At 34.6% G+C, this 72089-nt stretch overlaps 3 protein-coding genes and 2 long non-coding RNA genes across 24 annotated transcripts in view; 4 read left to right on the top strand and 1 right to left on the bottom strand.

The window, feature by feature from the left end:
- The first annotated feature begins 22293 nt into the window (after nucleotides 1-22293).
- On the top strand, nucleotides 22294-31036 carry LOC140004623 (uncharacterized). The gene is made up of 3 exons (XR_011812683.1): nucleotides 22294-22425; nucleotides 23032-23491; nucleotides 30567-31036. It is a non-coding gene; the product is annotated as an uncharacterized lncRNA (long non-coding RNA).
- Nucleotides 31037-35117: 4081 nt separating this feature from the next.
- Nucleotides 35118-35615, top strand: LOC140038422 (uncharacterized). The gene is made up of 2 exons (XM_072083775.1): nucleotides 35118-35209; nucleotides 35285-35615. Exons 1-2 carry the CDS (start codon nucleotides 35118-35120, stop codon nucleotides 35613-35615), a joined length of 423 nt encoding a protein of 140 aa, XP_071939876.1.
- A 2867-nt stretch (nucleotides 35616-38482) lies between these two features.
- LOC113734800 (pentatricopeptide repeat-containing protein At1g62260, mitochondrial) lies at nucleotides 38483-48543 on the top strand. 19 transcript variants are annotated; one of them, XM_072044765.1, is made up of 9 exons: nucleotides 38483-40767; nucleotides 41987-42044; nucleotides 42310-42373; nucleotides 42828-42883; nucleotides 43288-43455; nucleotides 43917-45277; nucleotides 46712-46823; nucleotides 47210-47301; nucleotides 47957-48543. In XM_072044765.1, the coding sequence occupies exon 1, from the start codon at nucleotides 38696-38698 to the stop codon at nucleotides 40703-40705; it is 2010 nt and encodes a 669-aa protein (XP_071900866.1). In that variant the 5' UTR covers nucleotides 38483-38695; the 3' UTR covers nucleotides 40706-40767; nucleotides 41987-42044; nucleotides 42310-42373; nucleotides 42828-42883; nucleotides 43288-43455; nucleotides 43917-45277; nucleotides 46712-46823; nucleotides 47210-47301; nucleotides 47957-48543. The 19 variants fall into 19 exon arrangements, 18 of the variants coding, with proteins under 18 accessions (XP_071900866.1, XP_027117303.1, XP_071900864.1 ...); XM_027261502.2 differs by lacking the exons at nucleotides 42310-42373; nucleotides 43288-43455 and having other exon boundaries at nucleotides 43917-44046; nucleotides 45056-45277; XM_072044763.1 differs by lacking the exon at nucleotides 42310-42373 and having other exon boundaries at nucleotides 43325-43455.
- Nucleotides 48544-51252: 2709 nt separating this feature from the next.
- Nucleotides 51253-53211, bottom strand: LOC113735690 (E3 ubiquitin-protein ligase MBR2-like). 2 transcript variants are annotated; one of them, XM_072044753.1, is made up of 2 exons: nucleotides 51817-53211; nucleotides 51253-51731 (listed from the first exon to the last, which is right to left on the bottom strand). In XM_072044753.1, the coding sequence occupies exon 1, from the start codon at nucleotides 52993-52995 to the stop codon at nucleotides 52498-52500; it is 498 nt and encodes a 165-aa protein (XP_071900854.1). In that variant the 5' UTR covers nucleotides 52996-53211; the 3' UTR covers nucleotides 51253-51731; nucleotides 51817-52497. The 2 variants fall into 2 exon arrangements, with proteins under 2 accessions (XP_071900854.1, XP_071900855.1); XM_072044754.1 differs by having other exon boundaries at nucleotides 51839-53211.
- A 15948-nt stretch (nucleotides 53212-69159) lies between these two features.
- The window catches only part of LOC140038682 (uncharacterized), a 3659-nt gene continuing 729 nt past the window's right edge, over nucleotides 69160-72089 (top strand). The window contains exons 1-2 of the long non-coding RNA XR_011842250.1: nucleotides 69160-69359; nucleotides 71163-71242. This is a non-coding gene — a long non-coding RNA (uncharacterized lncRNA). The remainder of the gene's footprint in view (nucleotides 69360-71162; nucleotides 71243-72089) is intronic.

Genomic DNA, 72089 nt, shown 5'->3' with positions numbered 1-72089 from the left:
AAAGTACACATTCACCTAACAAAATTCATTTTTAGAAATCATTGAAAATATTTAACATTTAATCTAACATTCACAAATAGTCACATAGTCACAACAATCCACATAGTCATTGGAAACATAAAGTACAAAGAACGCTCACCTATTTAGGCAAAATAACGTCCAAAGTTTCCTTCCGGATGATACCCTCAATTAGGGGTGGCAATTTTTGACACGACCTGAAAACACGACACGAACCTAATACGAAATTAATGGGTTTGGGTTGAGGTTTCGGGAATTTGGGTCAGAATCGGGTTGGACCCGATGAACCCGAAAAGAAAACAGGTCGATTTCGGGTTAACCCGTGGTGACCTGATATAACCCGATATGACCCGTTTACGAATTAAAAATAATTTAATAAACATAAAAATAATTCTATCTAACTAAACTAAGTTATTCTTTTTTTCAAAGGCATTAATTACTTAATCCTAAATGAATTTATTTAATTTGTGTGAAGTTGAAATTATTATATTTGGACAAATAATATATTATATTATTTTTTACTTTTATACTGTTTTAATTTATTTTATATTTTGTTTGGGATAAAACACTTTTATGGTGTTTAATTTATTTTAGATTTGGTTTGGAATTATTTATTTAAATTTTTATTACTTGATTATGTAATTAGTTTTTGTGAGAAATTGATTTTATTAGAAATTACAGTGATAAATTAATAAATTAAAATTAAGTTTCGGGTCATTTCGGGTCGACCCGCCAACCCGTCAACCTGAAATTTTCGGGTTCGGGTCAGCATACCTGACCCGTCACGGGTTTGCGGGTCGGGTTCGGGTCAACAGATTTTCTGACGGGTTGACCCGAACCCGACCCGCCAACCTGATTTGGACCCGAATTGCCACCCCTACCCTCAATCACCAAGGAACCCTAATAATAACCAAGAGAAAATATTTCAATTAAACCATCCAAAATTTAGGTGAACCAAAGAAAATCTGAATAACTACTAGTACAAAGTATAAGTATAGTTTTGGAAGTAAAAAGAGTACATTTAAACCAAAAGCCATGAGTAAAATATTTTTAAAACTTATGCTCGTTCGTAAAATTTTGAAATCTCCATTTGAGTCGAAGAAACGAAAAAAACGTATTTCTATTAGGTGTAAATTTCATTTTTCCAAAAGTACAAGTTTCGGCCAAATTCTAATTTATATACCTCTAAGAAAGAAGACTTGAATACCTTAGATGATCCAAGTTAGTTTCATCCTCAACCCTTACTCAAGTCGCGATTACATCTACCTATCTCTCAAGTGCATATTTGGGCAGCACGCCCTTTGTCTTTACTTATTTTCCTGCCATTTATGACTTCATTATTTTTCTCAATCAGCCCCCAAAATCACACATAAATAATCTCATTAAAATAGCCGTTCAATAGGTTAAAAGTTATTCCATTACAAAACCAAACCAGAAAAGTGACCGGAAATAAGATTTAAGGTAAAAAACAAAATGACAGGTTTGACGTCTCTTAGCGTATTGGTCACAACTGAAGCTACGCTTATAGGATTGGGGTACAATTTATACCGTTTCGAAGTAAGACAAAGGGCTACAACTTTCATGAAAACAATTCAACCCACTTCATAGTTTACCCAGGTCGAATTTACAGATTACATAACCAAAATTTCACTGTCAGGCTGGATAACAGCACTGGGTTCAAATGACAATAACTCAGGCTACACAAGTCCGATTAAGGCATTTTCAGATGCGTTGGAAAGCTAAATCATAAGACTACAACTTTTGTGTTTTGGGCAAATGCTGATTTAATACGGATCAAGGTGAAAAATGAAGCCAGAATGATGAAATGTCAAAACTGTTCACAAAACTCTACTTATGGTAGTTTAGGGTATTTTAGTCATTTCATGTGATACAGTGCTCGGATTGAACTGAGGTTTTACATCCAATTATAAAACATCATTTCCTACAACTTTCATGTTTTGAACTAAGTCCAATTAGGCCTCCATCATGGTCAAATGGAACTGGTCAGAACAGGACAGTGTAAGAACTCAAATCTGGAATTTAATGAATTTAAGGTGTAAACTTCACATTTCTAACTTGAACCACTACTTCAACCTCCTATACAAGATTATAGATACCATATGCCATCTAAACAACAAGATATACAATTGAGCAATTCAAAACCCTAACTCACAAATCCACTACCACAATTATCAAAACTACTAGAATAGCTATCATTAATCAAGAATCTAAGTTGCTACACAACTTAAACAAGATTAAGGGAAAGAAATAGGATGAGCAGCCATACTACCTCACCAAGATGCTTGCAAGATATATCCTTCACCTTTCCTTCCCAAACTTTAGTACCCCAAGCTTCTTAAGCTCCCAATTTAGAAGTTAATCTGTTTAGATTTCTTGATTCTTCACTCAAATGAGCTAAACTCAAGATGAAAATGAAATTTTCTTCCTCTTGTTTTCTCCCTCAATGTCACGGCTGGAATGGCAGAGATAAGGAGCAATTGAAGTAATTTTTGGTGATAAATATGACAGAAATTTGTTGGCCAACAACCTTGGGATGGCCGCCACTTGTCACCATGAGATTAACTTTCAAAATTTTATTCTTTTCCTTGATTTTTCTAATCAATATTTTCGGCCAACAAGAACTGATTAAGGGGCTGATATTTTACACTAATATCAATGATTTTTATGGTAAGAAAGTGGTGGTCAAGTGGTGTGTTCAATCGGTAGTGAACGATACCCGTCGGTCCAAGCCGATTTTCTTTAAATCGCGTATACTAGGTTTTAACTTATAATTCACTAACTTATTATTATCACTTCTAATCACACATGTAATATCATCTAAAACTCACTTTTAATCACTAAATTTAATATACACTCCATACTGATTCTCATATTACGAAAAGATGTAAAAATCCTAGTTTATTGTAACGTTGAAAGTAAAAAGGAAATTCTTATTTCTATGATTATTTGTAACTATTGGGAAAGTGAATGTGTAGTAAAGCTACTGTAAAATAATAAATTCCAAATTAAAGGAAATTTTTAAGAAAAATATAAGAAAATTTTCAAATCCTTACACTCGAGAATATCAAAATAAGCATACAACAGCCACATATCTGAGCAACAAATATCAAGATAAGATCAGGGATAATCCAAAAGTTAATTTGATGGGGTTGAAGAATGATATTAGAAGAGATTTAATAATAAATGTATCAATTGCTAAGATTGGTAAAGCTAAGCATAAGGCAAAGGATATGATGTTTGGTATAGACATGGAGCAGTATCAAAAACTCTGGAGTTTTGCAGCCACCGTCTGAGACACAAATGCTGGAAGTACTGTAAAAATTCAAATTGACAAACCAACTGATAGTTCAAGAGGGATATTTCAAAGGTTATATTATTACTTGCATGCTTGTAAGCAGGGTTTCTTTGATGGTTGTAGACCAATAATTGGTCTAGATGGCTGTTTTCTTAAGACAGCATTTGGTGGATAATTATTGTCAGCACTTGGCAGAGATGGCAACAACAACATTGTGCCAATAGCAATTGCAGTGGTAGAGGTAGAGCGGTATGACTCTTGGAAATGGTTTTTGGAGTTGCTAATGGCTGATTTAGGCATAGGAAGAGATAACATTCATTGGACCTTTATCTCAGATATATAGAAAGGGCTTGTGCATGCTGTGAATAAACTATTTCCAGATTCAAAACATAGATTTTCCTTGAGGCATATGTACCAGAATTTTAACCAAAGGTTCAAAAGAAAGGAAATGAAAGACATGTTTTGGGCTGCTGCAAGTGCTGGCAATGAAAGGGAATGGAAAGTGGCAATGATTGACCTAGAAAAGACAAACAAAGAAGCTGCTGAATGGTTGAGCAGAATTCCACCAACTCTTTAGAGTAGATCACATTTTAGAGGAAGTAGTAAACGTGACATTCTGGTAAACAACCTAAATGAGTCATTCAATAACTATATATTAGAGCAAGAGAGTTACCTATCATTGGGATGCTTGAATGGATAAGGAGGAGATTGATGCAGAGAATTCAAACAAAGAGATCTGGAATGCAAAAGTTTCAAGGAGAAATCTGTCCTAATATAGCAAAAAAGATTGACAAGAATCAGAGGTTGAGTAGGACATTTGTTGCGACCTGGGACGGTGGTCACAAGTATGAGGTTGACTGTGGTGTGAGAAAATGTGTAGTAGTAGACTTGCGTGAATGGACATGTACCTATGGGTATTTTCAATTAACAGGTTATCCTTGTACCCATGCATGTGCTGCGATAGGAGTGTGTAGATTACCTATAAAAATTATATGCATACTTGCTACACTAGAGCAGAATATCTAAAAACATATGCATATACTATCACACCTGTTCCAAGTGATATTTACTGGATAACTTGCAAAGAAGAGGCCATAAACCCCCCCTGTGGTTAGGAGAATGCTTGGTAAACCAAAGAAACTGTGCCAAAGACCACAAGATGACCCTAAGAAGGGTCAAGTATCAACTAGAAAGGGTCTTGTGGTACATTGCAAGAGATATTTTCAGCCAAATCATAACTCATGGATGTGCAAAAATCCCATTCACCCTAATTCCAAATTTTATAAAGCAATTTTCCTTGTACACTTAAATTCATTGTTATAGTATCTGTATGTATTAATAATGTTAAATGGCATTTATAGGCACTTGAAGCAAGCACAGCCGAATCCATTCAATCACAACCAATTGCTGAGTCATCCACTCAACCACAGCCAACTAGTGAAGGAGCTCCTGCTACTCGAAGTACTACAAAGACCAGCAAAAGGCTAGGAAGGTGTACACTCAACCAAGCTTTTACATTGGATTTAATGAGTTACATAAAAACATAATTGTACTAGTATACATCTAAGTTCTCTTTTTATTTTAATTGCAGCCTGTGGATGGTACAAATATGAATGGGGGTAATAGGACTGATGGCACCATTGCAACAGCAAAAAGAGCTAGAGCTCCAACTATTACTAATGTCCTGCAGAAGTTAAGGCCAAAAAGATCAAAAGCTATCCAGGATTAATTACCTGCCTAATAGTTGCCTAGCCGTAGTTAGACCTTCATTTTGGAGTATTACATGTAGTTGTAATGATGCCTGCAACTATCTTTCCTGTAGAATGATTGATTGTCCATGGAAATGTTTGCCTACTTTTTCATACACTTGGCTTATGTATTACTATTTTTGTAGTTACTGAATGAAGTTCTTGGCAACCAGATTAATGTTATGTGAAATATCAACCAGATTTTGTAGTTATTGAATAAAGTTCTTGGCAACCAAATTAATGTTTTGTGAAATGGCAACTAGATTCATTTTTGTCTTCTTTTTTTGTCTTCCATATCACTTGCTGTCCAATTTTCAACAGGTATATTTCTTAGCCGTAGTGGAAACACCGGAACAACACTGACCATTATTCGGTTGGTAGACATCAAACAAAATGCCAACTAGCTTATTTCGTTCATTTTCTGGTGTTTGCAAAATGCAGATTACCTACTGAAATGCAGATTACCAAACAAAACTCCAACTAGCTTTTTTTGTTCATTTTCTGGTGTTTTCAAAATGCAGATTACCAGAACAAAACTCCAAAATGCAGATTACCAATTTCATTCATTTTCATTACAACAAAACTCCATATATCAACAATAGCCTACCAACTAGCAATTTGGTAGATGAAGAACCACATCATCAACAACAGCCTACCATTATCTTATCTGGTAGACATCAACAACAGTAAAATAGAAAAATAGATACCATAACACAACTTCCAACTAGCAATTTCAAGTTCTTCATTTTATTGTCCAAATTTTCCAGTTTTGAGAGCACGCCACCCAAATACGAATTTTCTTGAACAGGTTGGCTCACAATATAGTTATCTCGATCTGGCTCGTCTCTGTAAATTGGATTACACCATGAAAAGAACCCACATTCATCTTTTTCATACACAAAATATAACATTCCTTTCGATGGCTTTTCCGACTCAACAATCTTTAGTTTCACCTTCCTTCGACAATTACATATCTTGTACTGTTATCGAAGACCTCTAGCTCCGTTTCCCTTGATGGTTGGTTGAGAGCTTGGGGAAGACATCGTGGACCACTTTCTGCACTTTCCCTTCAATATTTACAAACAAAATGTATACAGATAGAGTTCACATTTTTTACCTTAAGGCTTTGTTTCTTGCAATTCCTTTGTTGGCTTGCAATTCCTTTGTTGGCTTGCAATTCCTTTGTTGGCTTGCAACCTCTAGTTGATTGATTACACAGGGGCTTTTGCACAAGCTTCGAATGCTGGCTTGCAAACGCTTTGTGTCCTTCAATTTTGGCCGAAGCCGAAGACCAAAACAAGTTCTCTTTTTATTAAAGTGTGAAGGGTAAAGTAGGTATATCAGGTGAAAGTTTGTGATAGAAATCTATTTTCCGCAAGAAACATACGCCTTTCCAGTGTGTTTAAGACAAATGCCGTCTATTTGACGATTTCCATTTACTTTTCAGAATAATTCAAACCATGGGGTACCAACGCGCATGATATGAAACCACAGGGAGCTTTTCTATATGATGGCTATACTACAGAGGGCTTTTATATTTTTAACCCTTTGAATATTAAGGGACCGATATTTAATTCAATCTAATAACATAAAATCATTTAGAACAATTAAATCTGTAATTATTTAATTGCTTTAAATTAATGGTGACTTGTATGGTTAGGTTTGTATCAGAGGAACATATGGACTAATTTAAAATAACCCTCGTGATTTGGTTAGAACAGAGTTTCTCTAACTCTTATGGCAATTGAAAAATTAAACTCTAAGGTCATACCTAGGATTATTTCTTAATTAGAGAAGTGATTAATGGTCGTACCTAGATCACCGATACAGTAAGAAGAAATTGATTGTCATCGTGTGTTTGAAAGTTTTAACTTGTTTGTCAATGAGTGAATGAAATTATTATTACATCTATGATCAATTGAGTAAACCACTCCAAAGTTATTTCTTGGTTAGAGTTTATTTATTATTGTTTCGTTTTTAGTAAATTATCGGTTAGGTCTTTTTATTTGACTAGTTTAATTATTCATATTTTTATAAAACCCCTCTTAATCTAGGCTCTAGAAGAAACAAATTTTTTCTAATTCCTATGGATTCGACCCTACTCACTACTATATACAAAATTTACATTTTTCTTGAGTAGATATTTATTTTGTTCAAATTCGATACCTGTCACACGTCATTGCAAAATCATAAAAATGAAGTAATGAGAGTTTAAAATTTGAGGAATGGAAACTTAAGGCTTACCAAATGCATATAGAAAAAATATTGGAGGAAATTGAACATTAAAAAGGATAACATTGCAAAATATAAATCTAGTGAATTATACAAAAGAGTTGATACCAATCCAACATAATTTGGCTTGCCTATAGGCTATAGATACTCAGCATCTCTATAAAGATATGTATTTTGCATATTTTTTGTGTAACTATATATTTTCATTCTTTTTATTTTTTTGTGATAGATTACTAAGTATTTTGGTTGATTTTGTACTAAAGTTTTTCGATTGAGAAAATGAGGTAAAAGTATTATATTTGGTAGTAAAATGTGCATTTTTTAGATTTTAGAAATATGGCAATGCTCAAGGGATGATCAGAACCATTTAGACCGTGGGATGAAGAGAAAAGATCGATAAGGATGAATAACTGCCACCCTAGTTATAGATTCTAAAGTTTACTCAATTTTAATGATGCAAATTAATGAGGATTTGACATTGGATCCAAGAAAATTTTAATTCGTTGTAGCTATTTGCCCGACGATTGACCCCATGTCTCATGTAGATCAAATTATATTATGAGACCCATGTCCGCCCTCCTAATTATTAATCCTATCATTGGTCCCATGTCTCATATAGGTCAAGTAGTATTGTGAAACTGCAAGCAACTCTTCTAGAATATATTTGTTCTCAAAACTAAAACTCATAACTAAAATGGCAAAAGGAAAAAATCTATGTCCCATTTTATCCCATTTTCATTTTCCATTTCATCCAATTTATTTCAAATGAAAACAAAAATTGAAAACGCATAACATACATGCACTTTTAAGGAAAACAGGATCTCCTTTAGTGAAAATCATGCAACTAGTGTGACGACCCCACCTCCCCAAAAAGCATATCCCAAAGGTTAGTAGATCGTCTGCTTAACTCTCGTCAGAACTCACTATAAACCTAAATCAATAGCACTAAAATCCTTCAATATAATATTTACATGGTACAAATCATTCAAATATACAAACTAAAGTACAAGGCCTAAAGAAAAAACCTAAATGACTAGTACCATAATACAATGCCGACCAAATACAAGCTCAAGAACGCCTATTACAAACTATTATTATTCTTGTCTCTCTCATCCCCATACCCTATTAAGGATAAAAAATAATGGAATGAGCTAAAAATCCAATGAGGTTTCAAGAAAAACATGCAGTCAAAATGGCAAGGTAACAATCACATATATCAAAATCTTAAAGTGAAGAAAGTAAACAGTTACAAATGCAGTCATTAACAGTTCATATTTTCAAATAAACAATTTAACACATAACAAAAGGATATGGATACTGATATGGTGGCTCCCACCACATTCTAAACAGTGCACTCAGGATTCAAACATTAATACAACTGATACAGTGGCTTTTGCCAGATTCTAGGTAAAGCACTCATGATTCAAACATTGATACAACTGATATGATGGCTCCTATCAGATTCCAGGTGTAGCACTTAGTCCCGTTCAATATTTCACTTGCAGTTCAAAGGATACAGTTGGCTCTTAGCTTGCCAGTTTAGCGACAGCATTTTTTGAGTTCATTAACGTTTGAAATGCAGTAATAAATGATGTCCATCGATCACCACTTTACACCAATTTCCTTTCCTCCGATCAACCCCCTTTGCCAGGTCTGAACGCCAAACAAGTGGTTGGTAATATTCGAGTATACCAATTTCAGAGAATGCATCCAGTGGCTCCGATCAGATTCCAGGTGTAGCACTTAGTCCCGTTCAATATTTCACTTGCAGTTCAAAGGATACAGTTGGCTCTTAGCTTGCCAGTTTAGCGACAGCATTTTTTGAGTTCATTAACGTTTGAAATGCAGTAATAAATGATGTCCATCGATCACCACTTTACACCAATTTCCTTTCCTCCGATCAACCCCCTTTGCCAGGTCTGAACGCCAAACAAGTGGTTGGTAATATTCGGGTATACCAATTTCAGAGAATGCATCCAGTGGATTAAACAAGTAACAAGACTCATGGTTCATCAATCGTCTCGATCAAGTCCTTACTGGCTCGATTTGACTAACTAGCTGATAGGGTTTTGAAATCCCAAGAACAAGTATAGTCGATGAGTTAACATCTCCAACCGACTTTCAAGTCATGCACATGTATATCATTTCATTTGTAAATAGGATAATAAGAGCTTAGTCAAGTTAGGTCGAGTAAGGTAAAGTACACACTCGCCTTTGCAATAATAAGTCAAGATATCTGGCAATTTCAGGCAATAAGTCACATTTTGATCAACAAGTCAGATAAAACATTAATCAAGTAAATCACATGGTCCTAAAATGCAGTTGGAACACTCACCAATTGATCTCAATCTTTCAACAACTTCAAACCCCGGTTCTTTCTCTTGGTCATTCTTGAGTCCCGTAGTCATATCATACATCAAGAGTCTAGCCACCTAAAGCCAACATAAATGAGTAACCTTTACTTGGCAAACACAGTAATTTGCAGGTTTAACTCCAGTATAACTTCCAAAAGGACAAAGTTTTCTAGTTCAAATCAAAGGGTAAAACCACATGCATGCTAAAACAATGTTTCAAGGATCATATGGAGGACAAAAACATTGATTATAGTCAAGACATTTGGAGAAAATGAGACAAGACTCTTAAAGTGCAAAGCTGGAATTTTGAGCAATAAAGCATTTTGGAGAAAACTCCTTTTCCTCCTCGTGTTCCTCTTTATTTTGGTTCAAAACCAACATATATGTAAAGATCAAAGTTTTGGCAAGTATCTTGAGCAAAAAGATGTCAAAATTAACATACAAATTCCATCAATAAAACTAATATTCTCTCGCCTCTCAGCTAACCCTAGCAAGTAACATGTACTGTTAGGCAAGAATCCATATATAAGCTGTCACATATCCAAAACTCAAAAGCACAAGATTTATTTCACCAAAACTCGTTGTTAAAAAGTCAAAATCAACATACATATGAAAAACAAAGTTTTAACCAAGTCTCCTGAGCAAGAGTAAGTGCAAAAGTAAAGCAAAAGTACCCGAACATAAAAACGCAAGTCCTCCCTCGCTCAATCGACCAACCAAGCACAATTTAGCCTCACTTAACCCCAATTCCTCCATCTAAGTTAAATCATCAAAATCACACATATGTAACTTGAACTTGGGCTATGCACTTCATGTACCAAAGTTGAAAATTGACAATATAACTTGAAAACAACATGAAACCTTCATTAGAAATCCTTCTTTCACATCCTAGACCAACATACATCAAGCAAACTCAAAACCTAGTAGATCATCAAGTAAATCTAGTAGATCATCATACATCAAGAAAACCTAGTAGTTCTTCAAGTACATCTAGTAGATCATCATGTAAACATCAAGAAAGATTGGTTTCCTAGCAAAGTTTACCTCTTTACCTCCAAACCCAAGGATGGTAAGCAAATCAAGAAAGATGCTAGGCTTTCTTCCTCCAAAAACTTCACCAAAAGTTTGCCTCCAAGCTTGATTCAAAGTTCTATGGAGTAGATTAGGGTTTTTCTTTTGTTTCCTCACCAAATAAACAAGAATCAAGCTTGAAATTGAGTTGGTTTTCTCTTCCTTTTTTCTCTATAAATTTTCGTCCAAACTAAGCAAGAAAGGAGAAAAATGGTGATAAAATGAAAGATTGGTTGGATAATTATAAAGCTTGTCTTTGTCAAGATCTTGTAGTGGTTTGACAAGTGGCAAGATAAGAATTAGTCTTGGTCAAGGTTTCATGGATAAGTGACAAGTGACAAAAAATCAAGTTTATCTCTATCCAATTGTCTCTAATCACCAAAATATCTAGTGTTTCTCCAATCAACTCTTAATACCTTTTGTCTCAGAATTCCTTTTGCACAAAACTCCCTCTAATCCATCAAATTTATTACAAACACCTCACTAGCACAATGCACTATGAAACTCAACATGCATCAAATTAAATAAAGTAAATCAACCATAAATTCAATACAAGTAAGTTACATAAACAAAACACATAGGTAACGAATTTTCAGGTCCTCACAACTAGCTACAGTAATAAAAATTAAGCAATTTAGCGACAAAAACTTCATCACTTTGCACACATAAATTGCTCAAATAAGGAAGAAAAGTACTTTACCTCTAGCTCTAAATCATAAACATAAACAAAACAAATAAGGTAAAGAAAATGGTCCTTCATAGCCACAATTCATTTTTGTAAATTTCTTTGAGATACTTTATTCCCTCTTCAACATTTCTTTGCAAAAAAAAAAACTTAAACCCAAGTTTCCCTATAAGAAATAAAGAAAATAAAAACCATGCAAACATCATAAACTAAAAATATTGGTGTGTCTCCTACAAAGTTTTTTACAGTTATTAGTTTGACTATACTTTCTTATTCAATGAGACTTCTTCATAGAGTAATCCACTATTTTAGGTCATGATAGCTCATCACGAGGTAGTTCAAATTCTTGGCTCTTACCTCTTCCATCCAATATTGTCGCTATCTTACAAAGAGGAAAATCATGAAGTATCTAACAACCTCAATTGCTCAAGACTTGGTTTAGTTTCAAGGGTTGCATATTCGAAATTAGTGAGAGAATGAAGTGTTTTACATATCTCAAATTCTATATAGATATCACTTTTTTGCTTGCGGTTCATTGAAAGGACCCCACAGAAATGGCTTTATCTATGATGCTTTAGAACCTACATCCAAAATTAAAAATGAATTATTTTGGTCAACTTTAAAGTCACATTGTCTTCTAATTTATGTTACACTCATCTTCCTCTTAAAATATGATAATTTTGCAATGCTTTACAAGGCTGTTTTCAAATTCACTAGATAGATAATCTAGATTCCAAGCACTCACTGAATTGAATGATTAACCTAATTAACTTTTTGTACTCCTAGTATGATCAACCAATTTGTCAATTCTCTCAATAACTCTCACAAATCTATCATTTCATTAAAATTTTCAACGGTCACATTGGTCAACATCGCAATGATTCATAAGATGACTTTACTTCATTTTGTATAAATTTGAATTGGAAAACAAAGTAATTATTAAATTTAACCTAATACATTGATTTCCCTACTTGATGTTGAGATAATTCATCCAACTAGCATTAAACTGATCAAAATTAGAATTGTATTGTTGGAATTCATTGAAGTTATCCATATATTGTGTTTGCATACATTCAAAAGCACAAAGTATCTTCTAGACAAAGCAGAAGTCATATAATTGGAAGAAACATCATAAAAGTTTCTACTTTGTTCAATCAATATGCATTAGTTTGTTCAGTTTAACATTTAACATATCCATGCAATCCATTTTCGTTCATACCTAAGGGTTTTCTTTAGTACCTCTCTCATTGGCGCTTTGGAAGTAGTATGAATCCATTTTTGCTTCTTCACTTCCTTCTTCCATTTTTGCTTCCTTCTTCGCTTCCTTCAGTGTCCTTCTTCAAGTCCCAAAATTTCCTCTATTAGTTGCTCAAAATACAATTATTCGAGAAGAACAAAAAATGCATTGAGAAATGAAAATGAGAACAAGTGAAAACACCAAATAAAATTTACCACAAATGCACACTTTAAAAATAAGAAACAAATATAAAGTGTCTAATGTAATAAATTGTGTTATTAATGTTGGTATTAATTAGATTCTCTCCTGAAAACAACGCCAAAAACTTGATGTGAATTTTACGTAGCTCTTTTTTTCTTACTATAAGTCCACTGGTCATATATGAGTATGAGTTGACTTCAATTGTCAATGTCACAGGAAATATTAATTCACTTTTTTATTTTATTCATTTATTTATTTATTTTTATAAGTAGGAGTTTTGGCTACTTATAATCCCTCCCATCTTACCACCTAACTCAACCCTCCTCAAGAATATTAATCTAATTACTTAATTAAACTTCTTTATTATTTAGAATATTAGTCAATGCAAGTAAATAAAACTAAACAAAACAAGAGAGAATGAAAATAACAAGACTAAGCACCTCGACCTCATATTTCCAGACTACCTTTGCTAATAAATCACCCTACTAATTGAGTTTTTCTTTTTGACCTAAGTTATGTCGTTATTGGCTAATTAAAGTGATCCCACTTTTGCAAGCATGCCTACAATACTTCTAACAATAATAATATGCTTATTCTCGTAGTGTAAAACTTGATATACATTAGTTAAATTCTCTGAAATTACTTATTTTAGCCATCATATATGAGTGTCTAACTTAGGTTTCTTTTTTTTTTTAAATAGGGATCCATCCCTTAATTTATTTATATCCGAAAAGAGTACAACAAATTAGAGGGGGGCCAAACCTGACCTCTGTTAAAGTAAAAGGGACAGCTAAGGATCAACAATAATACGCACATATGGAAAAATCTACGAATCTAAACACATAACAGATGAATCGAACGAAATCATCCACATGATGGTGCCCCACATTTGTGGGATTGTGAGTAAGCATGGGAATTTGATTTAACATCTTGACATGTTTGCATTGTTTTACCTTTTTTTGAAAGCTGCTTCCTCGCTTTCTTTGAAATCACTTGGGTAAATTGCTCGTGAACTAGTTTCTGGTCTTGGTCTTTGTCTTTATCGTGTTGTGAATCTTCTTCTTCTTCTTCATATTTGTCACCATTGCATGTTGTATTTGAATGAAGAAAAGGCTTTTGATATACGAGAGGGATCCTACCATGTAATTTCTCCCATTTAAACTCTTCGAACACCTCTTTAAATTGTGGCACATTTTTAAACTTTGGATTTTGAGGCATAAAGGATTTCGTGTCTGTTCTTGTACTTGGACTTGTACCCACAAGGGCTGTGTCTCCAACTGGCACCATATCACGTGGGTCATGAACTTGGTCTACCTTCGCGAGCGCACCGTTTGCCACATCAGACGTAATTCCATTACCTTGCTGTGAGGAGTCGCCAGCCTCCATCGCCTTCTCTTCCGATGCAGCCTCTGTGAATGCGCCATTAGCTGGTTGAATGGAATGGTCATTCTCAGACTCTGGATCAGTGAATTCCCCATCCTCAAGTGGATTCGAAGTCGAAGTCTGCAGCCCAACATCTGTTCCATGCTCCTGCACCACAACCCGATCTGTGACAATAACAGACTTTGCAGCTTTTCCTATCCGAGATACAACCCCACTCAAATTTTGATCCACAGCAGACCCTTGAGGCTCCCGTTAACCAACGGCTTATTCATTTGCAGGTTTGGTAAAACCAAAGATTGAATTTCAGACATCTTTTCCTTACCCTTATGATTTTGCCCAATATTCGATTGAAAATCATCAGGATTAATACTATCCAAAACAAACTGTGAATTATTCCCTAAAGTGGCAGCCTTCGGAATTGTCTGAGCATGAGCAGCAAACATTCCTTGTTCCTTGTTGACATCTGCGGCCAGTTTGCTCTGGACAATCGTCACCTCCAACTCCTTCTCCTTCCCATTCACTACTTTTGGAACATAGATTTGGCACTGTTTCTGTGTTTCAGAAGAGACTTCGTGAATTGACGGATCAGATTGTAAGAAAGGATTTTTATGAAAGCACTGCTCCTCTGCATGGCCAAACCTACTGCAAAACCACAGTAAGATGGCCACATTTCCATCTCAACAGGCTACCAGAACCTGAAGTGCTCATCACCTATCCAAATACGCCGCACAGGATTAGACGCAACGTTAAGCTCCACCAAAACTCTGGCTATGGAAGGACGGCGCATGTCACTAGTTGATGCATCAATCTTAAGAAGCCTTCCCAAAGTAGATGCAAGCTTGAATAATTGGGTCTGCTGAAAAAATGGAATTGACAACTTTGGGAAACAAACCCAAATTGGAGCTATCGATAATTCCTGGTCTGCCTTAAACTCTAGCGACCACTTGGAAATTGACATTGGCGAGCTGCTAATATACCAGATTCTTCGTGCAAAAAGATAGGTGTAGTCTTCCTCCAACACCGGACGGATCAGAAAATGTTTCTGGTCAAGGAGCCCAACCTTACAGTCACCTCGTAAATCCAGCGAAAGAAAGAATTTCCTAATAACTTCCATGGGTGGTCTGTTGAACGAGAAGCACCCCACCAAAGAGTTCTGAAACAGAACAGAAAGCTGCTCTATTTCCCTACGAGAGATGCGCAAGGCTGGCTCTCTTCTAAAGGTTGAGCCCTCTCCCAAGGCTAAGGCATCAATTTGTTTCGTACCATCTACCAGTACTGATGCAAAGGGCCTCAAAACTGAAGTCCTACTATTTGGAAGCTTGTCAGACGGCCTACAGACCGCCATCTCCGGCAAGTAAGGACGTAGAGCTGATGTCTATTTTGGCATAAACTTCGTTGAAGCCAATTGACAAACAATTGAGGTGCAAGGCTACACTAATGAATTCAAACACCAACTACTAAAGTTTGGCGAAGCCCAATTTTCAGTAGCAACAGATGCAAAGAAAATTAAAATTCCAGCAGCAGCAAACGTGAGGAAATTGAGTTTCTAACCTTGGAAAGATTGATGTTCAATTATTTAGCAAGAATGAAAGCAGCTTTTCAAGTTTGGTGATGCACTTCCACCACCAAATTGACCATGAGCCCTACGATTTGGTTTTCTACATCCACGGTATGCTTAGCATGACATGTTGAATAGATGCAGCTCTGGAGTAGTGTTGGAAGGACTGTACGTTTTCTTCATTGGATCTGTTTCTTTTTCTTCACTTATTGATTATTGGGGTAATTTCACAAACATCTTCTGAGGTTTGCCTTAATATCATTTAATATTCTTGTCTAACTTAGGTTTAATGCTTTTATCAACTAATATTGAAGTTTTGATTAGTTATGTCATCGAATACCTTAGTCAATTTACAATTAATGGCCAGCTATTTGTACAACATGGAATACAAAAACATTAAGTAATTTGCACAAAGTGCATGTTTAATTAACCAACTTCATTTTGTTCAAAAAAGAAAGTGATTCCATCTTTAGTGAGGCAAGGAATTTTTTTTTACATGTTGGCCAAAGAGAATTGTTTAGGATTGTATATGTGATGTGATTCTACCTACTCTAAATTCATCTCTCAAAAGTAAAGTCTTGTAAATTTTGTAAGAGAGTTATTAGTCAGTTAAACTTTTTTTGCTATTAAATAAACTAAAACCTAAATGTAAGTGAACAAAATATGAAATATATTATCTCTTTTAAAATTTAAATAAAAAGTTAGACTAAGTATCAAATGCAAATTCTAAATATAGTTGGAGAGTTAAAAGTAAACAAATTAAAATTTTCTATAGTGATTTAGTTAATTTGCCCTCTTTTTTTTCTCATACTACAAGATGAATATAAACACCCTAAATGAAAGATAATTACCCTAGTATTCTAATCTTATATATATATATATATATATATATATATATAGTTGGAGAGCCAAAAGTAAACAAATTAGAAAGTTCCACAATGATTCAGTTAAATTACCATCTTTTTTTTTCTCGTACTACAAAATAAACATAAGCATCATAAATTAATGATAATTACCCTAGTGTTCTAACCTTATATATATAGTTGGAGAGCCAAAAGTAAATAAATTAGAAATTTCCACACTGATTTAATTAATTTACCCTCTTTTTTTGTCATGCTACAAAATAAACACAAATATCATAAATTATAGATAATTACCCTAGTGTTCTAATGTGTGTGTGTGGGTGTAATAAAATACTATTCAGCTCCACTTTGGTAAGTTGCTGAGTTGGTTACTCTAAACTTCTGCCAAGTTGACACTTTATTTTTTTGACACACAGGTAAATTCAATTTTTTTTATATGAGTAACTTTTAAGTATTTTATTTTTGGTACAAGTCAATTCTATCTTTATATTTCCACTTATTCACTTTTTTGTTTTTATTTTCTTATGTATTGCCACTTTTAATGCTTAAATGTTTTGTTTCTGTTAACAATCAATTATATCTTTATTTTTTCACCTACTTATTCTTTTTTTCCTTTTTCACTTATTTGACAGTATAGCAACTTTCAATCAATTTCTTATTTTATGTAAGTTTTTATTAATTATGCCCTTCTAAATCTTTTGTGTGAATCACCTCATAATTTTTTTGTCTTTATTATTTGGTTTGATTTATATTTATTATTGCTGAAATTTAAATAATTTTCATTCTATCTAAAATTCAATGCATTTTTGATAAATTTCAATTAATCTATCACATCATATCATATTTATCATTATATCATATAGTAATTCGTTGTTTAGTTTTCTATACGGTAAGTTATTTTCTTGGTTGTTCTCACATTGTGCCAAGTGGAAGCCCTATCTTTTTTGCCACCTGCATATATTTCACAATTTATTTGGTCAACTTTAAATATTTTATTTTTGTTAACAAGAATCAATCCCTTCTTTTTTTTTACCAACTTTTCCCCTTAATTTTAGTAATTGTTGTGTTTAATATTTAATGTGCACAGGCTTTAATTGATTTATTTTTGGTAATAATTTCTAATTTGAGTTCTTTTTTTAACAAGAATGAGTTTCATCTTTTTTTTGCACCAACTTCTTTTTCTTAATTTCCATACTCATTATGTCTAATATTTAACTTGGGCAAGTTAACGTTTTAAGTACTTTATTTTTAGTAATAATAAACTTTTAAGTGTTTATTTTTGTCAAAAATCATAAATACATTCTTTTTCCACTCACTTTTTTCATGTCCTTTTTTTTCACTCAATTTTTGTCAACAGAAATAGGGATGGCAATGGGCGGGGTTGGGGCGGGGGACCCCTCCCCCATCCCCCGCCCCGCTGCCTACAAACTCCCCCCGCCCCCGCCCCGTCCCCCGCCTCCCATTCCCCCCGCCCCGCCCCTGCCCCGCCCTGCTTCTCCCGCGGGGTTAATAAAATTTTCCCTGCAGGGTTAATAAAATTTTATTATAGTTAAATTTTAATAAATAATCAAGTACTAAAATATCAACACATCATCAAATTATTATTCATTTTAATTTTACAATTGAAACTCATAAAAACAATCAAACAAAAGTTATTTGAATACAATTCAACATGATGAAATAAATACAACTAAAATAGTTAAGTTTTCACTTTTGGTACAAATACAATCACTAATTCATTATTATGTTTGTGCTTTTTTTTTTGAGAAAAAAGTGTTATTCTATTAAGTGTAATTAGAAATTTAGTATAAATGTATTAGTAAATTTAGTATAACTAATTAATAAATTCTATTAGTAGACATGTCTAATTATTCGTATAATTGATAATATCAATTATATTACATACACTAATATACATTATATAATACATCTAACTAATAATATCATTATCATATGTTTATAATTAATTAAAGGGCTAATATAAGAAACCTCCCTTGAGGTTTCTTCTAATCACACCTAGAACCTCTCATGTTTTCGAAATCACACTTAGCACCCCTGGAATGACAACTTTGGTATCATTGTCAGCCCCTCATTATTTTTGTTCCACTTTTACCCTCCTTGTGAACTCTATTTATGTAACTCACATCCCTCCAACTTTTGTAACACTACAAAATCGTCCTTGAGCAGTGTAACATGTTTTGAATATTTTGTAATTTTATGTAAGCTTCTTGTACATCTTTATAATAGATTGCGTTTCTGTTATTAAGTTTTACAAATAATTCACATAAAGTTACACATTGTTTAAAAAATATTACATTGATCTGAACGGAGATAAAAAAAAATGTGACTATGGATTCTCATAATGGCAGCAATAGTTTCAATATGTGGTTGTAGTTGTAAATAAACTTGCTCTTCCATTTTTGTGAAAATGAGGTGGTATAAATAGCTTTTTGTGCATCCTAGTCGAATGGAGTTTGTAAGTTATTAATATTGCGATACCCTATTATCAAGTAAAAATGGATTGCTAATGCTATATACTCATGAATTCCCATCATCTTTAAACTACTTTTAGATTATGTTATTATTCACTTAGAAATTGCAATTTTGGCAATGGCACTATGTCCATTGCCAAAAGTCAACATCACTAGAAACTCTATAGCTATTTAATATTAGAGAGTGGGATAGGAACAATTGTTAGATCAACCATCCCTAAATCGTGTTACATTTTTTGAACATTTTGTAATTTTATGTAAATTTCTTGTACATCATTACAATAGAAGTGTGATAAGTTGTTAGTGTACATATGAGTCTAATATGTAATAATCGTATTTGTGTTGATAAGTTTTATAAATAGTTCAATTAGAATTACACTTTGTACAAAAAATATTACATAATTACATAATAGTTTTACATAATTTAGGGAAAACCTCAAGGGAGGTTTCCGAAATTAACTCTACATAAATAAAGTTCACAAGGAGGGTAAAAGTCGAACAAAAATAATGAGGGGCTGACACTGATACCAAAGTTGTCATTCCATGGGTGCTAAGTGTGATTTCGAAAACATGAGGGGTTCTAGGTGTGATTAGAAGAAACCTCAAGGGAGATTTCTGATATTAACCCTTAATTAAATTACATATTATATATAATTATATATATATATAATTTTTTTTGCGGTTTTTTTTTTCTGGTGGCGGGACGGGGGATGGGGCGGGGGTATACTCCCCCGCCCCGTTTCTAAACGGGGGGAAAAATTCCCCCCCGCCCCCGCCCCGAGAGCCCCCCGCGGGGCAGTTGCCCGCGGGCACCCGCCCCCATTGCCATCCCTAAACAGAAACCAATCGCATTTTTCAATTGATTATTTCTATATATATAGTAAGTTGCTGACGTGATTATTCTCACAATCTACCAAGTGGAAGCCCTATATTTTTGCGACATGCACATATTTCACACTTTATACTGTCAGCTTTAATTGTTTTATTTTTCTTAACAAGAATCAGTCTCGTCTTTTTTCCACCAGCATCTTTCCTTCTTTTTTGAAGTTATTGTGTTTAATATCTTATTTGAGTAGGTTTTAAGTGTCTTTTTTGTAATAGTTAAACTTTTAAGGCTATTTTATTTTTAGATAGATTATAAATCATATGCCTTATCTACAACAATTTACTATTTAGTTCCCATTTTGATAGGCTGTTGAATGGATAATTTCGTGTTATTCTAAAATTTGGATAACTTTTAATTATTTATAGTAAATTTCATTTAATACGTCAATATCATATATCATACATGTTTACACTATTTGTGCTATCTTTTATCAATTAACTCATAGTTGTCTTTTTTTTTTTATTTCTCTCTTATCATGTATTCTACTCTTATTATTTGGTTGATTATTTATAAATACTCCTAAAATTTTAACAATTTTCATTTCCAATCTTGCATATTGAAAATCTATGTTGAGGATGAATCACCATTTACAATTAGACATCGTGACATACTGATGGGTGATCTATCTAGCAAATGATTGGCCAAAAGGGAATGGTGTGATTCCATCATCATCGAATTCAATGGCACAATGAAAACCCTTTGAATCTGTAGTCTAAAGTACCTAAGGGTGCAAAACCAATTGAATATAAATGGGTATTCGCATTGTACATGTCGATGATTTCAATGTGATTGGAACTCTTAAAGAGTCCTCAAAGGTTGTTGAATATTTAAAGATTGAATTTGAGATCAAAGACATTGGAAGACTAAAATTTGCCTTGATTTACAAATTGAGCATTTGAAAAGTAAAAATTTTTGTCCGCCAAACTACTTATACCCAAAAGGTATTAAAACGGTTCTATATAGATAAAATATATCCATTAAATACTTTCATGGTCGTTCGGTCACTTGATCCTATTAAGGATTTTCTTAGACTGCGAGTGGATATTTTTTGCTATCTCCAATGAATAATTAATCTTAGTTTTTTTATTCAAATAAATCTTGACTTGAATTGTTTGGTTTGTTGTTGTTGGGTATTTATCTAATTCACATAAAGCAAGGTTTCAAATTGGCTATCTATTTACATGTGGTGGTATAGCTATTTCGTGGTCATATTCAAAGCAATCAAGTACTACTTTTTCGAATCAAGCTAAAATAATTTCAATTTGTGAGGCTACTCGAGAATATGCTATGAGACTAGTCGAGAATGTGTTTGGTTATCATTAATGACCCACTATATTCAAAAGAATTGTGGGTAATCCTCTGAGAAAGAAAATCCGTTAACTACATTATATGAAGATAATGCAACTTGTATAGTTTAATTAAAAAGAGTATGAAACATATTTTGCCAAAATTTTCTTTACTCATAATCTGCAAAAGATTGGTGAAATTAATGTGCAACAAATCCGATTAAATGATAATCTAGCAAATTTATATGTAAAGGCATTGCTGACTACAATATTTGAGAAATTAGTAAGAAAGATTAGTATGTGTCAGATTAAAAATCTCAAATGATATTTACAACAAGGGGAGTTATATGCAATATTGATACACAAAAATAGTGTACTCTTTTTTCTTCATTAGAGTTTTTTTTTCATTGACTTTTTTTTAGTAAGGTTTTAACAAAATATATTCTTTATATAATGAACATTGAAGGGGAGTATTGAGAAATTAATAAGTGATAAGTATGGATGCTTATTTATCTTCTCAAGTTATACATTGAAATATTCATTCCCTACAAGGTTTCATTGGTATATTGATGCATATTCTTTTAGTTCAATAGTTCATTATAGAACTGCTTAATTTATATAATTGAAGTACTAAATTCGTATTTTTATATTACATATGCATTTGGCCTTGTATCACCTATAAATAGGGGTATCACAACCTCATTTGCAACATTTAGGTCTATTGAATATACAAGTGAATAATAGAAATATTTTTCACTATTTGCTTGTGTCCATTCTACTCTATTCTCAGTTTATTTTTTTAGTTTCACAACAATATTTGAAATCAATATTCATTTAAGAGAAAAAACGTCATTTGAAATCAATATTCACATTTGTTTAAGAGAAAAAATGTTAGAAGATAAAAGTGCTTGTGCGAATAACTAGTTGTTACTGATAATATATTCACCATTCATAGGCCATTTTCAAAGTACATTAGAAACTCTTTCATCTATCAATTGCACTTCTCTAAGACCTTCGCTTCCTTGTTCTCACGCTGTCATCTTCTTTGGAGTTCTGCAAGAATAAATCACCATCAGTAATCGTAGCAACATTCAGGTAAATTCCTTTTGGAATTTTGGTTATATTTGCAGTTTATAATTAGGTTTGTTGGTGGGCTTGCGTCAAGAGTTAATTGATTTTAGAATAATTTGTGGGATCTGTTTAGCTTATTTGGTTTTTTTTTTTTGTTGGTTTCACTAATATGCACCCTTTAATCTTAGATTCCTTCTCATTTTGTCAAAGTGTTGAGTTTTTTTTTTTTTTTTTTTGGTTTCTGGTGTTGTGGAGTTGAGAGTTCTTGATTGGCGAATTGACATTGATTGCAAATAGAAGGCGAAATTTGGAGTAAAAAGCATGGTTTTGTTAATCAGGTTCAGAGAATTAATAATGTTCCGGCTTTAATTGGAGGAAGAGATTTGTGGTTGTTTGAAACTTATCTTGCCATCTGTATTTGAGGTTTGTCATAATTTAAAACAAAATTTTGATCCAGAAGGTGCTTTTTATTGAAAACTCCCAAGATATAGTCAATTGTGAAAATATTTTTGTAGACACCAAATTTTTGTCAATTCTTAATATTTTCCTGAAATTTTATCTATTTGATAAGTTATTATTATTATCATTTTTTTTAATATATATTAATATATGATTTTCTCATTTTTGTAGGTTTGTTTTTGGAAAAAGAAAAAAAAAACACAAAACAAAAGAGAAAAATCAAGAAATAAAAAATCACTTTCATCATTTTCCCTGCCAAAACAACTATTGACCCATTCCACACTCAATTGCCATGGACCTTTCTTTCATTAGCTAAGAAATCATCATTTTTGGAAGATTCAGCACACAAGCTCCATTTTTTGCTACAAGTCCCTCTCGGCTCTCTCTGGAAAAGAAGGAGAAAAGAAAAAAAAACACACAAAAAATAAAAGGGAGGCTCTCGGCTCTCTCTCTGGGCTGGACCAAAAAGAAGAAGAAAAAAAAAGAGAAAAACTCCTCTCTCTCTCTCTCGGCTCTCCTCTCTCCCAAATTTTTTCCAACACATTTGCACACAACAAGGCAGCAATCGGTTGGATTGGAGCTTGGCAATTTCATCAAAAATCTTGGCAAAGGGACCAAACTCTTCATTGAGGTATTTATCTCCCTTTTTCCAGCTTTTCTTTTTTAAATTAACTAGATTGAATGTATGTGTGGTTACCCTTTTTTATTGCTTATTTTTGCTGGTTTTTGTTGGTGTTGTATGGATGAAATTTTGGGATGGGTCACTGAACAAAATTAGGAAAAAAGAAACGGTGCTGTGAATGCATGCCAAATGTTTGAAAAAATGTCTAAATGAAAAAATGAATCAAAGAAGTGAATTTGGCGTGTATGTTTTGCTTAAATGGAAGACCATTAGCTAGCAAAGATCTGAAAATGCTTGGTTATCCAAAATTTTGGGGTTTTGAGCCTTCAAAGCATTAGAATAATTTTCTTCATTTTTGGGGCTGTTGTGACTTAATGCATCATTTTGTTGTTGTTTTCTTGTTAACTAAGGTTATAGTTGTAATGTAGAGGTTATAAGGAGGGTTTTGGCATAATTTTCATGTTTTTTTGGCGAAGGTTTAAGGATTATAAAAGAATAAAAACTAGACTGATTTTTGCTATTTTGACCACTTTGTTTTCCTTTTTTGTAAAAAATAACTTCGAAAATGGAACCTACGCGAAAAATGGAGTGGGAAGGTGCATTTTGAGAAATTTTAATCACCGGAAAGGTCGCCGGCGGTGGCGGTCGGTGGCGGCGGCGCCACCGGCGGCCACCATGGCTGCCAGCTGAAGCTTCTTCGGTTGGCCGAAGAAGAAGGAAAGGAAACGTATGGGGAAGAAAAGAGAAAGAAAAGGAAAGTGGGTTGGGCTAAGTTAATGTAGGTTTTTTTAGTGGGCTTGTTTCTTATTTTTTGGTTGGGTTAGAAGGTCGGAGCCCATGTTTTTTTTGGTTGGGTTTGAGGGATAAAAAGACAGGCTGGCCTGCTCGTTTCTTTTGGGTTTCGGTTGGGCTTAGGTAGTATCCGGCCCAAATAAATAAAAATGACGGCCCGATGGCCTTTCTTCTCCCAAATCAGAAACTGAATTTTGCACTTTGGCCCCTGATCTTTGGAGTAGTTTTATTGTGGCTCAGAACATTTTAATTTTGTTTCACTTAGGTCCTTAAATTAATTGCATTTTGGTCCCTGAATTTTATCTTTCATTTAATTTTGACCTCTAAACTTTGAAAAATATAATTTTTGTCCCCAAAAGTTTTTCGATTTTTGCAATTCAGTTCCTAGTGAATTTTGACTCTCTTTATTATGATTGTTTCTTTTCTTTAATAGTTAATTATGTTACTTTTGAGTATGTTCAACTTGTAATTTTTAGATATTCTTAAATTTATTTACGTTTGACATATTGAGGTGAATTTTCATTATTATTATTAGTTTTTTCAATTAAATTGGTGCCATGATTCTTTTGTTCATTTTGAGTATAAATATGGCAATTTGACTCCGTTTAGTCACCATTTCAAAAGGGAGGTACCCCATTATTATTATTTCAATGTCAATTACGTGTTCTTATGTGCTCCTACGTGTTCCTATATGTTTATATATTTTTATATGCTTTGTTTATTTGATTTGAATGTTCATTTAAATTTTCTTATGTTTGTTTAGTTAATTTTATAATTATTTGAAAGGCACTTAAATACCTCAAAAATGTAATAGATAGGATAATTAGATTTGTTTTATTTTATTTCCCCTTTTAGATTGTAGTTAGGCGCTCCCCGATGTAATAGATAGGTTGTGTGCTTATGTGGCTTATGTGTTACGTGCCTTATCCGCTTTCCCTAGGATTTTTGCATCTAGATATTATGCTTATGTGTTATGTGCTACGTGCTCTTACGTGTTTATTTGTTTTAATTTATGCTTTATTTGTTTCACTATGAATTGTTAATGCATGACGCCACCACACTAGTCCAACGCTAGTTGTGGCTTCTCCCTCCGTTTACTTGCTAGTCCAATGCTAGTAAGGATTTTTAGAGATGGGCTAGTCCAACGCTAAACCCATTAGGTCGCCTTGCGCTAGATTCATCTTTGTGTGCTATTCACTACATTTTCATGCATATTTTCATTTTTAGGATCTTTTCTCATTTGTATGATATTCCCTACTATATTATCCCCCTACCCTCTATAGGTGCTAATCATGTCATTTAGAATTGCATCTCATTTAAGCTAGTTCATTTGCTTGTTCATGTTAGGATAGTTATTTTTTTTTTAAACATGGAAAATGGGTGATTATAACTTTTTAGTTTAAATACCCTATTAATCCATGTATAAGAAAATCATGTCACGGGTTTTTATCTCCCGTACCCTTTATGTTGCATTCCCTTTTTCTTTAATCACTTATATATATGTATATAATTTAATTTCTTTTCTCTTATTTTAATTTCATCATTCGCATACTCGTGACACTTTCAAGGAATCATTTTGGCCTTCGCAATTAATGCGATTGGTTCGATCAAACCCTTGAATGAACATTTTGTCCCTTTTGATATTTTATAAATTTAGATTTGCATCCATTGAAGAAACATCCAAATGTGATAAATTTAAGGGTTAGATTAAGAAAATTTTGACTAAACCACGCAACTAGCTTAGACTAGGTTGAAAGGGTGCCTTAGATTTGAGATAATTGAACCTTTGCCTTCCCTTTTTTCAACCGTGACTCCCGAGCCCATTTTCTCTGTTTTCAAAGACCTGGAGTTGTCGAAAAGGGTTTTATTTTATTTTATTTAAAAACACTTTTTGGGTGACTTGGTACACCCAAACTTGATACCAAGTGGCGATTTCTATTTTTTTCTTAAAAAACTCTTTTTAGACTATATTTTTGGACCCAAATTGTCGCATTTTTTAAAGTCCCATTTTAGGTCTTTTTTTCATTTTTCATTTATAGAATCAAATCTTTTATAAACCCTTTTTATTTTCCATCGCGAAAAATGGGGCGCGACAATTTTTAACTGATACATTTTTTTTACCTAATTGATAACGTGATTGGTAATAATTGAAAAAATTAATTAAGGAATTCTACGGCCATTTCTTGCGATTTCTTTAACTAGTTTGCCTGATTTATTAAGCGTTTTGCTATTGTTGCACATTCAAAGAAGCTTGATTTTTGTTTTGTGGGTATTGCAAAAACTTCGATAAGATTGATGCTTTTTTTGATGGGTTTCAAGATAATATGTACGAGTTAAAAGTTAAAGTGAAGGAAGATGCATGAGCATGATTTTCCTTCTCTCTCTCCCCCCAATCGAATGCCTAATTGTATTTTGCTTGTGGTTATTACTGAACTAATAGTGATACAATACGTCTTTCATTTTCTATGCTCGGATCTGTTATTGGTAACTGGACTTTATCTTGATATGTCCTCTTTTTCCTTCATTAGTCATGCTAACATTATATTCCACTTGTCCAAAAAAAAATTATATCCCACTTTATTATGTTTACCATACAAATAATATTGAACATTGCTACATGGAGAAATCTTACTACATTTTTTCTTGCACTGGCATTGCAATTCAAGGGGAGCTTTTGATTGGTTTTTTATTTGCTAGATTTTATTTTCATATTAGTGCGTCAGAGCTTCTTTTTTTTTTTTTTAATCCTTTTACCAAGTTTTACAGTTTTTTTTTTAGTGTCCTCTTGAACGATTGTATTGTTGGTGGATTGGGTGATGCTGATGCTACATAAGAGCTGTTGATACGTTGATGAACTTGTTTGAAAATTCGTCAGGCGAGTAAGAAATAGCCAGATGTTGGGGATGCAAACGCTAGTTTAATGAAGTTAATATGCAAGTTAAAAAGATGTAGGAAGAGATAGTTAGAAGAAATAGTTTTGTCACCAAAATATTATTATCATTGTAATAATTGCCCTACAAGGTGTACATCTAATTAATATTGAAGATGAGGTATGCATCTCCTTGGAATCCAAAATTTAGCTTGCTGTTGGGAGTCAAAACTTGGCGTCTCTTGGCAGGTAGAGAACTTGTCCGTGGCTATCTTCAATGGGCACTTTAGTTGTATTTAGGTTAATGTGCTTAGACCCGATAGACGTTCTAGTGAGGCTTCAAAGAACTGCATTAGTTAGACTTTGATGCCTTTCAAAGAGATTAGATTTCTTAGTGATTGTTTTGAAAGGCAATTTCTCAAAATGCTCGCACTTTCTCTTGCTCATGTTTTTGCACTACTATAAATGGTTTCTCTACAATAATAGGGAAATTGACACCTGCATGTTGGGCTGGTCATTAAAGCTAAAACAAAATTCGACGTCCTTTGCAACTACTCATTGAAGTTAGCGATTGTTTCCACTAGGGTGTTGTTAAGGTATCAGTTGGAGATTTTAACATAGAATTGTGCAAAATAACTTTCCAAACATTCTTTGGGATTTATAGAAGGGATAATTTCAGAAATCTACCCGGAGGTTTCAAGAAATATCACCTAACTCCCTTGAAATTTTCAATATCTTGCTTAGCACTCTTGAAGTAATAGTGGGACCATATACCAACATCAAAGGTAATGAATTGTCAATAATACCCTTATATTTAAATTTCTTTAACAATTTCTATACATACATATATTCCTATGTTTTATAGAATATATATATATATATATATATATATATATATAATTGAATTGCAAATGTCAATGAAATATTCAACACATTTGGAGAAGAATAGCTACAAGTTCTTTTTTTCCTTTTTTGTGTTTCACAACTATATTTATCTATTTATTTATTTGTTTGTTCCTATTCATGTAGAGTGCGAGAGAAATGAAGTAATTGAATCTCCAGACTTTGTGGTTTTTCCAATTCTAACTTTTTCTTTTTATAAAAAAAAATTGACATCTTTCACATCCATAAAAAAGTCAGTCTATTTTACGTAAATTCTCTGTATGATATTGAAGTTAAATTTTATTTATTACTCAAATGTATGAGTTTTACATGCTAATTGCCTTCAATGCTATGAAGGGTTTTATTTGTAGAAATGGTTTAAAGAATAGTATTTGCTATTACTATCTCTCTCTGCTATAGAAGTGAATATTGGCTATAACATAAATACTTATCAACTTTCATCCCCTCACTTTTAAAATGGTACCAATTTATCTTGATTTATAAAATATTCATATTTTTAATAGCCTAAGGGTATTAAGGGCACTAAAATGGTCTTTCTCCTCAAATATGAATTTTCTAATATTACTTTTGGTTAGAAGGTCTTACAATGTTACCAAAATGTCACTTTGAGAGGTGCTAAGTGGGATTCTAAAAATCTCAAGAGAGTTAAGTGATATTTCATGAAACCTTTAGAGAGATTTTTGAAATTATCCTTTAGGGTCCGTTTGGTTCACGGACTGGATGAGATGGGATGACTCATCCTCGGATTATTAATCCTAGGTTGAGTCATCTCCGGATAAATAATCCAAATTATCTAATGTATGGTTGGTTCTCAGTTGGATAAGATATGTTAGAAAATAATCCTATCCCGTGTTTGGTTGGAGATTGGATGGGGAAGGATTACTATTTTAATGACCAAAGCATCCCTTAATTTGTAGATTCTTTTTAATAAAATAATCTAATATTTTATAAATATTAATAAAATAATTTAATATTATTTAATTAAATAATCTAATAAATAATTTAATATTTATAAATTTTATTAAAATAAAGTAGTTTAAAACTTTATAATTATAAAGTAAATCAAGGGTTTTGATAGATAAAAATTTGCATTCATTCAAACTTAGCCCATTTGGGTCCTTAAAACAGATTTTGACTAAACTTTTGAACCTAAATTTTAAATTCAATTAAATAATGGGCCAAGTTTTGGCTAAATTAAGGTTAAATCAATTAAAATCTAACTCATTTAAGAGTTTTCAATGAGCCGAACTCAGGCTAATATCGAAGATTCTTCTTTGGATCGAGTTTGAACTTATTGAAGTCCTCATTCACAAAGTCCAATTAATAAGATTATATATTTATATAAATTTCATTTAGAAAATAAGGTTAGTAAGGGTAATTTAGTCCAAGGGTAATATAGTCCTTCTATTATGATGTTAGTATGGCAAATTAGTCAAAAAATTTAAATCAATGAATAGGGGTAAGTCAAAATTTTTAAAATAATGAATAGGGGCAAATTAGTCAAAAACTTTAATAGAATTAGTAGGGGCTAATTCTCTGTTTATTATGATATTATTATGTGAGAGTATGGTTATATAATAGCTAATTTAAATTTGAATCATTCATAAGGATAAATTAGTCTAAATATTGTTATATTGGTAGTAGGGGCAAATTAGTCAAAAAATTTAAAATTAAATAGTAGGGGCAAATTATTCCATTCCTATTATATTATCATGTGAAAGTAGGATTATATAATTATAAGAGTATAAATTTGTATTTTTTGTAAGGATAAATTAGTTTAAAATTTTATCATTCTGTCTGTTAGTCATCCCGGGATGACTAATCACATCTCCTTCATGGGATTATTTTATCCCATGAATAAAGGATTAATTCGGTTAAATAGGATGTGTCATCCTATATATAAAATGCAATCGAACCTGGGATGACACAGGATGATTAACCCAATCCTGTGTCATTCCATGAACCAAACGGACCCTTATAAAAAGTGAAAGGTGATGACATACATGGCGATGTTAAAAGAGCCATTTAGCTTATGAACAGTAACCATGGACTGGTTATACTGTAATTTTACTCAACTCTGGTGGCCATTTCGTTGGTCAGCAATTTTAGTTAGCAATGTATTAGTGTCCCCAGCACGTGAGAGTCATTTGTTCACGCCTTTCTCCTCCAGGTTATTTCGGCCCCCTTCGTTTCTGTCTTCTCCTCCCCTTCTCTCTGCCTCACAAGATTTTGGTTTTGTTATTGCCGTTAGCTTGACCTTACTCCTCGATCGCTCTCCTCCAGCTTGGCTAGAGCAGGAATCATTGTTAATTATACGTGGTAATCAGTTTTTTTTTGTTCCTTCCTAATTAAGTTGGACGTGATCATCCATGACTCCTGGGAGTAATATGTGCTAAATTGGGCTCATCAGTTTGTTGAAGTATTGAAATTTGGGTCATATAATTGAATGCATTTCATTTCCTTTTCTGAAAACTTATAAATTTCAATCGCTGATGGTTTGTTTTCTTGTGATTGCTTTAGTTTAATATGTCATGAAGTGTAGAGAGATTGCAGAAAGTTTTCCCAAGTTCAGCTTAAAGGAAGAAGAAGGTGTGATCCAGAGTTCGAAGAAGGCGCGGTTGATCAGCTTGAAGAAAGATGAAGACGTGACTTCAAAAAACACGCCTTCACTAGGAATAACAGAATTATGCTTCGATTATGGACCACTGCAGCTGATGATTCTAGAATTACACGTGTCATTAGTTTATTGGACAGATTAGGAGTTAGTTAGTCCTGAAAACAATAAAAGCTCAGAGGATCTTTGTGATAGTTAAGTTTTTGTCATATTGCCAATTGGTTGTAAAGAGAGATTTGGCTCTGCCAAATTCCCTCTACTTCCCTCTCACATTTTTCCTTCATTTTTTCCTCCCCTCTCTGAATCCATTGTTTCTATTTCTGTAATTTGTTATCAAGTTATTAATGAGAAGCTGAGTTCATAATTTTCCTTTACAGTCTCCTGTTCCATTCATTTTGTTAAGATGAAGTTCATTGCTGCTGCAAAATCTATCACCATTGCTATACTCTGGTTCTGTACTATTACAGTGGTATCAGAGCTCAGCTATGACCATTGGGATGACAAAATCACAAGATGAAATGCTAAAGAAGGATCTAACTGAGCTAGGTAGTGTGGTCAAGGTTCTGGAACACAGGCAGGAAGGTACTGAGAGAACCCTTAAGAGTCTAGATCAGAAGTATGAAAGTATGACGTCTATGATGGCACAGATGATGGCAAAGTTGAATGACAAGGACAAAGATGTGGAAAGTAGCAGCTGTATAGCAAGTCCTAAGAAAGGAGGCAGGAAGGGAGAAACACAAAATGAAGGCCAGGGTAGATCAGATTGGAAGAAGAGCAGGTCCTTTGCTAGGGTACCTAAGATGGAGCTGCCTAATTTCACAGGAGATAATCCAAGGGAATGGATCAGAAAGGATAACAAGTTCTTCAAGATCAACGAAGTGGAGGAAAACATGAAGTCTGAGATTGCAGAACTGTACCTGAGAGACAGAGCCGACACCTAGTTCCATGGGGTGTTTAGTGGTAGAGAAGCCATTCCATGGACTGAACTTGCCACTGCACTGTGTGAAAGATTTGGTGAAGGCACTCCAGAGGAAGCCATTGAGGAATTCAACAAGAGAAAGATAGGTAGGCTCTGTAGCAGACTACTTGGAGAAGTTTGAGTTGCTCAAAGCACTGGTAATGCCTTCCCTTCCTCATTTGACTGATTCTTATTACAAGGCATGTTTTATAAGTGGCTTAAAGGAAGAAATAGTTAATATGGTCAAAATGGCAAAACCCCTAACCCTGGCTGATACAATAGAAGTAGCCAAGTTGCAGGAGAAAAACTTAAAAGCCATGCAAAAAATTCACGAGACCCTACCTAATACCTCCCAGCCACAAAAAGCCCCATTCCACCCTCAGGGCTATACCCAATGGAGCCCCTTCACCCCCAGAACCTCAGATAAACCTCCCACTAAAAGTTACAAAAATCCAAACAGCAACCAGAACCTGTTCAAAAGGATCACTCCTAGTGAGTTCAACATCAAAAGAGAGAAAGGACTGTGTTATAAATGTGCTGAACCCTATACTCTTGGCCATGTATGTAAGCAATCTCACATTCATCTTTTGCTGGTAAATGATGTAAATGAGGACCCTACAACTAATGAAAGTGAGAAGGAGGCTGAATCTGATATTTTCTGTGACTGTATTGAGGGCAAACTAGAGGATGAACAAATAGAAGTTTCTGTCCATGCTCTGGCAGGGGGGAGTGAGCATAAAACTATTAGATTGAAGAGGATAATAAGGGGTAGGACTGTCACTGCACTGATTGACAGTGGTAGTACTCACTGCTTTCTAGATGAGCAATTGGCTAGAAACCTAGGACTGGACATTAGGGGACCTTCCCTAGTAGTTAAGGTGGCTAATGGGTAGAGGGTACAGTCCAGAAGTCTAGCTAAGCCTGTGGTATGGAAGATGCAAGGCTATGAGTTTCAGCACCAGTTCAACACATTGAAGTTGGGGGGATATGATATGGTGTTAGAAGTAGACTGGCTTGCCAGGTTCAGCCCCATGGAGTTTGACTTTAAGGGGCTGAGTGTGAAGTTCAAGAAGGGAAAACAACAGGTGGAATTAAAGGAGAGAATAACTCAGTGCAGCTAAGGCTGATAAAGGGAAGTAGGCTGCACAAGTGGGCTAGGAAACAGGCTTATGGGATCTTAGCACAACTGAGTGCAGTGAATGAAGAAGTGCAGGATCCTGAGTCCATACCCCAGAAATTGAGGGGGTACTATAGGAGTTTAAGGATGTGTTCAGGGAACCCCGAGGGTTGCCCCCTGAAAGGAGTCATGACCATTCCATAACACTTAAAGAGGGGTCCAAGCCTTTCCAGATCAGGCCATATAGATGTCCATATGTATAGAAGACTGAAATTGAGAAACTGGTGCAGGAAATGCTAGGAAATGGTATCATTCAGCTCAGCAACAGCCCTTTTGCATCTCCTATACTGCTTGTGAAAAAAAAGAATGGCACTTGGAGATTCTGTGTGGACTATAGGCAGTTGAATGAGCTAATAGTTAAAAGCAAATAGCCAATACCCCTTATTGATAAGCTTTTGGATGAGTTGAATGGATCCAAATACTTCACCAAGATAGACTTGAGGGTAGGGTACTTCCAAATCAGGGTCAAGACTGAGGACATTCCCAAGACTGCATTCAGAACTCATCAGGGGCTCTATGAGTTCAAGCTGATGCCATTTGGGCTGACCAATGCCCCTGCTACCTTCCAGGGCTTAATGAACCATGTGTTTTAAAAACAACTGAGGAAGTTTGTACTGGTATTCTTTGATGACATGCTAGTATACAGCTCAAGTTTACAAGAGCATTTGAAGCATGTTACAGAGGTTCTGAACATCCTCAAGGAGCAACAGCTGTATGCCAAGAGGAGCAAATGTGCCTTTGCTCAGACACAGGTGGAATACCTGGGCACATCATCTCAGCTAAGGGGGTAAAAGCTGATCCTAGGAAGGTTGAAGTTATGATGAAGTGGGCTAGACCAGAGAATGTAAAACAGCTGAGGGGATTCCTAGGCTTGACTGGGTACTACAAGAGGTTTGTTAAAAGGTATGGAAGCATAGCTAGGCCATTGACTACACTGTTAAAGAAGGACAACTTCCAATGGGGGCAGAAGCTGAGGAAGCATTTCAAAAACTCAAAAGGGCCATGTGTGATACTCCTGTACTGGCCTTGCCTGATTTCAGCCAACCCTCTGTGATAGAGACTGATGCTTGCTACAAAGGGATAGGGGCAGTTCTAATGTAGAACAAGAGACCATTAGCTTACATTAGTCAGGGTTTAGGGCCAAAGGATGTAGGATTATCCGTCTATGAGAAGGAGTTGTTGGCTCTAGTGACAGCAGTCACCAAATGGAGGCACTACCTAGAGGGTTAGCACTTCATCATTAATACTGATCACCAGAGCTTGAAGTACCTACTGGAGCAAAGGATCACCACCTCCTATAGCAGAAATGGCTAACTAAACTCATTGGACTGAGTTATGAGATCCATTATAGAAAGGGAAAGGAGAATGTGGTAGCAAATGCCTTATCCAGAAGAAGTGATCAAGGCTTGGAGTGCACTGCAACAACTATCATAGTTCCAGAATGGATCAAGGAAGTAATTAGCAGCTACCAAGGGGATGATTGGGCACAGAATAGCATTAAAGAGGTATTATTGAACCATGACCAAACCCCCAACCTCAGTTACCAAAATGGTATACTGAAGTTCAAAGGAAGAATGGTTGTGGGATCTGGAGGGGACATAAGGAAAATACTGATCACCACCCTATATGACTCACAATTGGGAGGACATTCTGGCATACAAGCAAGATTCATGAGGGCCAAGCAACTATTCTACTGGCCAGGCATGTATAAAGACAATAAACCAGCAATACTGGAGTGTGATATATGTAGGAAATGCAAGGATGAGCATGTATCCTATCCAGGGTTACTGCAACCTCTTCCCAACCCGCAGTACCCTTGGAGCCATGTCACTATGGACTTCATTGAAGGATTGCCTATCTCTGAAGGAAGGGATACCATTATGGTATCGGTAGACAGGTGTACCAAGTATGCTCATTTTCTGAGCATTTCACACCCTTTTGATGCCCCTAAAATTGCCAGAATATTCATGGATGGGGTAGTCAAGCTGCATGGAGTACCCCAAAGTATGCTATCAGACAGGGATAGGATTTTCACCAGTCAATTTTGGGGTAAGATGTTTACCCTGCTGGGAGCTAAGTTGGACCTCAGCACAACTTACCACCCACAATCTGATGGCCAAACTGAGAGAGTAAATCAGGTACTAGAAATGTATCTCAGATGTTTCTCACATTTGGAACTAAAGAAGTGGAATCATTGGCTGTCTATGGTAGAATGGTTGTATAACACCAGTTACCACACAGCTATTCAGATGACTCCCTTTGAAGCATTATACGTTCAGGCACCACCACAAACTGGCACTGGGACCCTACTCCCAGACTAAGATGGCTGTAGTTGGGGACTATTTGAAGGAAAGGCATAAAATTGACATTACACTGAAGCAGAATTTGAAGCAGGCTCAAAAGAGAATGAAAAGGTATGCTGATGAAAAAAGGAGTGAATGAAAGTTTGAAGTAGGGGATTAGGTGTACTTGAGGCTACATCCTTACAGGCAACATTCAGTGGCTATAAGAGGCAACACCAAGCTGTCAGCAAGATACTATGGACCCTATGAAGTGATAGAAAAGATTGGGGAGGTGGCATACAGGTTGAAGTTGCCAACAAGTTCCAAAATACATCCTGTTTTCCATGTCTCTCTACTGAAGAAGAAGACTGGAGATCAGATCACACCTATCCTGCAACTACCAGAGGTTGATGGAAAGGGACACTTAAGGGTCGAGCCAGTTGCAGTATTAGCTAGGAGAATAGTCAAGAAAAGGAATGCTACTGCAGTGCAATGGCTGATTCATTGGTGGGGAACAGATCCAGCAGAGGCAACATAGGAGTTTGCAGAAGAAATTGAGAAGCAGTTTCCACAGTGACAATCTTGAGGGCAAGATTTCTTGAAGGGGGAGACTCTGTCATGGAGTGCAGAGAGATTGCAGAAAGTTTCCCCCAGTTCAACTTAAAGGAAGAAGAAGGCGTGATCCAGAGTTCGAAGAAGGCGCGGTTGATCAGCTTGAAGAAAGAAGAAGGCGTGACTTCAAAAGACACGCCTTCACTAGGAATAACAGAATTATGCTTCGGTTATGAACCACTGCAGCTGATGATTCTAGAATTACACGTGTCATTAGTTTATTGGACAGATTAGGAGTTAGTTCTGAAAACAATAAAAGCTCAGAGGATCTTTGTGATAGTTAAGTTTTTGTCATATTGCCAATTAGTTGTAAAGAGAGATTTGGCTCTACCAAATTCCCTCTCCTCCCCTCTCATGTTTTTCCTTCATTCTTTCCTCCCCTCTCTGAATCCATTGTTTCTGTTTCTGTAATTTGTTATCAAGTCATTAATGAGAAGCTGAGTTCATAATTTTCCTTTACAGTCTCCTGTTCCATTCATTTTGTTAAGATTAAGTTAATTGCTGCTGCAAAATCTATCACCATTGCTATACTCTGGTTCCGTACCATTACATAATAATATATTCTTACAAATTTTCCCATTTTGCCTTCCAGGTGTTTGTCTTTTTTCTCAAGCTGCTACATGTACATCACCTCGGTAATCGCATTTTCTAGTTATAATGTAATTTATGCTTAAAATCTCCTTACGGCTCCTTCATTGGTATTATAGTCTCTAAGTAGTAGTAAGTTCAGATACTAGAGTTGCCGTCCATTGGTGCTTGATACTCTGCTAATGTTGACTAAGTGGAAATATTGCGACATTGCGTTGGATGTTGAATTTTGACCCAAAAACTATGTTTAATGATGTGAATTTGAATTGTACCGTGGCCTATATTGATGTAATATGAGGTAGACAGACTAAATTAAAATAAAGTTATCAATGTGGGAGTTTCTTTTTCAGTGACCATTTTCCCCTCATACTTTGCTATATATTTGGATTTTGGATTTCTTCTCCATGATTATGAAAGAAAAGTTTGTTTATTTTTGTTGGGAATCTTCCAATACATTTCCCACTCATAATGTTAATGGCCTTAGAAAACCAAATCCTTGTGATGTTCATATGCTAGAAGAGTTCAATGGTTCGGTGGTTGAATTTCATTGGTTCAATGGTTTTTCTTGTGAAAGTAAGAAAGTTGATTTCCTTCTCTTTATTGTTACTTACATGAATTTCCCCTGCATTATTAACATTTAGTAACCCTTACAGATACATATAACTTGGAAATTGGTTATGGGCACCTTGACTAAATCTATGAGTGCCTGAGCAGATCTATTGTGGGATCAATCTGTGTGTGCCTAAGCTTAAATTTTTGTTGTTATTACCTGGTTTGTTTGATGTATAGGCTCCTTGGGAAGATTGATTATTCCAACATGTGGTAATGATATGATTCTATCTGCATATTTGTACATGGCAAGAATTAGTCTTTCTTGGTTTTGTTATTCAGAAGAAGAACAATGACATAATTGAGGTTAGAAAGGAGATGGTAAAAGCAGCCTATGACAAATAAATGTAAATGACTGATAGATAAAACCTTTAAGCTTATGCACTGATTTTGGTTGTAGAACTATTATGTATCTGGTCAAGTGGGTTGAGTTACTTATCTTCCTCTTTTTTGCGCAGCGAAAACTGAACAACTCAATTTTAAACTATACTACAAATTATTTGAACTCTATTTTTTGAAGCTTCTCAGGATAGGAAAAAATAAATTTATGCCTAGAGACTAAAATATGCTAAGCACTTTTTACTTTGGTTGATTAACAGCTTTAGTAACTTTGAAGAGCAAATGAAATGCACAAATGGAGTAAATAGCCTGACTGAAAAAAAAGTCATCTGTAGGCATGAATGAGTGAATTAGGGCTGCAGACGAGTCGAGTCGAGTCGAGTTTTGACCTAATCGAGCCGAGCCTCAACATAATTTCATTGAACTCGAACTCGAGCTCGAGCTCGAGTTCGAGCTTGACGAGCTGACAATTTCAAACTCGAGCTCAAAAAAAATAAAAAATAAATATTTTATTTTCTTAAAAATAAATAAAATAATATTTTTTTAATAAATAATAAAATATTAAGGATGTATATATAATTTTACTATTAAAATTAAAAAAATATAAAATATATATATACTTAAAATAAAAAAATAAAAAAAATATATATACTTAAAATAAAAAATATATATATATATACTCGAGTTCGCGAGCCGACTCACGAGTTAACGAGTTTAATATTTTGAACTCGATTTCGACTCGAGCCAGTTTGAACTCGACTCGAGCTCGAGTCTAGTTTGATTCGAGCCACTCGCGAGCGATTCGATTCGTTTGCAGCCCTAGAGTGAATCATTAATTCCAAATTTTGCAAATGTAATGTTCGCATGTATTCTGTCCTTGAAAATGTTTTTACTTAGAGGTGTGCTTTAGAGCCTAGAGAGTATCTTTTTCCAAGCTTTATTCATTTTTCTCTTTGCTTTCTATGGAGTAAGCTGATCAATATGAGATTAAACATAATTAAAAGAAAAGCATGTTTGTTGTCTATAGGTTGGGCTTAGGTGAAGTTAAACTCAACCTCATCTATGCTCGATCAAAATAATAATATCAGATCAAATACTTAATACTTATACATGTTGAAGATAAACAAAATCATATAAAATAATTATTTTAATAATATATTTATATTAAAGCATTATTCTTTTAATTAAATAATTTACAATTAATAAATATCTATGGTAAATGTATAAATTGAGTATTCTTATCTACATATTATATGAAACATTTTAAAAATCCGATCATATGCATAATTTTTCGACAAAATTCAAGCTAATAGCTTATACAATCTCGGTCCGAAACTTATTTTGAAAAAATGGGCCAAGATGAGGCCTTACATGTGTAAGTTTCGAATTAGTCAAGTTCAGATTAATAAGTGAAATTTTTTGCAGTTAAGTTCAGATTAGTCTCTCATTCTAAAGATCCTTAAAAACAAAATGTTCGCCCGATGGCGGAGCAATTTGATTACCTTAAACAATATTTTATTAAATTTTAGGACGACAAACTGTGAATATCAAATTGTTAATCACGACCCTGTTGTAGCTCATTGTCTTTGCAGTTTAGTCTCCAATTCTGCTTCTCAGATTCCCCGAGACCTCCAGATAATGAACAAGAATATCACACGTTTAATACGAAGTGGCCGGATTCAAGAAGCAAGAGTTTTGTTTGATGGATTAAGACTTAGAAATACAATCACATGGAATTCAATGATGAGTGGATACGTCCATAGGCGAGAAATTGCACAAGCTCGAAAACTGTTTGATGAAATGCCTGAAAGGGATGTTGTCTCGTGGAATTTGATTATTTCGGGTTATATGGGGTGTCGGGGAAGTAGATATATGCAAGAAGCAAAATACCTGTTTGATCAAATGCCGGAGAGGGATGTTGTTTCGTGGAACACGATGATTAGTGGGTACGCGAAAAATGGTAGAATAGATGAAGCAATGAGGCTTTTTATGTGTATGCCTAAGAGGAATGTTGTTTCTTGGAATGCGATCGTTTCTGGGTTGCTGCAAAATGGTGATATGAAAAGGGCGGTTGAGTTCTTTGAGAGAATGCCTGACAGGGACGCCGCTTCTTTAAGTGTTCTTGTGTCTGGTTTAATACAGAATGAAGAGTTGGATGCTGCTGCACATGTTCTGTTCAAGTATGGGACGAGGGATAGCGGGAGTGAAGATTATCTTCAAGCTTATAACGTTTTGATTGCCGGGTACGGCCAAAAGGGAAGGGTGAACGATGCCCGGAAACTTTTTGATCAAATCCCAATTTATGCTGCTGATGATAATAGGAATGGAGTTAGAAGGTTTGAGAAAAATTTGGTGTCATGGAATTCTATGATCATGTGCTATGTGAAAACTGGAGATATCATTTCTGCCAGGGAGTTATTTGATAAGATGATTGAGCGTGATTCTGTTTCGTGGAATACCATGATTAGTGGCTATGTTCAGGTACGAAATATGGAAGAAGCTTCAAGGCTTTTCTCTGAAATGCCAAGCCCAGATGCATTATCATGGAATTCAATGATCTCAGGGTTCTCCGAGTCAGGAAGCTTGGAACTTGCTCGTAATTTTTTTGAAAGGATGCCAGAGAAAAACAGGATATCTTGGAATGCAATTATTGCAGGAAGTGAGAAAAATGCAGATTATGATGGAGCCATCAAGCTTTTTATTGAGATGCAAGGAACAGAAGAAAAACCTGATCGACACACATTATCTTCACTTCTTAGCATTTGTGCCGAGTCTGTGGCAGTGGATCTGGGAATGCAAATTCATCAGTTAGTAACAAAGATTGTTGTGCCTGATATTCCGTTAAATAACTCGCTTATTACAATGTATGCTAGATGCGGGGCAATATTTGAAGCAAGAACTATTTTTGATGAGATGCAATTTGAGAAAGATGTAATCTCTTGGAATGCTATGATTGGGGGATATGCATCTCATGGTTATGCACTGGAAGCTCTTGAACTATTTGACTTGATGAAGCAACAAAGAGTGAGACCTACTTACATTACATTCATTGCAGTTCTGAATGCATGTACTCATGCTGGTCTTGTTGATCAAGGCTGGTTGCATTTTGAGGCCATGATTAATGAATTTGGTATTGAACCAAGGGTTGAACACTTTGCCTCCATTGTGGACATGATGGGTCGTTTTGGAAATGTTGAGGAAGCCTTGAACATAATTTACGCAATGTCACTTGAACCTGATAAATCTGTCTGGGGTGCATTACTAAATGCCTGTAAGGTGCACAACAATGTGGAGATAGCACAAGTAGCAGCTGAAGCTTTGTTGAGGCTAGATCCAGAGGACTCCGGCCCATATGTTTTGCTGTATAACATGTTTGTTGATGTAGAGAGATGGGATGATGCAAATAAGGTCAGGGAGTTGATGGATAAAAGTAGAATTAGAAAGGAACCAGGTTACAGTAGATTGGATTCAGGCTGCTGATAATGTCAGAAACGTCATTTCATGTACAGAGTGGTTAAAAGGCAGACAACGTTAGAACAAAGGTAATTGGGTTTATCACAAAATTAAATGTTCTCCAATTAGGCTCATTTTCTATAATTATTCACATAGCAACTTGAAAATCTGAGTGATTTTGGAACACTTTAATTATAGAAATCATATTCTGTTATATTGTATGACATTCATCTTACTCTTGTTTTTCAGTCATCCTATACTATTTCCCACATAGTTCTTGTACTGTACCTTGTTAATCTATTAAACTTACAAGTTTTGTACTTAGAATCAATTTTCTCATTTTTTTTCTTGATTATGCTTTCCCCTTGATGTTTGTATAACTTAATGAATTGACATGCACAAGTTTATTAACTTTAGAATATTTGAGAAGCATAGGCACCCTTATATTGATATGTGATACTTCATGCTTTCAAACATTCAGCAACCATATATACAGCTACTCACTTATCATGTTCCCTTTTGGAGTTTCTGTTAAAATGCTTATTCCTTATTTCATGTTCACTTGTGGGATAAATTGTAAACTTAGATACTTGTTGAACTCTAAGCTTTCCAAAAGTCAAAAAGGTCTGTTTATGCAGGATTTTTTGGTACCTTCTTTCATCATGTCACTTGTTATTTGCCTTCCACTTATCCTTCAAGAAAGTGTAAAACATATCTGTTTATTAGGGACTTTCAAAGGCTTGGCCTAATATTTAGAATATTTATGATTTTCGTCAAATACCTTGGAAAGACCAGTAAAACTTGTAATGTGTTGAACTTATATACGATGTCACGTAGTGACTCAAAAAAACTGTGAACTACTGTGGCCCCATTTTATGTTGTGATACTCATGTGAAGCTAAAGCTCCAGCAATGTTTTGATTAATAATTTACACTGCTACTTAGAAGTTTAAGTCTCAACTTAGCATGAAGGTTTTCACTCAACTTACTTTAACAGGTAAAAGAACTTGTTACATCATTAACTAAATAACAGATATAATCATCCAAGAACATAGAACATGGATTCTACTCATTCTCCATTAGAGAATAGATTTTTCTTTTTGTTTCATGAACTATTTATTAGTATCTTCTTTGATCTTTCTGTTCTACCCTTTAATGTCTGATTCTTGTTCCCTTGCTGACCATAAGCTATTTTAGGAGTCCTCTTTATGTCCCTCTTCTTGCCTCCTCTTGTTAATCTTTCTAATTGTACAAACTTGATGCCTATGATCTGATTGATGACCAATTTAGTTCATTTATTATTGAATAGGCCTGATAATAATCATGAAATATTCCATTCTCAAGCACAGAGGTAGCAATCTCACAAGGTATGCACAATATTTATTTCTAATGTTTTAGTTATAAAGTACATGTTCAAGTTCCAACACGTACATGTACACCTGCTCAATGTGTGGGCCACAATGGATCAAGTCAGTATAACAATTTAATTACAAGTTAGTCTCCCCTGCCACCTCACTGAACAACTCCCTTAGCTAATTCCACTAGGAGGTCTCTCTTTTCTCACGCTTCTGGCTGGTAATTTTCCCCTTTCTCTACAACCACTGGTCATTACTTCCTCCTTATTCTCTCCAGTCTCTGCTACCCTTGGTGTACTGTCCCCAACTCATACTCTTGCTCCCCTTTCCGAACACGTAAGGTAATTGTTGTAAGATAAGTAGTTTAGCTGTTTTATTTTTATTTTTTATTTTATCCTATACATATATATAATATATTTAGCCTATAGTATAAGCGTGAAGGACCTCTAGCCACGTCAGATTTGGTCATCCGCCCATGTGTCATAAGGGGATTGGCTTCCTGATGACGTGGCAAGAGGAGATTGGTGGCAAGTTTGACCAAGAGTTTGTCCTAGGGCTTCTTGTCTTCTTTCCCTTCATTCTTCTCCGCTGCTTCGTTCCTCTCCGAAGCTCCTCTCCCCTTCCTTTTTTCTTTTATTTTCTTTGTTCCTTTCTTCCCATTCTTGTTTTTCTTTTTTATATTTGGTACTTCCTTCTTCTCTGTCTTCCCTTCCCGTTTCCCCTCCCTTTTTCCCTTTCTTCTCTTTTCTTTTTTGAGTTATATGATTCTAATTGATTTTTTTCCCTTGTCATTAGAATTGGTCTGGATTTGAAGCTATGAAACGCATGAGACACAGAAATCATCTTGATCGGTATGCTCCAATATTTCCCTAAATTTTTACACTGTCCTTGATTCAAAAAAGAAAGCCATTTTTCCTGCTAGGATTTGTTAATCTTTTGATTAATAACCCAGAGGTTTGAAATACTATTCTTCCATCTCCTTCTTTGAGCCAAAAAAAAAAAAAAGGCTGCAGTAAAATCTCCATCTTAATCCATCCAAAAGCACCAAAAGTCGGAAGTATTTGTAAACCTAGAGATCCGGTGTTTTTTCTTTTCTTCTTGAGTATGCTTCTGAGTTTTGGTTCAACCTTCTCTTTTCCTTTTGCTGTAATGCAACGTTTCTCCATCATTTGCCATAGGAAATGACTTCAGAACCCTAACCCTAGATTTTAGTGTATACAGGTCTATTTTCTATTTCATCTATGTATATTTGTAGAGCCATGAAGTAACATATGAGTGAGCAATTGTACCAGAAAACTTGTTTATCGAAGCAGCTGATATAATGTGAAATGGGGGTTTTGTGAGGAAGAGCCTATCAAGGGAGAGAGGTTGTGAATTGGGTTAAATTTTGTTGCCTGGTCCCTTGATCACCATTTACATCAAGGTTCAGCTCTAAACACTACTCATGTTTACATTAAAGTGGAGTTAAAATTTTGTTGTGATTGCTTTAATGTACACTTTTAGAATTTACAATGTGTAGTAAGTCTTTAAGAAGAAGAGTGGTACATGTGATTTCTTGGACATATAGATTCTCATGCAGATGGTTAAGAAATTATCGAAAAGTGGACTATATTTCTTTGTTGAGTAAGCTAATTGTTAATAATCAAATCCTACTTTTTAAGATTTTTATTCTGCTAGGGGCGTATTGGCCCATCACTATTTGGTTTTCATGCAGTGATAGTTGACAGTTATTAGCATTTGTTTCCTACTGTATCTGTTAGACTAGGGGTCGGAGGAATGGATTACGTTTACCATATTCTAACTTAATTATCCCCTCTTTTAGTTAGTAACTGGCTCTCCATATGGTTAGTTTATGATTATGAACCGTTGGTTGCCAAATTTCAGGTTACATAGCAAGAAAATGCTTTCAAATGAAACCATTTTGCATGATGGACCTCTGGATTCTTGGTTGAGATGGTGGTGTCTTTTGAAGGTCCATAACCAATGCCATGAATAAGTATAATTTACAATAAAGGTCTGTGACTTTTGCTGCTTTATAAAGAGAGGCTGCTTTGTTTATTCTAAAAGTACTTGGACGGAAATTTATATGAAAAATGAAGCTACTATATACATAGACCAAACTATCAAAGTTGTCTATCAAAGTGCGTTCATCTTATTTTCTACTCTTGAAGTTGCAGACATAGAAGTTTTATGTCAAACTGGTTTGTTAATTTGCATGCTACTCGTCTTATTTAGAAGATCCTCCTTTAAAGAAATTTTGAAAGTCAGTCTCTGCCAAGCCGTCTTCATATACCTATGAACTAAATCTTGGAGTGGAGAACTATAAATCTCTCTCCAAGCATTCTGTTTTTTTATCAAGAAAAGTTTTGCTTTTGGTTGAGTTAAAATATGTACTTTATAGGAATCATAGAAGTTCAAGTTCATGTCTCAATATTCTGCAAAACTAATTTTGTCATTTCACCTATTTATTATGAATTCCTTGACTATGGTGACTTTTGATTGATTTTCTGAATTTTATTTTTTTGATTCTTGGCTGATAGCAGTCGGAATTTTGGAGTCAATTTTATCCTTGACCATGATTTTTTACTTTTCCAGGTCTGTTGTTTTGTTTCTCAGAGATCTGGTATTTATAAAGTTCATGTTATGTTCTAAAAATTTTCTCCCTTAAGCGATTTTTTTCAGTTTCCTGCAGTCAAGAAAAGAAAATATTAACTAGATTTGGCCATGTGGTATGGGTACTGTATAACTCCACTTTCTCTTTTTATCTTTCTCCTCCACTGTCTCGTGATCTCCTAGAAATTCCATATAGTACTACTATATTTTTTTCCTTCTTCGGAACCCTTTTTTGGTTTCTACAGATCCATTTTTCCTGGTTACAAGATGAGGAATTGAGATATACAACCAAGGGATGGTTTTTATCCCGCTTTTTTTTTGGGAGTGGTGCACGATTCACCTGACAAGGTCATATACATATCTATACTTATTATCCCCTTTTTCTAATGAGCTTCCTTTCGATTGATCAGCATCAAAGGGAATACCCACAACAATACATCAAGATATTACCTGAAATACACTTATATGCAAACACTATCTGGCTGGAAAATAGAAAACTCAATTCCAAGTGCAGTACATAAGTCCCGATTGGCCTTTGTGCGAGCTACTCTATTCCATTCTGTTATGACTGCTCTGATGTCTGCAAGTGCATAATGAAGCACTCCATCATCAGGATTGATGATATTGGACCGGTAAATCTGACTAAACTCAAGCTTTTCTTTTCTTTCATGGTGACTTCTCAGATTAAGAAACTCGATTGCAGATTTAGAATGCTTTAATTATGTATTGTATGTGAAATTTGGTGAATTTGCAAAACTTTTTCTTATGTAGTCTCTCATTTGGGGTTTTTATTTCTCATGGCTGTCGGCCTTATAAAATCTGACAATGGCCTGGAAAATGTTAATATAGAGGTACTAAATTTGTCTTTAAGATTTAATTGTGAGTTGCCATATCTGTCTTTGTAAAATTTTGGCTGCTATTTATGCCATTGGGTCACATTAGGTCAAATGTAAGTGGGCATTTTTGGTTGGGAACCACAGTGTACACATTTTTAGGAACTATGTTAACAAAATGGCACTTCTCACATGTGCAGAAACATCTCATCAGAGGTTGTTTTCATTAGGTGGAAATCAAAATGTTGATATTTTGGATAGTTAATTTTAGTGTAAATTTTTGTTTGTTTGAATGGTGTTATTTTCATTGACCTTGCTATATTATGCATGGAAGTGGTAATTAGGTTTATGGATCTAGCAAATTCAATGTTTAATTTGTTTTGGTCTCTAATTTGTGGGGAATTTTATTAGATTCATTTACTAATCATGAAGGAAAAAAAGCTGCCATAGTTGTTGCCATCTTTTAGCCCATAGTGGTCCTTAAGGTATTAGTTTCTTGTGCAATTTTTTGTGGTGATTGAATTTTAAGGTATTGGCTTATCCTCTATGATTCTCTATTCCATTATATAGGCGAATCAGCTCTGGGTATAACTATTACATAGCTGATAAAGAATTGAATAATAAATCTTGTATTCCCGCATTTTTTCCACTATTTGGACATTTGGAACGTCAGGCGCCTAACAATATAATAGTTAAAATTTATGTGATATGCTTTAAGAACAGAATCAGTAGTTAATATATATGATGATCAGGTTCTTATGCTTGTTCAATTTAATTTTGGTGTTCCTTTCCTTAAGTGAGATCCTTCTTTGTCTTATGACGCATTTTCACATGGTGGATGATGGCTAATCATCAACCTTCTGCTTGTCGAGAATTAGAAATCCTTTTGTTTCAATTGACTTTAGTGTCTCTCCTCAATTTTTGAAGATAAAACTAATTATAGCTTTTTGTAAGGTTAAAACTTTACTACAATGTATGCTTTCTTAATAATAGCCATCAATGGCTCTCAAATTTTTGAAGATCAACTAATTATAGCCAACAGAGATAGCATGTTCAAGCACTTGAATGTTCTCTTTAATATGTGCAACCGGCACCTATACTTTTCAAGGGATTGTTCGCTCCCTGAACATAGAAAATAATTTAGTAATTTAGGCTGCAATTGTCTTTTGCTTCACTCAACTTGATTCTTCTTGAAGATCTGTATGCAAATTCATTTTTTTTTCTAATTTGTAGGTTCTGAAGGTGCTTTCAGCCTATTCTACAGCAGATTCTGCTAATCCGAACTAACCTGTCAAGCCTTCCATCCCTTTCTGGATCTGCTATTTCATTAGTTTCAATTCTGCAGGTTTGTTCTTTCCATTGCTTGTTTAGTAATTTTCAAGATGTATAATCAAAGTGGATTTTGATAATTTGTTGTAAAACAATCTTCAGACTTTATCTGGTTCTGCTATTTAATGTTTGGCCGAGCTTTCCCTTTTCATGATAACATGTAGCTGGCCTAATTATCTTCACACAAGCATAACTGTTTCTACTACATTTCCCTTCACTTAAATTGCTTTTGTAATTGTCAAGCATTTTTAGTTTCAAATATCAATAAGAAATTGATATCAGCACCAGTAGCTATACAACACAATATGTCTTAGAGAAGGTGTAATCTTAGCTTACAATGAATGATTACCGCTTCATTTCAATTTATATGTATGTTACAGGTATTTGTATTGAACTGTGCAGGGGCATTACGGCTTCATTTCTTTACTGATTTAAGAATGAGCAACTTCTTCAAATGATAAAGGGCCAACTGAGAATTCAAAGTTCTGAGAAAGGTGGTTCCCCCCCCCCCCCCCCCCCAACCCCCAAAACCCCAAAAATTTCAAACTTACAATATTCAGAGTAAAGAAGAGTAAATAGAACGTTAAGGTTGAACTGACCATTCATCTAATCATTCTTCAAAATTATTTCCCTTCTTCAATAAGCTGTCTTGGGTGTCTAATCATTACTTTTTTCCCCTTGATATCAATTGCATTGAATTAATCCAAAAGATTCAGAAGTATGTGAAGATACTTTTGTATGCTTCCCCAACTCAGCAAAATCGCTCACATACCTGTCAAAACAGGACTGCAACTGACTATGCATGGATCTTTATTTGACATTTTTTGATTCTTGATTCACCAAGTTTTATGACTTTAAGGCTCTCTCTGATGTTTACAAGTTATTGATAGTCTAGAATCATTCTACTTATGGCCAATTAGAAATACTTTTTTCCCTTTTTGTCAATCTGTTCAATTGGCACGGGTGTGGGTTTTGTCTTACTAAATAGATTTTCTCTTTATACTGCATGTACATGCATTCCATTATTCGTTTGAATATGCTGTAAAAGAAATTTATTGATGTTAAATGTCCTTTTCTAGGAACTGACAACTCGCTTTGTAGTTTTTATCAAGAAAAAAGAAACTTATTGTCGATAAATGTCTTTTTCAGGAACTGCCAATTTGCTTTGTGGTTTTTATTCAAGAAATGCTTCTCAAGTCTTAGGAATCCCAGTAGCATGTCTACAATTATTGTCTAATATACTTAGCCTACCATCTGCATGATAAATGCAAGATCCAGGTTGAAATCTGTCAAGGGGGCTGGACTTACCGACTGACTCACTCTTTTTAAGGTTTACAAGGAATTGTTGGAAAATTGGGATGATCTACACCCTATCAAATTACATTTCAGTCATCGCTCTGGAGATGGCATTCGTGATGGCAGTTATTGCCTCAAGTCATTCTTAGGCACCCAGAGTTAAATTTAATTGAAGTTCGAGTGAAGCAAGTTTTCTGAAGCACATGATGATGTTCTTGATACACACCAAAGTAGCTGACAGGAGATGATTGTACTCATGGAAATTTTAGATTCCGGTTGGGAGAGTAGCAAAGGGTTCTATTAATGAAATTCTGAATACAACTCTAAACATGGTTATTTATTTAAGGAGCCATGTATTGGTAGATAAGTAGATTACCCTTAATGAAAGTGTTTTAGCGACCTTTAAGAGGCTTATATAATTTCTACTCCAATGTTCATCATGTTCTCTCTTTACCTTTTTCTAAACTGATAATGTTTACAATTGACTCATAATAATATGTCATTATTTTGTTATAATTATTGCCATGTTCTTTCAATATGTATTCATACCACAAACGTTTTTTAATAGCTAATTATGAATACGACTTGCAATAATTTATAAAATTTTTAACTATGGATTTGTTTGGATTGCATTTTTCTGGATTTTTTGTAAAAAAATTACTATAGCGATTTGATATATGTGAGGTAAAAAGGTGATAAGAAAATGTGTTCACAAAAAACGTAACAATTTTTCTGAGAAATATAGCAATCCAAACGGGGGTGGGCTTGACTCAACATACTTGGCTAATATGATATTTTGAACATCAAGTTATCTAAGTCGTTACTACTAATTATGAATTATCTATTTTGTTTTCAAAAAAAAAAAAAAAAAACAACTACAATGGACTTTATGCTGGCCATATGACGTATATAACTTTACACTGTGCATATGCGCGGTGAACCCCTCCTAGTATATATATACACTTTCAATAAATTACTTTTGTATTTAATTGTCTTCTTATTGGTACAAAAAGGTAAGGAAAGCCTGGTTAGTTTTTCAAGCAAAGATGGACAAAATTTATTTATGTTTTGAAATTACAATTTCGTTTCTTGTATCTGCAGTAAATTTGCATCAATCACTCCAGTGTTTCGAGTAACAATATCTCCGACTCTTTACAATTTAGTTTGAAATATTCTACCACACAGTGGGCTTGAAAACCTGCAGATTGAGAAAAGGGACAAAACATGTTAATTAACAGAAAACAAGCACTTTTTTCTCCAATAACTGAAATAAAGCACCCTTTAAATTGTCTACATGGTACTTATCATTTGCTTTATCCCCAACTCTATTCGATGTCCCTAACCTTTTGTCAGAATTCCCTTGGGGTGAAGCTGCTCCTCCCAAAGTGATTATACTGAGTTGTTTCTTCATCTGACTTTGATCTGGGTAAATCCTTTTGCTTGAACTTAAAAATACATTGTCATGTGTTAAGCAAATTTCTTAAACCCATCCTTTCAATTGGTATATATGTATGTACTTGCAGCCATAGTAAGATTAAAGATTGTGATTGCACCAGATACTTCACATCAGTTATGAAGTTTTCTTTGGACCGAGCAAAGCATGCCTGGGATAGCTTTGAAGTGCCTGCTGGTTTTGGTATTGTGGATAAGAGGAATAATATTACTGTTTCTGAAAGAAATCAATCCACTGGGAGCAAAATTGCTACAGGCACGTAGAGATGGAAGCAGTCAATCTCCTCCTGAACCAGTGGCGGACAATTGGACTTTCAAGGCCTTAAGTTGCTGCTAAGTGTTCAAACTGCACACTTTATGTCATATGTGAACCATGTATAACATGTGCTGCAGCCTTAATCATTTCTTGGTATTAAACAAGAGCATTATGGTTGGGTGAATGATATATTTGGAGGCCGTGGATCGATATTGTCATGGCATTCTGGTAGCTCCAAGACATCCACTGGTCCTGGAGATCAGTAGAGGAAGGATTTCAGGTGCCAATAAGGAATGATGGCATTAGAGGTCCTCTCTCTTCCGCAGACTTTCTATGCAGCAGGAATTATTAGGAGCCTCGTATACCACAAAGTCAAATTAGTTTAGAACTAAAAATTCTCGTGTAAATCAATGTATATGTGCTTATTTTGGCTAATAAGCTGTTAAAATGCTACTCTAATCATATAGATTTTTTTACAATTGGTTGCTCAGTTTTGAAGTAATGCATTAAGTTCTCTTGCTCTGTAATCGCCTTCTAGAATCTGCCTTTTGTAGATCTCATGTGACATTTGTAGCTAGATAGTTTAAAAGCTAAAACAACCAACAATCAGATACTGTGATTTGATTGCTGAAGTTAAGGAAAGGGAAGGGATCGATTTGTAGTTATGACGCAAATAAATACTATTTTGGCTCTGCATTTTCAAGATCATACTCATCCTCACAACATGTTTTTGTTTCTCCGTTTAGCTGAACTGCAATTTAGTTACTCATAGATCACCAAAACCATATGCCATAGTTAGCTCTGCTGCTCCATCACCCAGAAATGGTTAACACATACATAATTGGTATCTTTAGCTATCCCCAGTCATGAGCAACACTTCAAGGAAAATTCATGCTGAAGCTCACAGATTTCAGCTACATTTTTTATTAGATTATATACAGAATCTAAGTTCAGTCAGAGAAGAAGAAAATTAATCTCTTCTTGTTCTCTCCATCTACGAAAGGTCAGTCCTAATGAGGATTAGATTGCCAACTTATCCTCTATGATATCATTTATCCTGACTGTTTGTACCAAGGCTCTTTGGGAAATCAGCAAAATGTCATTTCGTAAAACTGATTTGGGAAAGGTGTACAGCAGCCCAACTTGATTCATGTTCTGTTTTTTTTTTTTTTGGTTGTCAATCGCCACATATCTACATCTACTAACCTACAGGGAAGGGAACGAATCTGATAGAGGTCCAAGAATTCATAGCTACGCTTCAATTATCCTATCCATTGAAGTTGATGATCATGAGTTCTTGGATACGTGTTCATGACAAATAGGATGTGAGGGAGAACGTGTGTTGGATCATGTGCGTAGTAAAATTGGGTAGGCGACATGCTATGTGGCTTGCGTTCATCACGACATTTCTCAAGTCGCTTCATTATAAGTAAGTGCATGATTTGAAGATAAATCGCCTTTAAGAGAGGGGGAATGGTACAAATCTGGTTGCTGCCAAGTGTTTGAGACCTATCTACCTTTGCATCTTCATTGTTCCTGAAGAGTTCTAGCAAAACATTCAAGAGGACCTTCAAAGGTGCTGTTCAACCTTGTTAAAAGTCATTCTACAATGAAGAGGACAACTTTTGCATATTCATCATATGTGTCCATTCAGGCGCCTGAAGGTGTATGGTTGGATGGTCAGAGGAGATGCTCAAAAGAAGTACAGAAAAAAACGTTCCAAAGTGCTCCAAAGAGGATCCCCGGATGGATCCGCGCGCACGGATCCCCTCTAGGCAACGGTTCTGAAGGTGTCCAGTTTCATTCTTCTTGGTTCAAACTTCTGCCTCGGATCTGGCCCATATGCTCTAATTTGAGCAGATTTGTCCAAGCAAAGAATGGTCTCTTAAGTCATTAATTATCTACAGGCTTTTCAACATTCTATGTTGATGAAATTTAAGAAGTCAGTCATTAACAGTACTGAGTAATTAAATTCGAAAACTAAGGATGAGAAGATTATTAAAACCTCATAACGCCAAAAACGATACCATCTACTACAAGAAAGCATCCCCCAGTTCTATGCAGTGAGTAATTCCTCCCACGAAGAAGGGTGTAGAAAGCCAATTGCCAATCCAAAAATATCTGCAATAGAACTTGTATAAGGTCCCCTAGATGAGGATAATAACCACCTTGCTGCCAATATTTAGATCCAATATTTCTGTTTTCCTGCTCAATATATTGCTCAAAGTATAAAGTTCATTGAGCAATCAACAATTTGAACAGAGAAAAGATGGGATTTTATTATACTCAAATTTCATTACTAAATCAGTAGCAGCTGGAAACAGAATTGAAGGCCAAGTAGAGGAAATCCCTCAGTTTGAATAGGCATATTGGTGCAAATAATGCTTATAAGAACAAAAGAAGTTGGCAACAACTACAAGTTGTCACTATCAATTATACAAAAATTTCAAGAAGGCATTTGAACTTAGGGTCCACAAATCATGTATCACCCCAACTAATATCTGAAGAAAAGTAAATCTAAGTCTCCAGATTTAAACAATGAAAATTCTTGTATGCAACTCCCGTATACAGAGCAGTCTTTCCCATACCACCCATTTACTAACTAAAATTAACCAAATAAGTATTAAAAGTACCTAAATGTAGTATAATCAAAAAACAGGTAAATCAGTTTCAAAAAATCCCCATTCTACTTATCTAAAGAGATGCTTTCAAATTGAGGGTCCGGTTCTTGAATAGCTTTGCGTTTGCAAACAGGGCAAAAATTTCTCTGCACCAACCATCTTCTTATACAGTCAACATGATACTCGTGTCCACATCCCAGTGCTCCCAGCATCTCCTCATCTTCGTATTCACCCTGGCAAACCACACAGATTTCTTCAAAGCCTTCATCATCATCTGCAACCTCTTCTTGATGACGACTTCTTCTTCTGATCTTTAGTTGCTGGATTATGTTATCTTCTCGCAACCCACTACTTATCATAAGATTACCAGTACTATAACCATTGTCTTGCCCCATTAGCCCTTCCTCCTGCAAGCTGATCAAGTCAGCCTCCAAAGCATAAGGAAACAGATCATCAGCAAAAGAAATCAGTTCCCTTAAACTAGCAGTAGGATAGAGAGGTTGCAGAGCCATTAATTGCTGGTAGAGCGTGGAATTAGGTCTCTCATTATGGTCGAAATCCATTGCTGATTCCTCAGTCAGATCAGTAATCGGTGGTTCTTGAACGTGGCTAGTTGTACAACCCTGGGGAGTATTACAGCAGTTTTGATATCTGAAGAATTGAGGAAGAAACAAAGGGCAAATTAACGGGAATCTGCAGAGAGGATGGAATGATTAAATTCAAGAAACAGGTTTTACTGCAAATATTGCTTAAGTATGTTTGTTTATATAGTGAGGATTTAACCGACGTTACAGAATCCGAAGTCAATAAGGAAAGGGAATTTGTCTGGAGTTAGAGTATCTTCCCCACACGTAATATTTGTACTTTTAGCGCACTTTCCTCGCGAGACAATCAGATAAAAACATGCATTTAGTATTAGAATTAATTGTACTTTGCACCCCTGAACTATCTTCACACTGTGCTTTGCACCCTACACTTTAATTTCAGCAATTAGCTACCTTCTACTCCCAATTTTTTGCATGATAAAAAATGGAGCTAAATCAAACGGAAAAAAGAAGTCATGTGATCAATTTACCCTCTATTTCTTTTGACTGAACTTCCACAAGAATGCATAAGAGTCAAGTATTTAGGAAATAATCAATCTTTTATACACTGACAATGTGTACACTTTCACCATTAGATAAACGACACATAATCCGAATTTGAATTTTTGAAATACAAATTTTGTATATATGTCGTGCATTCAACCATGATAATGTATACACTATCAGTGTGTATAAGATTTCATCTTTAGAAGATACTAACTCTTCTCCTCTTCCTTTATTTTCATCTTCTTCTTGTTAAAAAATTCAAATAGATGGTAGAAAACCATGACTACAATTGCCATTGTAAGGGAAAAAAATATTCCCCCACCAAATGGCCTGCTAAAGGGTTTTAGTCTTAGCAATACCATACCATATAGCATCGCCCAGGAGGAACTGGTGGTTTGGAGTCCTGGACGAGGAAGGCAAGAATGTCCAAAAATTATAGGACCCCTAATCAATCCACGGCTATTAAGCGCTTTTTTGTGTACCATCTGCTTCGACACCAATTTCAATTTCTCTTTTTCATTTGCATTTCTTTGTTTTGATTATTATTTTTTATATTTCTTTTGTAAAAATTCCTGAGGATTTGTGTCATCTTTTTGGTGTTCAAGAATCTTTTTTTTAATCTTAGTTTTGCCAAGTACTAATGTTCTTCAATTTCTTTCTGATCCTATTCCAAGAAGATACTTTTTTTTTGTCACTTGTAATCAATTTTTTTTTTGGCGGTTCAAGAATCCTTTGCTAACAATCGGTTGATTTTTCCGCTTTTGCTTTCATATGTTTTGGTGCTTGTTTGGTACAATGTTAGTTAAATCTTTGAGCCACATTTTAATTTTTTTCCCGAAAGGCACATTTTAGGGACAAAAGAAGCAAAAAGTTTGAAAGGGTCATTTTGCCAATTAGTACCAGATGAAATCTGCTACGATGCGCCGGAAGTTGTGTTATTGTAGTGGAGTACTGAAAATTAAAAGTTGAACGTAGTTAGTTGCGGAAATTGAAAGTTTAGGATGCACACTCCGATTTGGCAGTAGTTGAGGGTGCAAAATACAATTAATAGTTCATATTACAATAAGATCCCTTGGGCTTTATAAAATTACGGTCAACCGCTCTAACATCACAATGCATATAACGAATGGCCTCTTCCGTTAGGAATTTTGTTTTATTATTATTATTTTTTTGTTAACCATACACACCCCATACAAATTACAAATTGCACAAGAGATGCAATACATAAATATTCATGGTGTTTTATACATAAATATTCATGGTGTTTTATACCTTTTTTTCCTTATTTCTGCTTATTAAATTTGATTGGTTCTGTTTAAAGGTAGATGCAGTGTTCATTGGATATTCAAAATTTCTACAATGCAGATTATCTGTTTGACAAAAATGCCTGAATGATGAGATTTGTAAACCTTTTTTCACTTATAAGGGCAAATTTTTACATGTCAGTTCAGGATTTGAAGTTTGACAATTAGAAGTTTATGTATCTAAATAACTTAATTGTTTTAACAAGTGCGTCTTTATTAAATCATAAGTCTATCAAAGTTGTGCAGAATAAAGCGTGACTTAATAACCAATTAACGTTTTTGACATTTTCTATGTTGTTAAATCTAATCTGTGCTATAAAGATGGTTGAACTAACCAAAAAATTGGATTTGCACTTTTTAAGTTTGAAATTCATGGCTCATGGGAAAAATGAACTCAGGATTAGTGAATGTTTCCTATTGCCCTTAGTGAACTAAGGAAATTATAAGTAATATGTTTAACATATTTTACTATATAAATGTGAACCCATGAAGAAAACTAAAAATAAGTAATAGCTATATGCAGAAGGCGTATATTAGAATGTCCAAACGGACAAGGACTCAGTACAATTGTATTTTGTGCAATTATGTCCGGTCGTTGTACATATTTACATTTTTTGTGTACAAATACATCATAATATTGTACTAAATATGTGTCAAATATTTTATTCACGTACACCACTTTTACTTCAAATATAATAATGTAATGTCATTGTGCACTAAATAATATAAAAGGTATAATAGTCATACCAAACCGTACCCGACTCCAACTGCATTAGGTTTTTTTTTTTTTTTTTTTTTCCAAACGATAGGAAATAAACCGCACTAGCCCCTCTCCCCAAATAGACGCTCCCTTGCAACAGTTATTAAAATGACAAACCAAAGTTAAGGTTATGCACAAAACAACAAAAGCCTCAAACTTTTCAACTTTTTATTCAAAATGATGAGAACTTCTATTACTTTAAACTTGCTCGTGAAACTTGGTGGAATCCCTATATTTATTTAAATTCTCTAATAACAACATTACAAAATTTTTAGGGCCAAATAGTAGTATTTTTTTCTTTCTTTTCTGCTCTAAACTTCAATTGGACGTATTTGTATAAAAGATAATTGTGTTCTGTTGGTGGGTGCTGATGACTTACTGGTGCTGTTATGTAAAGATGGTTTTATTTGCTCTAAACTTTAATTTGTGCATGAAAACTATCCTCATATGAGTGAATTATGGGTCACTATGACTGAGTTAACTTTTGTGTTTATATGGGCTAGGAAAATTTTTATTTTTTCTTATTAAGATTGTAATTTTTAGAGAGCTATTTGAATTGATTAGTTGGTCATTTACAATATTTAGATATTGCTTGGAAGTCTCTTGAGTTCTTAGTTTTAATTTATCTACTAATGCTTGTCATTATTTTCCTCAAATGTCAAGTATTTTACTACAATAGAAAGGATGCTTGTCTATTCCTCTATTTTGGAAGGCTTGGGAAATCTCAGGGAATATTGTAGTGGTTGTACTTTATATTATTTTGTTCTTACCTTGCAAGAATTGTAGTTAGAGCTCAACTTTCTTAAATGGTTTGTTAGTTGCTAAAATTTTTATGGCGTTATTAATGGCTTTTCCTGGAAGTGGAATAAACTAAGAAAGAGAAAATTAAATCTATCAAATTCACATCCCATATGGTCGGAACAAAAGAAAAGACCATAAAAGGATGGAAGAATTTGGTGATATTAATTTGAATTAATTATCTATACATTGACAGTATATACACTATTGCGTTTGAATGAATGTCATATACGCTGAATTTAAATTTTAAATGTAAATTTCACTTATGTGGCATTCATTTAATTATGATAGTGTCTATATTGTTTGCATTTACAAGATTTACTCTATTGATTCTTCTTTAGTCAGATATTTGATGATATTAATTTAGTTCTCTATTTCCTTGGGAGCAAAGATTACTATGTGAAATTAATTTCGTGTTGCTTTTTGTTGCTTCTAGAAATAGCAATGATATTTTTTTTTCTCATTGTATCTAACCACATTTGTAGATGAATCATTTGGCACTTTTGACTATTCAAATTGTGGGGACATTATGCACATGCATCATTTGATGGTTTTCAATATCAAGGGTCCAATGTACATTTGAACCATTTGACTTTTACGCTATAAAGGTATACACATTAAAATTGTAAATGTATACTCTAACTTTGTTTGAATGCATCCATTATTTACCAAGGTTACTTTGTATGGTGTTTTTCCTCTTGACTGGTGCCTTAGGCATGTAAATGTAATTAGAAAGTTGGCATAGTTCATCAAAACAAAGTTGTACACGGTGTGAAGTTAATAAAAACGTGCACAAATATTGTTAAACAATTCACTCATAATCTTATGTAATATGCTACATATTTGACTTCTTCACTACACACATTGAGAATTGCAACATCTCATTTTTAAAGTCCAAAGGAGTTCAATTACTTAGTCTCATCATAGTTCCTCAATCAAGTCCCTAAGATCATAGTTATGTGTGATCAATTGTTTAATGCATGCGTATATGCTAATACAGTGCATTGTGCTAAGTGTATTAACAAAAGTACTCCATATTAGTCATATAAGTAAATTAGTCCAAAAGATATTGTTGTGCACATTATAATTCAATGTGTCATACTTAGTGTACAAAAAAGTGTACTTATAGCAACCAAAGTGCACCAATACATAATTATAACCATTATTGTCGATGACTTATATTACAATTCACCAAATTTATCATAACGAAAACAAAATACATCCTGCTTATAATGTGTGAAGCCATGAATTCAAGTTAGTGGTTCTCTTTGGAATTTTATTAATGAACTATATTGTTGTTGAGGCAAATTGCTAAACCACAAAAATAAAAAATCTTCAAATATAATGCCAATTCCAAATGAAATCCCCAAATCATCACGAGTGTAAACCATTGATGTAGTTATCAGACACTTGTATTTACTAATATAATTTTTGTACTCAATGTACAAGAAGGTGTACACCATTACTTCTGTAGTGTAGATATACATAATTTAGAACCAACCTTATTCATAATTTTACAATCAACATAAACACAATGGATATTTTTATACATTCATATGGATAAAAAAGTCAATAGAAGTGAAATTAATGTCTATATATATATAGATATATATGTGTGTGTGCGTATGTGAATGTATACATGTCTATATACCTGGACATGCATAATCTCTAACTCTAAATGGATACAGAATGCATCGTGTTGATTTATAATTCAAGCTGTAATGTGTAAATTGTGAAATAATATTGTTAGTGCACAATTGCATTGTGCACATTATAGTAGAAAAATAAATCTAAATGGATACAGAATGCATTGTGTTTATTTATAAGGGTTAATCGCACTTTATCCCATTTAAGTATAGGCCGTTTCTCACTTTACCCCCCAACGTTTGTTTTTCCGCAGTTTACCCCAAAAACTAACGGTCACCTCTAATAGACCTAAACAGAATATTGAAAAGACAATAATATCCTTATCAAAACATTGAACAACCCAAAATACCCATATACGCTGGTTTATGAAATGCAAGTTTCCAAAATTACCCTGAAATAATGGAGGGAAATTTCCCTCCATATGGCATAGGACAGAAAAAGAAAAAGAAATTAGGGAACAGAACAGACAAAGGTCCCCTTTTGACTATGTCGGGTCACTTTCTCTTCCTTTTTTTCTTTGTCGGGTTACTTTCTCTTCACTGGTGCCCGAAACCTTAGCAAAACCTCCACTAACAAAATTGAAAATTCTGGTGCAATCTTGAATGAAAAAATGGGTAATCGATGTGGTTGTTAACAGACGGCAGAATTGAATTTGAAGATTGTGAAAGGAGATTATGAGAGCTTGGGCAGATCTATGAGGTTCGATTTTGCAATTTTTTCTCGATTTTAGAAATTTCTAATTGTTAATCAATTTTATTGCACAGAAACAATGGTATGGGTTTTTTTAATGACTGCATGGGCTTTAATATGTAGACAATTATTTGTTTGAAATCTGTTAGTGTGGTCCCTTAAAGTTCATAACAAGTCATTGTCGGGTTAGGATGGAAAATGATGGGTTTGTCTTTTTTAATTATTAATTTGCTGGATTTTTTGTTTATTTGGATGGTTATATGTTGGCTGTTAGATAGACAAACTAGGATTTTTTATTTTTGTGGGACAATAAAAGATACTTGCTCTGTATTACCTGTGCATGCACTAAAAACAATTACCTTTGTGTGATTACAGAAGAATGGACTTCAAAACCTATGTTTTAGAGGTTCACTATGGAGGCCATTTTGCCTATGTCCCAAATTTACAGTATGTGGGGGGAGAAGTTGCTAATTTTGATTATGTTGACCCTGATTTGATGTCAATTTTTGAGTTAAGAGATGCTTTTAAAGATGCTGGAATATCACATGAAACAGAGGTGTACTATAGGGTTAGGAAGCTTGACTTTAAGGTTGGTCTTAAACTGTTAAACAGTGACCAGATTGTTATAGAAATGTTTGAGGCAAATAGAACTCAAAACATCATACAACTTTATGTTGGTGAGATCCCTGAAGAAGATTTGCATGCTGATAGAACTGTTGCAGAGGATAATATTGAGGTTAATGGTAAACAAAATCTAAATCCTAATGCTGATCAACCCCAAAATGATGAGGCCGAAAGTGATGCTTCAGATGCTTCACAGGAAGGTGATAGGGATGGTTGTAGGGAAGTTGAATATGACTCTGACTTTGATTTTTTCCTAGATGGGGATGATTTAAATGATGCATGTGACCCTATAGATGATGTAGAGAGGGATGGTGGTGAAGTAGATTGTCACCTAAAACAGACTGATTATGCTAAGTATGTGGCACTGATTAGTGAAGAATATAATGCATACCTTAACTCCAAAGGTCATGGAAAACTGGTCGATGATGAAGATGTTAGTGATGATGAAATACTTAAACCAGTTTATGATTCAAATGATGAAGGCATGGAGCATGAATTTCCTGAGTTTAACATGGAAAGGGATCTAAAAAATCCTGAATTGACTGTAGGCAGAATTTTTAGCAATATTTATGATTTTAGAGCTGCAGTTAGAATGTATTCAATTTTGAATGGGTTTGAAGTTACCTTCACTAAGAATGACAAAGATAAAGCTGTGGTTATATGTTCAAATAAATGTGGATGGAGAATATATGCTAGTGGCTATAATGGAAGCAAAGTTACACTTCAAGTGAAGTCCATTAAAGGCGTACCTCATAGATGTCCATGGTCTTTCAAGAACAAGAGTGCAAATTCTAGGTGGCTGTCTAGGATGTTTATGGAGGACATTGCTGACCATCCGGATATGAAAGTAAAAGGGTTCAAGAAGAGCATAAAAAGGAAGTATAACCTGAACTGTACAAACTCTCAAATGTATAGAGCAAGAGAGAAAGCAGAGGAAGCAGTGAAAGGGTGCAAGATTAAGAGACTATTGTGCTACACTTTTACAAAGAAATCCAGGTTCAGTGGCATTTATTGTAACTGAAAAGTCCAATATTTGTAAAAGTCCAATCTTCAAGAGAATGTTTGTGATGTTTACTGCACAAAAAGAAGGTTTTGTAAATGCATGTAGGCCTGTAATAGGACTGGATGCATGTCACCTTAAGGGGATCATGGGAGGACAGCTTATGTCTGCAATTGGTAGGGATGCTAATAACCAGATGTTCCCAATTGCTATGGCACTTGTTGAATCTGAATGCAAAGATAGTTGGGGGTGGTTTTTGGACAGCCTTACTGATGCCATTGGCACTCCAATTGAAAGGGGTTGGGTGTTTCTATCAGATAGACAAAAGGTCAGCACCACTACAATCTGATTTACTTTCCTTTATTCCTCACTCACTCCTTTCACTAATTCTGTTATTTATGTTTTTATGTCAGGGATTAATTGATTGCATTGAGAATAAGTATCCTGGAGTGGAGCATCGATTCTGTGTTAGACACATGTATGCTAATTTCAAACTGAAATTCAAGGATAAGCACCTAAGAGATTTAATGTGGGGGGCAGCCAGGGCTTATTTACCCTGTCATTATGAAAGCAAAATGAGAGAGTTACATTTAGTAGCCCCAGAAGCACATGCATGGCTTAGTTCCATACCAGCTAACCTATGGGCCAGACACACCTTTTCTCCAAGGACAAAATGTGACCTTTTAAGTAATAATATATGTGAGAGCTTCAATCAATACATTAAGGATGCTAGGGAAGAGCCTATTTTGACTATGTTTGAGGCCATTCGAAGACAGATTATGTGCAGATTTCAAGAAAAAAGAGACTGGATTCAGAAGGTGAAGTCTCATATTTGTCCGAGGATCTGTCAGAAAATTGAAGAGAGGAAAAAACAGGTAGCTCAGTTTGATGCACTTGTGTCTACAAGAGAGGTGTATGAGGTGACTGGTATAGTAGGAACTTTTGCTGTTAATGCAGTTCAAAGGTCTTGCACATGTAATGAGTGGGATATGACAGGAATTCCATGTGTCCATGCATGTGCTGGACTTGTGCAAGACAACAAAGATCCATATGCATATGTTGATAATTGCTACTCAGTAGAAATATATGTAAAGGCATATGCTGGTGTTATTATGCCTATGCCAGACCAAACAAATTGGGTGAATGCTAGCAGTGATACATTACTCCCACCTCGTAGGAAGATAGCTCCAGGCAGGCCTAAGAAAGTTAGAAAAAAGGCTCAATCGGAGGACTTACATGTTGGAAAACTATCTAAAGTAGGGCTGCCAATTCACTGCAGTCATTGTGGTCATACTGACCACAATGCCAGAAGTTGCAAGGTCACTGGTTGTTCATTTGTGAGGCAAAGAAAATCAGTGACTGCACAGGTAACTTCAATCAATATATGTTGCTTGGCTTTTTTCTATCTACATCTGACTGTCATTTTTTGATGTATTGCAAGATGCAAGGGCCTACTAAATGAGGGAGAGGAGCTGGTAGAGGCCACTCTACAAATGCTGATGCTGATGTTGAAAGAAATACTGATGCTGATGTTGTGCAAAATGCTGATGTGACTAAATCTACAACTGCAAGAGGCCCAACTAGAGCTAAAATGAGAGGTAGAGGTAGGGGCAGGGGTAAGGGTAGGGGTTCAGACCATAACAATGGGCCACTATGTGGCATTGGACTTTGGAATGGTCAAGGGATATCAACAAGTAAAACATATATCCCATTTGAGTCTAGCATGGTGAGTTCCTTTTGTATTTGTATGTAACTAATTTAATTTTAGACACTTGCAATGATTAAAAACTACCTTTATTATGCAGATTCCAAGTACTTCAAAGACTGGCCAGCCCCCTCCAACCCAACTGGTGAGCCTACATTTTAAAACTCTGCATGCATGGCCATTTTATACGTGCTCACTTATTGTTTCCTATTGATGATACAGTGGACAAGAACACCTACATCTGGTGCCAATTTGAGTTCAACTACTGTTGTTGCTCCCACCAGCGTACCATGTACAAGTTCAAAAGCAACCACTTCAGTAACAACTAAAAGACCAAGAACCAAGTTGGGTGATGCTAAAACTGGAAGTTCTAAAACCAATTCAGGTGCCACTAAAACTGGAATGGTGAGTTCAAGTCTTTTGGCTATGTTTACATGCTACCACCCCTAGTAGTAGTTTGATGCACTAAGATGCCCCTCATCCATGTAGGTTCAAACCAAGAGTATTAGATTTGGAGATGCTGTGTTTTCTACCCAAGGATCTTCAACTGCTGCAACTGGACGTTCAACAGTTATGCGCACACCTGAATGTGTTTTGATGTGAAATGGTGTTGCTGTTGCTATTTTTGTCATTACTAGTATTTGAAGTTACCTTTGCAGCAATGTTAGAAATGCTGATGTTGTTTTTCTTTTCCCATTATTTGGACATGTTCTAGAATCATGTTTTGGCTGGGTTCTACTAAAATGGCCTTTGTTTGGGTGGCCATGCAGACACATGCTAAGATGTAATCTGATGTGTAAAATACTTTTAACTTAATATAATTTTCTTTCATACATATTTGCTTACAACTATGGTAGATAAAGCAGATTTTTGTTACTTTTTGGTTCTGAAATAGAGTACATATACAAAATGCTAGCAATCAGAAATGTAATGGCTAGTGTTTTTCTCCATGATGAAAATCGAGCAGCTTTGACCATCATGTATTGTTGCTGTAGCTGTTGGTTTTCAACTTGTAAGACGCAGACTTCTGTTTTTAAGGCTTCATATCTGCTTTTCAATTTCTCATGCTCATTTGCCAATTTTTCATGCTTCCTTTGCAAGTACATTAGTTTCTCCTTTTGCTCCAGCAATCTAGATTGCAGCACTACACTTACTTCTTTTGTTTGGCTACATACTTCAGGATCTACCCATTCAAAGTGCCCACATACGTGTCGGTTCTAAATTAAAAAAATAATTAGTTGTTTAAACTCTTTCTAACTAATTCAGGTATAGAGCAAAATTAAAGACAATATTAACAAATTATTAATGAAAAATTCTTACATTGTAATTTGAGCAGCCGTAAAATCTTCTTCCCGGATTTTCAAGTGTCCAAGACGTGCACAATGGTGCCTCTTTACCACATCCACACATTTTTTGGGGTGATCTTCCAACATCATTTGAAGCACTTTGTGACATTTTATGATGCTTTTGGTTGACAAAGAGAAATTTTAGGAACTTTGGAGAGAAATTTTAGAAACTTTGGAACCTTTGAGAATGTATGAGAAAAATTGGGTGCAAAATACCTCCTTTTGTAAAACCCAACCAACGGCTAAAACCAACCAACCAACGGCTCTTTGAGGGAAAAGGTAGGCTAAAAGCATCAGACACCATTGAGGGGCATTGTTGTCTGCTAAAACCAACGGCCCTTTTCGTACGGTAAATTCGAAATCTTAAAGTTTTTAACGGTGCAATTGCTGACGGAAGGGGTAAACTGAGGAAAAACAAACGTTGGGGGGGTAAAGTGAGAAACGACCTATACTTAAATGGGATAAAGTGCGATTAACCCTATTTATAATTCAAACTATAATGCATAAATTGTGACATAATATTGTTAAGGGTTAATCACATTTTATCCCCTTAAAGAATACCACATTTCTCAGTTTACCCCCTAACCTTTAATTTTGCTCACTTAACCCCCTTTAGGACAAAATTGCCCTTGCATTATTTTGACTTTTCATTTATCTTGTTTTCCTTTCTTTTATTTCTTTTTCTCTTTTTTCTTTATTTAATTCTTCCTCTTTTCCACAAAAATCTTCACCTTAATGATTGAAATTAAAAAAGAGGAATTGTAGAGATCTATCTTCTTCTTAAATGATTAAAAAAAATATTCAAATCACTTTCCTAAAATACAATTTTTTTATCCTTTCAATTCTTTTAAATTTGAATTTTCTTCTTTCCTTTCTAGTTTCTCATTTTATTCCTAAGAAAATATCTTAAGATGAAATTGTGACCTGATTAATAATCATCAATTGAAATTTGTGACACGTTGCATCATACAAAAAATCAAAATTAGTTTTTGATTCCTTTTAAATCTTCATCCAGAAATATGCAATTACAAACTCAAAACAAAAATTTTCGTTGAAATGAAATTTCTATTGGGAAGGATGAAAGAGAAAAAGAAATAAAAGAAAGGAAAACAATTTCATCTTATGATATTTTCTTGAGAATAAAATGAGAAACTAGAAAGGAAAGAGGAAAATCCAAAATTAAAAGAATTGAAAGACTAAAAAAATTGTATTTTAGGAAAGTGATTTGAATATTTTTTTAATTATTTAAGGAGAAGATAGATCTCTGCAATTTCTCTTTTTTAATTTCAATCATTAAGGTGAAAATTTTTGTGGGAAAGAGAAAGAATTAAATAAAGAAAAAAGAGAAAAAGAAATAAAAAAAAGGAAAACAAGGTAAATGAAAAGTCAAAATAATGCAAGGGCAATTTTGTCCTAAAGGAGGTTAAGTGAGCAAAATTAAATGTTAGGGGGTAAACTGAGAAATGGGATATTCTTTAAGGGGATAAAATGTGATTAACCCTATTGTTAATGCACGATTACATTGTGCACATTACAATAGAAAAATAATATTGGGTTAATCACATTTAATCTCCTTAAGGTATACCCCATTTCTCAGTTTACCCCCTAACCTTTAATTTTGGTCACTTAACCCCCTATAGGACAAAATTGCCCTTGCATTATTTTGACTTTTTATTTACCTTGTTTTCCTTTCTTTTATTTCTTTTTCTCTTTCTACTTTATTTAATTCTTCCTCTTTCCCACAAAAATCTTCACCTTAATGATTGAAATTAAAAAAGAAGAATTGCAAAGATCTATTTTCTCCTTAAATGATTAAAAAAAATATTCGAATCACTTTCCTAAAATATAATTTTTTAGCCTTTCAATTCTTTTAATTTTGGGTTTTCCTCTTTCCTTTCTAGTTTCTCATTTTATTCTCAAGAAAATATCATAAGATGAAATTGTTTTCCTTTCTTTATTCCTTTTTCTCTTTCTTCTCTCTTTCATCCTTCCCAATAGAAAATTCCATTTCAACTAAAATTTTTGTTTTGAGTTTGTAATTGCATATTTCTGGATGAAGGTTTAAAAGGCATCAAAAACTAATTTTGATTTTTTGTATGATGCCACGTGTCACAAATTTCAATTGATGATTATTAATCAGGTCACAATTTCATCTTAAGATTTTTTCTTGGGAATAAAATGAGAAACTAGAAAGGAAAGAGGAAAACCCAAAATTAAAAGAATTGAAAGGCTAAAAAAATCGTATATTAGGAAAGTGATTTGAATATTTTTTTAATCATTTAAGGAGAAGATAGATCTCTGTAATTCCTCTTTTTTAATTTCAATCATTAAGGTGAAGATTTTTGTGGGAAAGAGGAAGAATTAAATAAAGAAGAAAGAGAAAAAGAAATAAAAGAAAGGAAAACAAGATAAATGAAAAGTCAAAATAATGCAAGGGCAATTTTGTCCTGTAGGGAGTTAAGTGAGCAAAATTAAAGGTTACGGGGTAAACTGAAAAATAGGGTATACCTTAAGGGGATTAAATGTGATTAACCCAATAATATTTGAGGCTTGTGGTATTTGCTATATCCAATGGCTGGACGCATGGATGAGTACATTCTACAGGTATAGAAGTACACCTTGTTGTAGATGACATACACTAAACTATTTTATTGGCGTGGTATTAAATTTGGAGCCAATTGAAGAAGTGAAATGTACTAAGTAAGGTAAATTTTATTATAATTTTTATAGAATTATAAATATTTTGAAAGTTAAGACATCATGATTTGACAAGGCGTAATAAATATATAAGTAATAATAATGATATTTATGCTAATTCCTAGTAAATGTATATACATAAACAATCTCTTAATCTAAATGGGCAAATAGTGCATACTTAAGCATACATTTTATTAGGATGTTAGGTCATAGTTCAAAATTTCAGTATATATTAGGAATTAAGAAAATGATATGCGCAATCAAGGCATACTTTATTAGTGAAAATGTGTATTTCAATAGAAAAATGATTGTTAGGTTCATGGAAGTTGTTATATCCAATGGCTAGAAATATGGATGAGTGCATTATGTAAGTATAGAAGTGTACCAATTTATGGATGATATACACCATTCTATTTTAATTGGATGTCCTGAAATTTGGAGCCAATTTGAAGAAATGAAATTCATTAAATAAGGTAAATTATAAATAAAATGGTATACTTCAAAACCGATAAGGTGTACAATATACATACTTCTGGTTCTAAATGTGGTCAAGTATGATGAGTACATTCTATTTAAATATAAAGGTACAGCCCTGTTATGGATGATGTATACCAGATTTTTCCTAAAATTTAGGGTCGATTTGAAAAAGTAAAATTCATTAATTAAGGTAGGCCTTCCAATAATTATTTTTGAAACCATAAAAATTTAAAAAAGATAAAATATTATGATTTGAATTTCATAATATACAAGTAAATCATAGGATTTTTATGCCCATTTCAAATGGCAAATGTATATAGACAATCTTGTAATTCAAACCAATGCAGAATGCATACTTAAACAATTCTTTTAGTGTGATTTAAAAGAAAAAAGCAGAAGAGGTGTGGGATTTAAGAGGTGGAAAAAAGGCAAAGGGGATTTGAATCTAAGATATCTAAATTCTGAAATTTCAACCTTAACCACTAGATTAAGAACTCTTATGCCTTTATTAGGATGTTGGTCTACATATCGATATTTATAGTCTATATCTTCAAATAATAAAATTAATATCTGTAGTGTACTTTATTAGTGAAAAGATGTACAAAAATGATAGTGAGATTTATGGTAGTTCTGATTTTCAATTCTTAAAAATATGAATGAGTACATTCTATAAGTATAGAAGTACACTATACTACGAAGGATATCTACCAGACTATTTAAATTGGGTGTCATAAAATCTAGAGCCAATTTGAAAAATGAACTTCAGTAAGTAGGTTAAACTTTTCAATAATTTTTTTTGAAACTATAAAAAATTTGAAAAGATAAAAAAATGTCATGAATTGACAAGTTGTACTTAATATACAAGTAAATTATAAGGATACTCATGCCCTTTCCAAGTTAGAATATGTACATAGGCAGTCTCTTAATCCAAATAGCTATGGGTCATCCAAATGAGTAGAATTAGCATCCAACATTCGTGCAAATTTCATAGAAATAAATGAATGGCAAGCACCACAATCAAATATAACATAGGCATGAATGGAATTTATAGTCACCAAACCTCTCGTCACATCACTACGTCCTTCCACCTCCTGATTAGTCGTTACATAGACTTTAGAGTTCGCATTCAACTTGTTAGCACTATTAGTACTACCTCCTAGTGTAGCTATTGAAGTTGAAGTTGAAGCTTCCTTAGGTAGATGACATGCGTTTATCTTATTCCTAATCTGACCACATCGGAAACATACCCCAGTTCTTCATTGGTACTCACTCGGGTAAGCTTGGCTGCAATGCTCACATACTTTAGCTTGACCATCCACAGGACTAGGTGGAGGTCCACGCCTTGGAGGAGCTTGGTGAGATGTACTTTCTTGTCTTGTCAATGGATTTGACATTGGTGGTTGTCTACCTCTTCGCACCCTAAATTCTTCATCCAACATTTGCATATCTTGGCCATGGTGGAAGGAACAAATCAACCCAAAGCTTTGAACTCAGAGTAACACTCTAACATGAACATGTTTGGTTTTGCTTAAAATTATTGAACTCTTGGATTTTATGAATCCAAATTGCCGGAGGGAAATAATTTTTCAAGAACACTTCCTTGAACTTAGACCATGTCAAGGGATGCTTGGGTGTATTACAAATAAGGGCCATTCCATTCCACCATTTTTCAGCTTCTCCAACTAGGAACGAGGTCACAACTTGTGGTTTGATGTCTTCAGAAACTTGCATTGTTTTAAATTTCTTCTCAACGTTAGACAGCCATTGCTCCACTAAATTAGGGTCCGTAGTTCCATCAAAGGTGGGAAGATTCACTTTACTAAGATCAGTAAAATGATGTTTAAGATTCTTATCTTCTTTTTGCTGCCCTTGTTGTTGCTGCTGTTGTAGTTGAAAACCTTGAACAAATTGGAAAGCCATGGCAAAGACACTAGGATCTACATGACTAAGCTGTGAGGACCCGAAAATTTTGCTTATTTTATTTATTTTACTGGCTCAAATAAGTATTTACTCACCCGATTTCTCCGAATATTATTTTCTAGCCCTATTAACCCTAATTACATGGAATTATAACTCCATTATATTTTTTAAAGTGATTTGTTTCAAAAATTAATTTCCGGAAGCTCGTTTAGAGAAAATAGTGAACACGTCTTTGGAAATCTTGACCGATTGAGAGTACAATAAGTTTGGAATATTGGAGATTTGTGCAATGGACCTAAATTAGATATTTTAATGTTTAAATACTCAAGTGATAGTTATTAGTACTGTCGTTATAAGAATTTCTCGAAAGTTTCGCGTTATCGCGCTTAAATTGGAGATACGCGTTTTCACACGCGCGATTTAAATTGAGGAACGTTAGACCCTTATTTTGGGACAATTGAGAGTAAATAATATTTATATGAATATAAGTGCATTAGAGGTTTAGTGCACTAGTGAAACAAATGCGAGAGGAATCGAGCACGAAACGCGCGCGAGTGCGCGTGGTAGTAGAGTTGACTTTTGCACAAATGGGCCACACACTTGAAGCTTCTCTTGGAAGCTAAATTCTGATCACTCTCTTCTCCCTCCACTCACCATTTCAGCCGGCCATCCCTCTCTCTCAAACCACCATTGCTCTCTCAATTTTTACTTCACAAAACCTCACCAAATCTTCACTCAAATCCTACCAAAATTTCACCACACTTAGCTTAACACTTGAAGAGTATTTTGAGCTGCAAAAGGGAGCTGAAAAGCCATGGTTTTCTGGAGCAAAGAGTGACCGAAATTCTGCTCTTGAACCTCCAACCAAGTGAGTGATGATCCAACCTTAGAAACTTGTCATTTGGAGGTTATCTTACCTAGTTAAGTTCATTTATGCCATTGGTTAGCTTGTTTATGGTGTAAAATGAAATGGGTGGGCTCTATGAACTCCCACCTTTGTCTTGGGGACTGATCTCATGCTTGATGATGGATTTAATGTTAGTTTAGTGCTCAAAATGGTAGATTAATGGTGTATAACTAGTAGAAACTTCAAGGAGTGCATGGAGTAAAAAGTTCTAATTTTGTCCCTGCTTTGATTTTACCCTTTTCTGCAGAATTTTGAGGGTTTAATGGCTTGTATATGATGTTTATATGTTGTATAGATGGTGTATAAAATTTCATTGAGAAATATTGAGATTTGGTTGGTCAAATGAATTATTTTCGTGAAGCTGGTGAACCTAGGAACTGTTCCCGTAATGCTCAGACAGCTTGCTTGTTTCGTTCATAACTCTGTACTCCGATGTAGAAATCGAGTGCCGTCAGTGGCATTTGAAACTAGACATTCCCAGATTCCCAATGGTATAAAATGCAATCCCAGATTCCACCCGAGCAGCCCGTACCAACCATTTAAAGATGACTGTCCTGTTTCTCTGTTTTCCTGGAACGAAGTTCAGAAGCTGCAACTTGAGGCTCGAATTTGAGCTAGTTGTGTGCTGAATTTCAAAACAATTTCTTCTGAGAAATTAAATCTTTATGAATGTGTTTTCCAACGCCACCAACCATTCTCAATTCTGAGTTGAATTGAGTGATTTGTGATCAAAATACGAAACCTGCCCTGTTCTTGAAAACCCTAAATTCTGGGCAGATTTGATACTAAGTTTGGTGTGAACTTGTCAATTGAATTTCTTGGAGTTAAACACTTACCAAATGTACCATAAATGTTTCTTAGGCTTTGCCTACACAAATGAACCAAGTTTGAAGGATTTTCTGGGCCAAATGTTTGGAAATGAAGAACGAAAAGCTTAAGGCAGCTTTGCCTTAGGAATTTTTTGAAACTTTAGTTGGTTAGTTGACTACCTTCCCGAAGGTATTTTTCCATGAAATTTGGTAGAGGGATACCCTTTATATAGGAGTGTTGTATTGCCAAAGTTTGTACCCATCCAAGTCCGTTTCGATACCTAACTAAAGTCCCAAAGTCGGAAACTCAAATCTGAAAATTTGTTCAACAGTTTCGAATTTTCCCCAACTTTGAGCTACCGTATCTCGGTGCTCGAAACTCCGATTCTTGATCTGCTTGTTCTGTTCTAAACCTTACTTGCAACTCTAATTGATTTACAAATTTCAGAGGCTGGTTCGCAATGTGTGAATTTTTCCGAATTTCCAAAGTTAGCGAAAAACCAACCCCGACACAACCTAAAGTACTCCGAGACAGTAACTTTGAGCCCACTTTTGACTATCTTTCATTCAGAATCATGTAAAAGTGTCTTCTAAGAACTTTTAGTACTTTCAAAGAGGTTTCCAATGGTACTAAGTTTTCCAATTTTTAACATGTAGAATGTGAGATACAATTTTTCAAAGTATCGTATCAAACCTGAAAATTTTCCGAATTCCAAGGGAAGGGAGTTTTCAAGTACTCCTCATTCCTTCGCTATTACTTGAACATTTTATACTTGATTTCCAAAATGAAAACTCGATTGCTCATGTACTTTAAGAAACTCCACTTGAATCTCGATTTACGAGTAATTGAGGTTCATTTTCATAAGATTTCCTTAGATTGCACTAGCGTACAATCTTCCTCGATAATTAGAGATTCGTAGTGATATTGAGTGGTAATTGATTATTGTTTGCTCAGGCACTCGAGGAGATCTCCAAGAGGAACTCGGAGCGGACGCCTAAACGCTTGTTGAGAACCACTCGCTTATTTTGGATTAGGTGAGTGCTCCATATAGGAATACTTAATTGAATAAGTCTAGGACATGCTCATTTCATGATTATTAAGTGTTAGGTACTATGTGTTAAATATTTACCATACTCATGCCTATATAAATAATGTATACTTGCATTGCATATCGACATGAATTGGTTAAATGATTAACCATATCAAAGGACCATATGAACTCGATTCATGCTTAACTTGCTAGATTGCTTGTTTAGCCTACTTGGTTTTGAAAAATGGGGTCGAGTGTGTAGTTTATCGCACTCGTTCTCTTTTGAGATGAATAACTCATGCTTGGAAATGCTCGAATAACATGACTTGGTATGTTATGGTTGCATACGTCGTTGGAGTGAATCTCCTCGACTCTCACATGGTAAAAATGGGATAACGGCCAATAATGGCCTATCAATATGGCAAATGCCTGTCAAATAACCGTCACTACTCAACCGTTAACCGTTAACCGCGAACCGTTTACCAACCCACATGACTATCTGATTACTTGACTATTTGCTCACATGATTTCCAATCTACATGACTATTCGATATCCGCGAATTACATGCTCCCATGAAATCAACTTGTATTGCTTACGTGCTTATGTGCTAAGTATCCACTTGATTACTTGATTATCATGAATCACATGTTATATGAAGCTGTCCATCATTGTTAGGCGAGTGTGTACTTTACCTCACTCGACCTACTCAAATGATGAATTTTACCTTTTGTCGAATTACTTGGTTACCTGTGCATGTTGTAAGCTCTAAGCTGAACTTGGGCCCTGCCCTTGGTTACTGACCTACTCAAGCCAGGATTGGGCTCGATCGAGTAGGTTGGAACCCTGGGCC

Source organism: Coffea arabica, chromosome 3e, assembly GCF_036785885.1.
Source record: "Coffea arabica cultivar ET-39 chromosome 3e, Coffea Arabica ET-39 HiFi, whole genome shotgun sequence".
Classification (NCBI taxonomy): domain Eukaryota; kingdom Viridiplantae; phylum Streptophyta; class Magnoliopsida; order Gentianales; family Rubiaceae; genus Coffea; species Coffea arabica.
Note: the sequence above shows the minus strand (reverse complement) of the source record. Positions and strands in the feature narration are given on the sequence as shown.

Coding starts and splice junctions, on each gene's coding strand:
- LOC140038422 (XM_072083775.1), top strand. CDS start 35,118: ATGGCTGTAGTTGGGGACTATTTGAAGGAAAGGCATAAAATTGACATT. Junction 35,210..35,284: donor GCTCAAAAGAGAATGAAAAG/GTATGCTGATGA, acceptor ACATCCTTACAG/GCAACATTCAGTGGCTATAA.
- LOC113734800 (XM_027261509.2), top strand. CDS start 38,696: ATGTTCGCCCGATGGCGGAGCAATTTGATTACCTTAAACAATATTTTA.
- LOC113735690 (XM_072044753.1), bottom strand. CDS start 52,995: ATGGATTTCGACCATAATGAGAGACCTAATTCCACGCTCTACCAGCAA.